The sequence below is a fragment of the Electrophorus electricus genome, chromosome 1 (genome assembly GCF_041902795.1).
Source record: "Electrophorus electricus isolate QZ-2024a chromosome 1, ASM4190279v1, whole genome shotgun sequence".
Lineage (NCBI taxonomy): Eukaryota > Metazoa > Chordata > Actinopteri > Gymnotiformes > Gymnotidae > Electrophorus > Electrophorus electricus.
This window is the reverse complement of record NC_137497.1, coordinates 25,953,072-26,023,005: the sequence shown is the minus strand read 5'-3', so window position 1 is coordinate 26,023,005 and position 69,934 is coordinate 25,953,072. Positions and strand designations below refer to the sequence as shown.

At 43.1% G+C, this 69,934-nt stretch overlaps 6 protein-coding genes across 12 annotated transcripts in view; 4 read left to right on the top strand and 2 right to left on the bottom strand.

Moving 5' to 3' along the window:
• The window catches only part of coro1ca (coronin, actin binding protein, 1Ca), a 35,124-nt gene extending 17,759 nt beyond the window's left edge, over positions 1-17,365 (top strand). For 3 of the 4 annotated variants that reach the window (XM_035526291.2, XM_081713379.1, XM_035526292.2), the window contains exons 3-11: positions 6,465-6,587; positions 7,854-7,983; positions 9,190-9,371; positions 9,758-9,877; positions 10,290-10,394; positions 10,591-10,736; positions 11,073-11,130; positions 11,587-11,841; positions 14,133-17,365. In XM_035526291.2, coding sequence (XP_035382184.1) covers positions 6,465-6,587; positions 7,854-7,983; positions 9,190-9,371; positions 9,758-9,877; positions 10,290-10,394; positions 10,591-10,736; positions 11,073-11,130; positions 11,587-11,841; positions 14,133-14,252 — 1,239 coding nt within the window. In that variant the 3' untranslated portion in view covers positions 14,253-17,365. Of the gene's footprint in view, positions 1-6,464; positions 6,588-7,853; positions 7,984-9,189; positions 9,372-9,757; positions 9,878-10,289; positions 10,395-10,590; positions 10,787-11,072; positions 11,131-11,586; positions 11,842-14,132 lie in introns of those variants that run through there. The other variant, XM_081713370.1, reaches the window with a different exon arrangement.
• Positions 17,366-17,502: 137 nt separating this feature from the next.
• selplg (selectin P ligand) lies at positions 17,503-20,112 on the top strand. 2 transcript variants are annotated; one of them, XM_027009251.3, is made up of 3 exons: positions 17,503-17,661; positions 18,194-18,557; positions 18,639-20,112. In XM_027009251.3, the coding sequence occupies exons 2-3, from the start codon at positions 18,194-18,196 to the stop codon at positions 19,268-19,270; spliced, it is 996 nt and encodes a 331-aa protein (XP_026865052.1). In that variant the 5' UTR covers positions 17,503-17,661; the 3' UTR covers positions 19,271-20,112. The 2 variants fall into 2 exon arrangements, with proteins under 2 accessions (XP_026865052.1, XP_026865051.1); XM_027009250.3 differs by having other exon boundaries at positions 18,194-20,112.
• An 825-nt stretch (positions 20,113-20,937) lies between these two features.
• Positions 20,938-24,982, top strand: tmem119a (transmembrane protein 119a). Of its 2 annotated transcripts, none has more exons than XM_027009309.3 (2): positions 20,938-21,208; positions 23,054-24,982. In XM_027009309.3, exon 2 carries the CDS (start codon positions 23,070-23,072, stop codon positions 23,769-23,771), a length of 702 nt encoding a protein of 233 aa, XP_026865110.1. In that variant the 5' UTR covers positions 20,938-21,208; positions 23,054-23,069; the 3' UTR covers positions 23,772-24,982. The 2 variants fall into 2 exon arrangements, with proteins under 2 accessions (XP_026865110.1, XP_081569482.1); XM_081713356.1 differs by lacking the exon at positions 20,938-21,208 and adding an exon at positions 21,233-21,730.
• An 8,625-nt stretch (positions 24,983-33,607) lies between these two features.
• On the bottom strand, positions 33,608-39,391 carry iscua (iron-sulfur cluster assembly enzyme a). The gene is made up of 5 exons (XM_027009266.3): positions 39,255-39,391; positions 35,410-35,523; positions 35,208-35,318; positions 34,759-34,837; positions 33,608-34,468 (listed from the first exon to the last, which is right to left on the bottom strand). Exons 1-5 carry the CDS (start codon positions 39,354-39,356, stop codon positions 34,380-34,382), a joined length of 495 nt encoding a protein of 164 aa, XP_026865067.1. The 5' UTR covers positions 39,357-39,391; the 3' UTR covers positions 33,608-34,379.
• Positions 39,392-39,464: 73 nt separating this feature from the next.
• Positions 39,465-62,562, top strand: sart3 (spliceosome associated factor 3, U4/U6 recycling protein). Of its 2 annotated transcripts, XM_027009264.3 has the most exons (19): positions 39,465-39,873; positions 46,148-46,274; positions 47,233-47,340; positions 47,814-47,998; positions 48,429-48,534; positions 49,976-50,100; positions 50,255-50,410; positions 52,431-52,569; positions 52,741-52,848; positions 52,995-53,072; positions 53,403-53,461; positions 53,853-53,962; positions 54,238-54,350; positions 54,562-54,638; positions 55,597-55,765; positions 55,914-56,359; positions 58,544-58,696; positions 59,692-59,879; positions 60,536-62,562. In XM_027009264.3, the coding sequence occupies exons 1-19, from the start codon at positions 39,685-39,687 to the stop codon at positions 60,744-60,746; spliced, it is 2,847 nt and encodes a 948-aa protein (XP_026865065.2). In that variant the 5' UTR covers positions 39,465-39,684; the 3' UTR covers positions 60,747-62,562. The 2 variants fall into 2 exon arrangements, with proteins under 2 accessions (XP_026865065.2, XP_081569461.1); XM_081713335.1 differs by lacking the exon at positions 47,233-47,340.
• Positions 62,563-62,741: 179 nt separating this feature from the next.
• ficd (FIC domain protein adenylyltransferase) lies at positions 62,742-67,165 on the bottom strand. The gene is made up of 3 exons (XM_027009252.3): positions 67,048-67,165; positions 65,830-66,162; positions 62,742-65,112 (listed from the first exon to the last, which is right to left on the bottom strand). The coding sequence occupies exons 2-3, from the start codon at positions 66,110-66,112 to the stop codon at positions 64,034-64,036; spliced, it is 1,362 nt and encodes a 453-aa protein (XP_026865053.1). The 5' UTR covers positions 66,113-66,162; positions 67,048-67,165; the 3' UTR covers positions 62,742-64,033.
• Between the last annotated feature and the right edge of the window lie 2,769 nt (positions 67,166-69,934).

The window sequence follows — 69,934 nt, the reverse complement described above, 5'->3', positions numbered from 1 at the left end:
AGCTGGGCTGCCACTCGATACGCGCGGTGTCGCGCCGGCCGCCCCAGGGATCCTCTCACCTCACGGTGTTTTGTTGATGCCGCGGCTTGCGTGGCGTTGGGCCCCAGCCTGCGCCGGGTCGCCTGACCTTGGAAACCCTCACAGGCCACCCGGGCTTGGGTTTGCTTACAGTCACGTCTGGTTTTCTCTTGCCTCTGGCTCTCCCGCAGTATAAACTTTGCGCCCATGTTGGCGCTTACGGTTACACTAGCGGATGGGTTGTTGTTGTTTCTCGCTGATCTAAGGCCGCATCCGATACTCAAATAATCTCGCAGAGCCACTGTAGGACGGAGGACTAAACTGGTTTCGGGTCAGGGAAATAAAGGAGCGGACATCAGAATCGGAACAAAAGAACACCGTTGGGAGGCTGGCCGGGTAAGCCACAGCAATCCTGAGACCGCAGCCTGGATGAAGGCGATTTGGTTCATAAAGCCCCCCGCACATTTCTGAAACTATTATGCCTCTGTCCCTTCCTGAAGGCTGGTTATTCCAAACCACGTCCAAGATTGAGGCATAAAGCACTTCAACTTTCCTGCTGCGAGCTTGTTCAGGATGCTTGCGGAGATTTAGACCTGTTGATTCAGCAGCTAGCTTCAGGGCCAGCTCCCACAAGTGAAATATCAGTCCCGTAAAGGCTTCAGGATTTACGGCTATGACTGAGGACTGGATGGACTTTAGCTCAGCATCCCAAGAGAATCAAAGCTAATACACTTGTTTGACAAGAACCCTGAACCAGAGTGTCTTTCGAGTAATTTACATTTACATTTTTTGGCATTTTGTTGAAGCTTTTATCCAAAGCGAGTACAACTTGAGCAATTGAGGGTTAAGGGCCTTTCTCAGGGGCCGAGCAGTGGCAATTTGGCCTTGACCACTGAGGCACCACTACACACATCACGTGCATCCTATAAAGCGAGTGCGAGCCTTAACGCACAGGTCTTTTCATGTAATCAGATTACCTTTTTTATTAATTTTTTAAAAAACACAATGATCAGTTTAAGTGACTGGCACACATGACAGTCGCTGGCAGGGGACTGGGGCGTGATTTTTACTGGGATGGGTTGAAGCAGCAGCTGTGGTGAAAGGCCGTATGGTGGCTGCCGATTAGAGGGCACTGGGTTACGAGCGTGACATCTGAGACAGTTTCCAGCTGCTAAACATGTCGTCACCATCTTGCGTATTTACTCACACACGTTCACACACAGAGTGGTACAATATATGCAGTAACAAATCCTTTTATTTTATATATGCTTACTTTTACAGGGGAAAAAGGAAGACTTAGATTGGCCCATCTGGCCTTTGCAGTGATGTGGGCTGATGTGATAACACAGCTGCTCAGCCTAATCGAAGAAGCATCAAACCATGTCATCCTTTGATTAGCTGCTCTGACTTGAACGTTTTGATCTGATCTTTAAAAGCGGTGCGTTTGTGGGGCAGGTGGCTGTGCTGGTTGTGCTTCGCCATCGTCTTCTGCAAGATGTGTATCTGTATATTGGCGTGTTTTGGCTTTTCATGCCTGTTTAGGAATGAGGGAATTTTCCAACATTTTGTAGGTGTGGGATATGCTTGTACCCGCCTGTCCTGCTGAGCGCGCGCGTGTATATACACACACGCTCATGCTCTCTTCACCAATCTGGCTTGTCAAACCCACTCCCTGCTGCTTCCCACTGTGGGACATCTTTTGTCTCTGTGCATGCGCACGCCAATCCGCGGCCCTGCCGCACCTTTTTGTCTTCCGCCGCCGTTCTGCTCGGGAGCCAGCCACGGCTTCTCGGTTGTAAAGTGCAGGCGCAGGATAACAGTCATTGAAGACTTCGGGCTTTGTTTCCCCTAGTAGTGCCCTGCCCCAGTCCTCCCCGCCACTCTCGGACCGCAGATCGTGCTGCACTTCCTTGTCCTAAACGGCACTTTTGGCCCACTGCTAGACGTGGCTTTCCGGAGCCGAACGAGTGCGACTGTAGGAGCTTTTGCGGCCTTGTCTCCCGGTATCGTCTAGACTGGGGTGGTGCTAAGCTCTTGCTCCCCACGCAGCACTGCTGCGGCCTGTCCGAGCGTGCTGCCCTGAGAGGTTGCTATTCCTGGTATGTCCCCAGCCAGCAGGGTCTTTCCAGAGGGATCCTGGGATGGGCCGTGAGCGCGCGCTTCTTCTCTGTGTGGGAGGCTGAGTGGCATGACTCAGCCGCTCATTTGTTTTTCCTGCTTTTCAACTTTTCTAGACTTGCGTATTTTAACCAATCACACATACTCATGCCCGCATACATTTTAAACGTTTCTCCTTGTCTGAATGCATGCATGTTCCCTTATTACCATATGAAGGAAACTGCAGGGGAGAGGTTGCCGTGGCGACTGTCCCTCCCCCCTCCCCCACCCCCTCACGCATTCCTGTCGTCCATTCAGCTCTCTCCATGCTGAATGGAATGAGGATAGAGAAACCGCCTTATATCCATCACCCCCCCCACCTCACCACTGCTCATTTCAACGTTGCCCACCGAGCCTACAGCACATGGTGAACTCGAGCTGAGCACTTCCTCCTAACAGCGGTAACTGACTGCATCTCTCAATTTCTGCCACTGCGCTCGGCGGTATTTCTGTAACTGGCTCCGTTCGAACCGGGCGTGCTGGGCGCGCCCCTGGCTGGGCACAGGTGAGCCGCAGGTAGAGAGAGGACGTGTAGGGGGACATGCAGAAAGAAGGTGGAAGAGTGTGGTGGAAAGAGTCAAGGGACAGGAAAAGGATGAAAAGTGGGGAAGTGTGCGCGCGGGGGCATGGGTGCGTGCGCGTCTCTTTCTGTCTGACTGCACGTGTCCCGATCTGTATTCCAGGAGCCCCTTCCTGCTCACGCTGCACCGGCTCTGCTCCGGAGGCTGCTGAATGCAGATTTTACCATATATGGTCATCCTCGGCTCCCCGCCTGTCAGCCTTCCAGCCTCGTTTCCTCCTGTCTCCCTACTGGCTAGTCTGCAAGGACAGCACCCAATAGTTTCTTTAATAGCCAGTTGAAGGCGGTGTGGAGTGAGCTGGGAGGGCTTGGTCTTTACTTCAAGTCAAGTGTCTGTCTACATTTGCCAGTAGCTCTTCTCTTAATGCAGGTCAGCGGGAGAAGAAAATTGCACATTCTCGCTCACTCAATCAGGCCTGTGGCTTTTTGGGTCTGGATTTTGATCTCGCAGGTCGAGGCAGTTGCACGTCAGCTGAATGTGTAAACGAAATGTGGGCAAATAATAGAAAAGGCAACATCGAGCATGGGTGTTTGACACTCACTCACTCGTACTCTGTCGCTTTGTCATACGTGACTAGCTATACTTGATTTCTAATTAGATCCCCTCCCGAGCTCCTTGGCCCAGTACCAGCTGATTGGCTGTTCCAGCGGAGATCGTATCAGTGTTATTGGCCTGCCATTTTTTTTGTTATGGTCAGAGCCAGGGCACAGCTGTAGTCTAACCAGTCTCTGGGCCATCAAGGATAGAGACAGGAAATGGAAATTTCCACACTGGTTAAGCTTGGTATGCTAGTGCATTAGCCTCCATATGGAGGGTGTGTCCCCTCTCCACTTGCTGATTGCCCTTTGGCTTAGGTGTTGGTGTTCCAACTCTCCTCTGATGTTGTCTAATATTCGGTTCAGTATACCGCTATGAATCTTGCGTTGCGAGTTTGAGCTCGTGTCGCAATTAAGGTGTAATTATTTAACCCATGACCTGTTGCCTATTGGATGGAATTGAGTGCCGTCACCTGCAGTCCTGTTGGTTTTGGTAAAGTCGCCCCCGGATCCTCCGGCCCTCCTCCGCCTCCTGAAGCGTTTGCGTTTTCTCTCCTAGGATTTTTTCTTAAGTCTTTTTTTTTTTTTTTTTTTTTTAACATGGCCACTCTTTCACCTGGTCGAGCACCAGGGGGAGAATCCAGTCCCGCTCCCGGCCGAAACCTAGTGACTGGATGTTGCTAGGCGACGGGTCTAATGGCTCGCACGTGTCTGAGTGTGTTTCAAATCTCGCCACGGTAGAGAATGACCACTTGCCGCGCTGCCGCTTGCCAAATATGCAGGCGCCCTCGTGCTTACTGCGTCTCTGGTCCTCGTACAGGCTGCAGAGTGAAGCCCAGCGTGGCGGCCAGGCCCGGGAGGAGTTTTTCAATAAGGAGCTTGTCAAGACATTGAGACCTACCAAATATAAATCATTGACACAGAATATTGATTTGAAGGGGTTGGCGACAGAATTTATTTTCAATTGAACATTTCCACTAATGAAGCTGATTAGGTAGCTGTATGTACTCGTAGACTCTAGCAATAGTGGGTACTTCAGTACAAGCCATTTCATCAGCACTAGCAGGGCCCAGGGGTCACTTACTAAACAGATTCAGCCATCTGTTATTTAGAAATAATGGCCCTCTGAATCCCTCAGATGTCCAGTCAGAATGGAGCATGTAATCACGTGGCATAAATTCTCACCTCAGGCAGCAGTCAGACACAGGCGGGACCCAGAAGCACTGCAGAGACACGCCTCCATGGGGGCAGCAATCACGCAATACACTCCGTCCTGAGTGTTCTCCACAGCCAATCAGGTTCGCCTACGTGCCATTCTGGGTGTTCTTCACGGCCAATCAGGTTTGCTTATATGCCATTCCAGAGCACTTGCAGGTCGTGCTACAGTTACAGGTTCCACCACAGGCACCCTCGTCTCAGCTGGCAGATCCCCAGAGAACCACGCTTCATGGTTAGGTTGTCGACAAACATGCCAGTTCCGTAATGTTATATAGCATGTTTCTGGATTGCAGGTCCTTACTGGAACAAGGTAGAAATCTTGGATGGAAACCTTTGTCTAATCTTGTTGAATTGAGCTTTTACATTTTTATTCTTCAGTTATTTTCGAATAATGCCCCACGGTTGGGGTTTGGCTGTGAGAGCGCCAGTTCCTCGCGCCTCCCTGCAACTCTCGTTACTGTGCAGTTACATTTCAGTGGCGCATTTGGAACAGTTGCCGTTCTTGGCCGGTTGCCCTGACCTCCTGTTGCATACATTTGCGTATGATCCCCCTCACTCATTTTCTCTGCCAGGTGAACTTTATTTTACGAGAGAAACGTGTTTTGCCTCAGCCCCCTCCTCTTCCAAGCTCGCCAGTCTTGTTTTTCTTGTTCGTCAGGAGGCATTGTGCAGACTGTGGCCACATCACTGCAAACACACCAGCTGAAGGCACCTGTGGTGTTCATATTGTCATCAGCTGAAAAATCCCTTTACGTGTACTTTGTTGCCCAGACATGTTGGTGTGCGCCTACTTGCGTGCAAGCTCAAATTGGCCTTCGCTTTTTGTGGGCGTGGGTGTCTGGAGGCTGTATTCGTTAGCTGATTGAGTTGCTTCTCTTGCGGCATTGCACGTTCTGCTTTAAATTGAACTTTGGTGATTTATCACTAATGTCATCACAGTGCAGTCGTGTAACCCACCCCCGAGGCGTGCGCACACGTTCCTGCAGACTTTCCCGCACACGGGAACCCTTTCTTCTGCAGTGGCTGAGCACTCCATCACCTGCTCACACATCCCTAAGCACTCCTTGTCCCGCAGGGGGCCAGAGGTCATGACCTGACACACCCCGTAGGGTGCTGATGTCTTCGGAAAATCTGCCTGAAAGCAAAAAATGCAGGCTTCCTTTTTACATTACTGCATGCCTGCGTCTGCGGAGTAAGAACGGACTTGGGGCATTAAATAAGGGAGTCAGTAAGGATTGCCTGTAATGTATGTAATGAAACACAGATACACACAACCGAAGTCTTCGCTCCACGTGCAGTCCCATACCGAGTCCTTCCTGTCGTTCCCCGCTGCAGAGGAATGGGAGCGTTTGGCTCATGGTGCAGGAATGCCCGGCACCAGGCCAGACGGTGAGCTCCCAACGAAGGCACTGAGATGACGACGCTAGCGGCGTTGTTTCGCCCACGTGTCTCACCGCCGTGACGGCTGTTTTACCTTCAGAGGGGCGCGGCACCTCCAGCTGCCATCTTTTGTGCACGTCTCATTTTGAAGCGTCCTCTAGTTTGGCGAGTCCTGCGTCTTTTGAGAACAACACTGATCTGAGTTCAGTGTTCTTCCTGGCCACATGTTAGTGCGGTAGAGTTTCATTACGAAGGGAAGATGACTGATGACTGTTAATAACATACTAAATCTGGGCAGACTTGGGGTACAGCCATGCGCCGTTGGCATAATTGTAGAGCGCGCGTGTGCTGCGCTGATTCTCTCTCTGCCTAAGGAATGCGTAGGGCAATGCTTTTGTTTTCTCATTGTCGTGTTTTTGTTTTGCGTGTCTCTCTGTGCTGGGCAAAAGTGTGTCCTGCTATGACCTCATGCTTTTTGGCTGGAAAAATCTCATTTCTTGCTGAAAAACATCCTTAACTAAACCTCATTTTTATCTCTACGTCTCTTGCCCCCCCCCCCCCTTCCTGTCTGTAGGCTGGCCGGATAGATAAGTCCTACCCTACGGTGTGCGGACACACGGGGCCCGTGTTGGACATCGATTGGTGCCCCCACAACGACCAGGTCATTGCCAGTGGCTCTGAAGACTGCACCATCATGGTATGATTACTGCCTTCTGTGCATGCTGTTCCATTTACTGGGGTGGGGGTGGGGGGTCGGGGTCGTATCTCATTCATCACCTCACTGAATAAATTATGTTTATTACAGAAAGGATGTCCCCTATGCATTATGTTGGTTAAGTTTTGGCCTTGTTTTATCTCATCAAAAGTGTGTATGTGAGAGATGTCTGCAGCAATGATGGGCTTCCCATGCATGCTGCTTTAGATTACTTTAAATCTGCCAATAGCATACACGGTGCTGCTCTACTGAAAATTTAAGCCTAATATATTTGAGGTTTTTACACTGTACTGAATATGTAATAATTCACCTCTGCATGGTAAAAACAACCATAATTCAGAATTCTGTTCATGATTGGTAGACATAACTCATGGAAATGGGGTTAGATCAGTCATGACCTTTTGGGGGTGGGCCCCCTTTTTATGCAGAAAATCTGATCATTATTTAAAGAAAAGTCAGTTCCAAGCACTGTTCATTGTGTTAGCTGGTTTTGTGCATGTGGATTTTGTTTTTGCCACTGTTCTGAACTCGCACCCATTTCTTGCCTTGTTTGTGATGGACAAGCCAAGTGTAGTGCGATTCATAGGTTCAGTTCTAGTGTGTAAGAGTTCAGCGAGCCATCCAGACCTCCAGGATTCGGAGCAGGGCAGTACAAGGATGGGTTGGGATAAAATGCACTGTCGGAGTAAATAACAGTGGTCCCTGTGACATCGCTAGACCCACTGAAAACAGCTGGAATGGTCCAAGTCCCACAGACAGTTATTAGGGTCAGCAGCTGTGAAGTCTCAGTAAGCTCCTCCTGCTCAGTGAGCGTGACATGGGAACGTCACGTGCCATGAATGACATCATAACCAGAGCTTGTGTGCCTCTGAATATCACTACTGAGCCTGCACACTGAAATGGACCCGGGAAGTGATATCCAAGCGGGACATGACCTATACCAGAGCAGTGTTCGAAAAGCGTGTTGAATGTTTCACTATAGCAGCATCCTGAGATACGTTGTCAATTAACGTTACAAATGTTATGTGGTTATACTGGTGCTCTGCTGCCCCCATCAGGCTGGCTATGGTAGATGCAGGTTCTGGAAGTAAACTAATACATCATAAACCTGTTCAAGGGTTACATCATAACCCTGTTCAAAGGCTTTTTGACCCATGCAAAGAAAAATGCCACCCTTTTTCTGTAGGAAACGCGAGAGTGGCATCATGATCTGAAAGCGGTGGCCTCTCCTCTTGTTCTCCGTTTCAGGTGTGGCAGATCCCTGAGAATGGCTTGGTGACCTCCATGTCCGAGCCCGTGGTGGTGCTAGAGGGCCACTCCAAACGGGTGGGCATCATCACCTGGCACCCCACTGCCCGCAACGTCCTGCTGAGCGCAGGTGAGTGTACCCGTCTAGTTGCTTCACACCACATGACCCAGTTTACCGAGCACATCGCCGTCACCTAACCCGAGCAGCCTTTGGCAAACCCTGTGGCGGAATAAAGGCACTGGTGCTGTGGTTGAGAGAAAGTCAGCAAAACCTGAGGAGAACTTTGGTACCCGGTCCATGTGAAAACCAGAACGATGCGTTCCACCGGGGTGTGCGTCGCCTCAGTGCAACGTGGCAGAAGGGTAATGTGTTTACAGGAGCGCACGGGACACCTGAACATGATGCCAAATGAGAACACCGCACGCAACGCCTCCATTTGTTGTGCAAACACAAGATCATGTCTTACAGTGCTGTAGGTCCCAATTTGCTGGGACCCACAGCTCAGTACAATGAGTGTGCTGCAGTAAGTGCACCAGATGGACAATCTAAATGTAAGCATTCACATGCTGTACAACAGCATGTAAATTACACATGACTTAAAAGTTTACTTGTTGGTTTTTATTTTGGTTTGCTTTGTTGTTTTTTTTCTACCGAGTGTAGGCATTATGTAGCTTTGACGAGCGTGGACTTGCAGAGGTCTTGCGTATTCATGGTAAAATGAAGGCGACAGTAAAATCCCAGCTAATTTGCCATTATGTCCTAGATTAATTTTTTTTCTTTGTGGTGCAGTTGTCCTCATTCAGATGTATTCTGTATTTCTGGCTCCATTTTCAGAGATGTAGCACCGTTCCTCCTATTAAAGCCTTGCTCTAAATCTCTGTCTGTTTTACCCTCGCACTGTTCCCCTGTGAACTTGTCAATGGGGCATTCTCTTTCGTCTGTCTGTGTCTGTCTCTCACCCAGAAACACGTTCTCCATCGTTTTCTTCAGACTCCTCCTAGCCAATTCTCCTGTCGTGATCCAAGTATCTCTAAACCCATTGATCGGTTTGGTTAAAGAAATTCTTCATTCAAGGCTTTGCTGCTTAGGAACGATGTCTACTTTGAGCCTTTCACCAAAGCCTTGGGGAGCTCAATTGAACAGCCTTCCGAGCTTCAGTGATTTGGGTATTGGGTATCACACTGTATAGAGTACTGATTTCTTTAGTTATCGAGTGTTTTATACGTCTTTATTGTCCTGATTAAATCTGCCATACAAAGTTTGAAGTGTCTGTCTGTGTCTGTGTGTCTGTCTGTCTGTGTTCGGTGAATTCCCACTCCCCCTTCTGACATGCAGGCTGCGACAACATGATCATGATCTGGAACGTGGGCACAGGCGAGGCCCTCATCACCCTGGAGGACATGCACCCAGACGTCATCTTCAGCGCCTGCTGGAACCGCAACGGCAGCCTCATCTGCACCGCCTGCAAGGACAAGAAGATCCGCGTCATCGATCCGCGTAAGGAGGAGCTCATCGCGGTACGGCCACGCACACGCACGACAACAAAGTCTGCGGTGATCCCTCTGTTCTCTGACATACAGCCGCATAAAACGCGCCTGCAAAAAATTGGGCATGCATTGGCAATATAGATGAGGCCACTGTTACACACACATGCACGCTCACACAGAGGCGCACACACGTGTGCAGGTCTGCAAGAATCAGGGGCTGTGTGATTAGCCCCCAGGTGCCGTCTGTTAAAATGTGTCAAATAGTTGTGCTTCAGGAGCCCAGTGTTGCAGCCTTACAGATGGAACCTCTTAATATTACGAGCAGATTTAAAACTGTTGTCTGCAGTCCCCCATGTGACAGGATTTTTATGACGCGCGCGTGTGTGCGTGCTTTTTTTTTTTTTTGTCGGAGGCAGGAGAAGGATAAGGCCCACGAGGGGGCGAGGCCCATGAGAGCCATCTTCCTTGCTGACGGGAACATCTTCACCACTGGATTTAGCCGCATGAGTGAGAGGCAGCTTGCACTCTGGAACCCGGTACGCACCCCCCCCCCGATGCACAGACATATGCATGTGCACACACACGCGCACATGCACGTGTGTGTGTATGGGATTGTTAAAAGTGATTGAGTGTGTTCCAGTAGTTTAATGGAGCAAGTAGGAAACCCATCTAAGACTGAACAGATTTGGGTGTGTTCAAGTCTAGACTTAGTGTAGGCATAATAGTGTAGTCAGTGGAGAATCCCCATCGACACTGCAGTTTGGTCCAAGAAATTGCTAAGTATGGGTGTATTGGGAAACAAGTTAATCCCTGGTGAGCTGCTGTTGACAAGTGAGTAAAATATACATAGATATTACATGTTGACTGTTGCGTGTCCAGCAATAAATTCAGAGTAGTAGGGGAGCACTTGTGGGTTTTTTCCTGACGTCCCTCTGGTTTCTCCTCCAGCAAAACATGGAGGAGCCAATCACTGTCCATGAGATGGACACCAGCAATGGTGTCCTGCTGCCTTTCTACGACCCTGACACCAATGTGGTCTACCTGTGCGGAAAGGTAAGTACCCTGCAGCTATCCTGGGGTGGGGCTGAACGAAGCCTCTTCCCTCACGTTCAATGCGTTTACTATTCCTGCTTTTCAAATACCCTTATTTTCATATAGCCATGGCTTATGATGTCCAATAAAAACGAGGTTTTCTAGAAGTCGATGTGGACGCTGCTGCTCACTCGGCCGCCGCCCATGTTGTTGGCAGGGCGACAGCAGCATCCGCTACTTTGAGATCACGGAGGAGGCGCCATTCGTGCACTACCTCAACACGTTCACCACCAAGGAGCCGCAGAGAGGCATGGGCTACATGCCCAAGAGGGGCCTGGACGTCAACAAGTGTGAGATCGCCAGGTGGGTGGAGTCTCCCAACCTCGCACCGTCAACACCGAGCACTTTAAAAGGTGGATCACTGTCATGATGCACACGTTGCTTTACAAGTTTCTAATGGTCAGTGTTAATAAAAAGATGGAGATCTGTTTTGTGGGTGGGAATATTCAGCTGGAGGGAGCAAACTGCCAAGAGCTAGCCATGAGTTGGTGGGGGAATGTGGAATTCTTTAGTGGAATTGCAATTTAGTTGCCATTTACCCCCCCCCCCCCCCCCCCCCCCAAAAAAAAAAAAATTACTTTTCAATAGTTCTAGACCAACATTGTTTTTGACATAAATGTCTTTGTCCTGCTCTTTCAGGTTTTACAAGCTGCAGGAGAGGAAGTGTGAGCCTATCATCATGACGGTGCCAAGAAAAGTGAGCCCTATTTACCAATTGCACCATGTAGTGCTTTTAGTCACTCAGCACCAGAGGGCGCCAGAAGGAGCAGCATTTATGACCCTCATGAAGAACCTTAGGACAGGGGGACTGATTAGATCAACAGCATGGGAGAAATATTTATTCATTGTAGATTTTTCACTTTTCGGTGACGGTGTAATGACGAGGACCACTTGCACAATCTGTGGACTAAAGACTAGTTGATGTGGGAGTATAAATGTACAATTACAGCTGTGTTGCAGCTTAAAATGTCGCTATTTTAAAAAATGTATTATCTAAATATTACGCAAGCTCTCAACCTACGACAGTGGTTCAAATGGAATACCAAAGAGCTTAGACGAATATAATTTGCTGACTAGGGTTTGGACTGGCTACTTTGCAGCATTTCTTGTGCTAATCAGTAACGTACATGGCTCCTTCGCTGGCTCTCCGCAGTCGGACCTGTTCCAGGATGACCTGTATCCAGACACGGCAGGTCCAGACTGCGCCCTCGAGGCCGAAGAGTGGTTCGAGGGCAAAAACGGCGAGCCCATCCTGATCTCCCTCAAGCACGGCTACATTCCTGGCAAGAACCGCGACCTCAAGGTGGTGAAGAAGAACGTCCTGGACAACAAGCCCAAGGCTGGCAAGAACGTGGAGAACGCCCACCCCACCAAGACAGCCACCCATGTCGCCACGGCTCCGTCTATTGTGAGTTCTCCAGGGTTGTAAGCTTCCTTTTAAAGGATTATAGAGAAATCTTTAAATCTGCCTACATACAGAGAGCAACCTATTGTGTTAGTGAAGGTTTGTCAGTAAGAATTGACAGTCTTGAATGTGGCTCCACCATCTTGACTGCAGCTTCAAATGTGCCTGCACCCACCTTCATACAGAGCAAGCCTGTAATCACAGAAGCCACTTTAATGCAAACCCTCCACATACACTTTCTAGACCCTCTTGTGCTTGTATACACAACAAAATATTATTCTTGGTATGCACACACAACACAACTAAAGCCAGGTCACAGACCTTTGACATGCGTCATTCTGTCGATTGTGATACACTTCTTCAGAGCTAGTCACTGAGAGCTAAAATTTTCCCTCTGCTACTCAGCCATTATTCTCCTTGGAAATCTCTTCTGTAATCTGTATAGGGATTGCTTCAGACAGAAAATTGTCTCTTTAGGAAAAGTCTTTCACTGCCCTCATCACTGTGAGATCCAAGGATCAGTTCTTGGCCCCCTCCTTTTGAATTGTTTACATGTTGTCAATCGAACAAACTATCCGTAACCGTGGTCTTGGTCACTGTTGTGCAGATGACACTCAGTTATATTGAAATGTAATTTCCACCATCGTTCCCAATAGTACTTCTACGACCGGATCCCTGATGCATGTTTTGACCTCATGTATCTCTGATCTCAATCTCTGGAAGAATGAGAATTTTCTTAAATTAAAATAATTTTAAGCACAGTCAAAACTGAAATCATTAGGTCCTAAGTAGGGTTGGGTTAATAGACATCGTAATTGTCTGTTGTTGATGGCTGATAATTAGTTATTGTAATTAATAGTTAATAATGTAATGTAATTGTTTTGAATAGGCACTGGAAAACATTTACATGAATTCTGTATCTCAAGCCCTGACTCAATCTGCTTTGTTTCATCTGCCATATTGCCCCTCTTTGTATATTAATGATGCAAAAACTCCATTCCATACCTTCGCCACTTCCTGTATTGACTATTACCTCTTAAAAAACCCAAAACCTATGAATCCTCTTTGTCACAGTCAAAGCTCTGCATTGCTCCTGTTTTATCTTTCTGAACTCCTTCATCTTTATAGTCCTTGTCGCAATTTCAGCTCTTCTGGCCGTAATCTCCTCACTGTACCTTGCACTAGGCTGTCCTCTATGGGTGGCAGGGCACTTCAATCCACACCACCGCAGCTATGAAATGCGCTCCCCCCGTTTCTCTGGGACTGTACTTGTGTTGCGGTTTTCAAATCTCAGTTAAATATTTGGTCTTTCCTCCAACGCTATGCTACTTTTCTCTGCTTTTCCTCCCTCTCCCTGAGTTCTGTGCTATGTGACCTTAGGTATGGAAAAGGTGCTATGTAAATCAGTTCTTACCCCCCCGCCCCGCCCCCAAATTCAGCTTTTCTTCGTCTGTGGGATAAAGGAATTGCAATGTTCATAGCCTGCAGTAAATCAAAAAGTTCCAAAGCCAATACATTTCATTCTGTGTGCATTTTGGCCTTGTGTTTTCTGAATTGAGACCATTAGGTTGTTGACCATTTAGTGCACATACATTCAAGTTAACTCCTGCATTTGTTTTTTGACTGCTTAATGAACTAATTAATGGAAAGACCCAGTGTTGTGGCAGTCACGGTTCCTATAGACAAAAGCAGCTTGTTTAATGGCAAACTGCAAAATTCTGCCTGTCCTGAGACATCTGCCACGTAGCAGACGCTCTTGTCTAGAGCAATGTACAAAAGTGGTTTGTTGTGGAAGAAATCCATAACTTACCTTAGGCTGTAACTTTAGTACCTTAGACTAAGGACCCCATTAAGCTATAACTGTGTCAGATAGATACAAGCAAAGGAAATGTATAATGCATCTTTAAAAAAATTGACACAGAGGGAGAGAGATTATGTAAATAAGTGCAGTTGGTGAATAATCAAGTTCCGCGTATTGTCTCAAAGCAGACCGCTCGGTGCACATGTATGTGTACACACACATGCCCCTTTAGATTCACCCCCATATATAATGTAGCCTTGTCTTGGTGTTCTGTGGCTCCTGTGTTTACACTTCTTGTACTACTTGTATCATGCTGTCACTCTGCCTTTTTCCTGTTTTGGACTGTTTGGACATGTGAATGTTGCTAGTGGACATTAAGCAATATTTTTTCTGAGCAATTGCGTAAGTGATTGGAGTGTGGGGAAACAGTAGAGAAATATTTGTTTGTTTAGCTTCTGGTTTCATGTCTTTTTAAAAACAATTTCTTTTACAGAAAAGTGAAGAGAAGATGGATGAGGTGTTGAAAGAAATAAAATCTCTCAGAGAGCTGGTCAGCAGCCAGGAGAAGCGAATTGCCAAACTTGAGGAGCAGTTGTCCAAGATGGACATCTAAAAGGACCCAATCCTTTACCCACAGCTACTGTTCAGGATGTTCTATTGGCCAGGTGGGCAGGACCCGTCACTGCCAATCAACCATGACAGAGTTCCATCTGAAGCCTGCCCAGCAACAGCCCTAACCAACATTCCAAGATGAATTTTTTTTTCTTTTTTAAATCTCTTTTCCAACCCCCGAACACACATCTTCAAAAGGAGAGATGGAGAGAAACAAACAATAGGTCTTTCACAAGATTGAAGAATATATCTCTTACTAACCTTTACTCCCAATCTTTCAGCAGTGCTTGTTTTATTTGGTGTATTTGAAGAGTCTTAACATTTTCTGTTTATATTGTTGAATATATCGTGACCAAAATTCCAATGTGAATCCTTCACATAACTCATGATGTACTCAGGCGTTGACACAGCCACCAGTATTGCATTCCTGCTCATCCCATCCACCCAGTTCTTTGTTGCCAGATTTTTAGAGGAGACCTCTGTTCTTCCTCTTTGACAGTATTTGACCCTAGCTCTTTCGTTTTCTTACTCCAACCTTTTGTTCTAATAAGGGACAATGCAATAGAAGGGGGAATTGTTTGAATCCTATATTACCATTTTGTAAGGTATTGACAAAAGGAAAGAAAAATTGAAGTTGATTTTATTCAAACATGTGTACAGTTGGAGCATATGTACATATCAATGGAGTAAAACATCTACCTACTGAAAAAGTCTTAAGTCTTGTTTAGTTTGGTCATTATATAGGTGCCAGTCTAAAGCTTTATTGTTTGGAACATTCCTGTACTGACATGCTTGTTCCAGTTGCCGCAGACGCAGCCATTGAGGTCTGACTTCTCATGGCCTGCGCTTGCCTCTCTCCTGGAAACAGTATCCTCTCATTATGCTAATTACGATCGATAAAGGGTGGCCCTGATTAAAAGCATTTTCCCTGTTTGATTCTTATATTCTTGAATTGTACCATTTTGCGTTTTCTCGGTTAAAACATCCTTTTAATTACCCAGAACCATGCAGTGAACCCCCTGTTTAGGGGACCCTCCATCTGTGGTCTCAACTTATGGACCTGCTAAGCAATTTATGAAAGACTTCTAATCTAAGACCAGTTTGTTTGTTGTTTGAATGCGTCAAAGAGGATCTGTTTGTAGCTCAGGCTACAGTAGGCTACAATATGAATTGAGTGTCAGGCCTTTAGAGAGTCTCTGTGTGGTTGGATGCATGAATTGGGGCCCCTGTCCAGGGGTGGGTAAACTGCCACTTCAGCCAAGCAATGCAAACATGACTAGCACTGTATGACGGCTCACGTTGCCAATTATGTAATAAAATGATAAGCCGTTAGCCATATCAGGGTTGTTCATTGAACTGTCCCTTTAAGATATTCAAAACTTTCCAAAAGGTGTCGCAAACAACCCCAAAGTGTGTGTGTGTGCGCGCATGCGCGCACCTCAACCCTTTCCTTATTTTGGTTCTTGCCTTGAAGCTGAGTGCTACAGCTCCAGGACTCTGTGCCCTTTCTTCTTCGCATGCCTGTCCATGCGTTACCTGCGGAGATGGAGATTTGCCGCTACTGCGCTGTGCTTGGCTTCCTGTTTCCGTTGTGTACAAGCTACTTGCCATGCTCTCCTGACCATGCAGAACCAAGTCTGCCTGGCAGTCTAGCCGCACTTTGGCAAGACTGTATGCCTGCAGCAAGGCAACAAGACTCAGCACCTGTTTGCAGGACACAAATGTAAAGGATCTTGCCAGAACTTTGTTGCAATTTGGAGTAAATTAAGATTTAAAAAAAATTGAACTAAACATTGAAGTTTAAGATGTATTTAGACTACTGCTCATGTTTGTCCCTGCATCCTGTCCTCTGCCCCAAAAATCTGCATTTCTTTGTATGTGGCTAACACCTTTTTTTTTTTTTTTTTAATCTTTTTTCCAAATTTAGTTAAGTAGGAAACGAAAGTTGTCAGCCGGTGTAGTACAGACAGTGCCCCCCCACCCCCTGTGCGTGTGTGTGCGTGCGCTTGTGCATGTTTACCCAGTTTTAGAAAGGATTGGTATTTCCTGCTGAGGAATTCCTCATTTAAAACCACTGAAGGGGTTGGCAATTAAAGTAAACTAGTGGAGCACAGCTACAGAGGAAGTGACCATAAACCTGCCTACATGTTCTATGTATTAGTAGTACCATTAGTTGCTGCTTTGGTTTTCTTTCTTTCTTGGGGGGGGGGTTCGTTTAAATGTTGATGTGCACAGATGGAATCAGGAAGTGTCAGAGAGGAGTGGGGTATTTACTGTGAAGCTCACCATGTCTGAGTGGGTAGATTATTGTAAGGTGGTAAAGGATGTGTGTGAGAAGGGCAGGTGGACCTGCAGGGCTCTCCATACCTACGGATCCGCACTGCCTCCTCCACAATTAAATTAAATCCTGTGCTCCTGATGCCGCCGATACCAAACGGTTTGTGTCTGTTGTAGTGTTGATTTAGCAGTTTTACCTGAACTGCTACTTTTAAGAACGAATCCATCTCACTCCCCCACAGGCCCTTGGCATGATCAGCTTCGATGATTGGCTCTTTAATGCGCTGCTGATTATGCTAGTGAGGCCTTTGTAAATGATCTCCCTCTGCGTCATTTACTGCGGTTTGCGGAAGCTGCGTTTTTACACTGGTTCTAGGCCGCTTTCTCAGTTTGTCTTAAAAACGGTTGAAGTAAGGGATTGGTGAAAGTGGATCGGTTCCTTTATAAAGGCGAGGGGTGGAAGTGCTCATTTTGCTTTTGAGGAGATGGTGGCGTGGCACTGCAGTAGAAGTTGGCTGATGTTACTGAACGACAGGGTCCTGTGTAGGTTGAAAAGAAATGCAAACTCGAAAGCTTATTGTATGTGATTCCATTTTTTTTTTTTTTTTTTTTTTTTTTTTTTTTTTTTTAACTTGGTGCCCCTGTGAAACTGCGTAAGACGAGAAACAGTTCCTGAATTATCCCTGTTCATTTTAAATAACATACACGGAACAAGAGTTTAAAAAATAAATCCAAAGAAACAACAAAAACTGCTTGGTGTATATTTGTACTGTTCTTCCCCTGTTCATTCTGCTTCACCCATCAAAGAATCTGAAAAATAAATATTAAGCTCTTCAACATCTTTGTACTCGTCGTTCTTATCACCATGGGACCTGCCTGTGTTCAGGGGGAGGGGACTATATGCTTGGGTGAAAGCAGTTGCCACCATTGTCACATGCTGATCATCTGTACGATTGGATAACGCAGTCCTGCGTTGGCTTGTTCAACGCTTCCGTCGCTGTTTGAAACCTCAGCTTGGTCTGACGCTGAGGCAACTTCCTGTGCTTAAATTAAACAGCAAGAACTTTCGTCAGGAGCACGAGCAGAGAGTGAGAAGACCCTACAATCCGTTATCAGTGACGCCAAGGTCTTTGGTCAGTACATGTATATACATTTACATTTTCTTTATACTTGACCTGGAATTGATGCGGTAGCTAATTATTGAGAACTTTTCAAAATGTATTAAAATCAACAAAGCTTTGAAGCTTATTATTTCAACACGCACCATTAAATCTACAAAGTGAATAGCAGCAAAAATGGTAACCAATAGTAACCTGTTAAAAATCTGACACTAGTTTATTTGTTTAAATTGTTAGTTGACTGAAGATGCTGTACTTAGATGGTGCATGTTGTTCAGGATGTGAAACCTAAAATATTATATTAACTCCAGGATGAGGTTTTTTGTAAAAATTGGTGCTAGTTTTTCACTTTATGGACTACTGTTCTAACAAGTCCTCTTTACTTGAGCAAGGAAATTATAATAAAACACCACACTTGGTCAGAGGCGTGTATTGAAACAGTTTTAATATGTCCGTGTTTTGAAGGGCCTGGTGAAAAATGTGACCAGCAGTGTGTGCTCTGTGGCTCCCTTTATTCTCCGAGTTCTGCTTTCTTTCTGTGCTGTAGATGACGATGACGACCAACCGACCTGAGCTCAGGCAACTTCTTCTTTTGCTGCTAAGCACAAGCAGCCTGGTTTCCTCCAGACGCTTACTCACTGTGGGCGAAGGGTCCCAAAACAGAATCACCACACAGCAGCAAGGTATAGGGGCCACGCCCCATACGGGTCCTGAAATTCTGTTCAGCGAGGCTCTTTCACAGACTTTACCCACTGCAAGGTTGAACGAACAGGCTCTTGATGGTGGTCGTACAACAGTTCAGCATGCTTCAGAAGTAGTCACCAGCCAACATCCCAAGAGAAGTGAAACTTCTGGAATTCCTCATCTCGGTACAGGAAATGAAAGACACATCTCTGAACACTTGCCAGCAGGTACCGAACATCCAGCATATAGCAAAAGTTATCTACATTCTCAGCTTCCTGTGAGTAACCCAGCGTCTGCATTACCACCAGGAAGTTCTACTCCCACCCTTCCTGTGAGAAACAGCAGTTCTGTCTCACCACAAGGAACTTCTGTTCTCACCGCATCTGTCCCAGCCACTCCTAAAAAGATGACCCCAAACCACGCCACACATTCTGCAGTCAATGTCCCAACGATGCACAAAACAAATGGATCCTTCCTGCCGAGAACAACAGGCCAGCAAGTCCATGATTGGAACAAGACTACGAGCATGCGCAGCACCCAAACGCAAGCCACGCCCACCACGAGTAGGGACAAGGATCACGTTTGCTCCACCGCCACCCAGAAGAGGGATAGCCTCGCGGGCCGCTGCCTTATTGCCATCGCCGTGCTGGCTGGCCTGGCGACCACCTTCATTGTGATCACCATCGTCTTGGCAACGAAGCTGGCAGGCCGCAAGTACAGGCACCAGCCTCACGTGCTTGAGGACTTGGACACAGAGATGCTATGCATCTCTCGTGTGGTCAGCGGTGGTTTCGGTGGTGGCGGCAGCGACATGGACCGGCCCGTGCCCAAGCCCAGACGGCCCAGGAACAATGGCGTGTTGATCCCCACCACGGATGACGAGGATGGGGATGACCTCACCCTCAATAGCTTCCTCCCTGACACAGAATGTGCAGCGTAGAGATGCTATTGAGCTTTCTGTTTTAATCAGGTCTTCCTCTGTGGCTCTAACTGAAGGAAATCTGAAAAGTTTTATATACCCACACCCAGAAAAGAGGGGGAGAGATCTTCACTAGAATGCTTTACTCTTCTGTCAGAAGTTCTAGCTCACTGACTGAGAGAATCTGCAACTGGTTTGTAAAGAAATAAATGCAAACATAACTTCTGACGTATCCCGCTGAAAACCTGGATACAGCGCCGCAGTGCTTTTTCCTCATATACTACATCAGTCCCTTTCCTGAACATGAGGAGGGCCTCAGCTAACGTGAAAGGGGTAATGTGTCTGTGCGAGTGTTCAGTATAGCTTAGCGTGCAGGAAGTATGCCTGAACAGGCTAGAGTGATGAGGAGGAGCAAGTTGCCCATTTTAAGTAAAGCTCCAGGAGCTCTAATTGTCTGCCAAGTAACAGAAGCATGAATGTTGGTGCTCTTTCTGAATGTTGGATCACACATTTTTTAAAATACTGTGGAGTAATAAACATCATATGCACATGTTAACCAATATTTACGTATTTGGATATATAATGGAGTGAGTGAAAATGCATTTAGGGGAGCGACCTACTCTATAACTCTACCAGACTGCCATGTTTTTCACAGAGAACTGTAATATGTGATCTTTTGGCACCACTGTAGGTTCTATATTTTAAATTAAAACTGAATGTGAAAGGCATTGTAGTCTATTGGGTACAGCAATAGAACAGAATTAGAATAGGTAGAATTTATTTAATAAAGTGGCAGTGTGTATACTGAAGTCTTTTTTTTTTTTTTTTTTTTTTTTTTTTTGATGCTTATTGGATGTTGAACACTCTACACTCCTTATCTATCTGGGCCATTTCCCAAAATCACCATAGTCTTAAGATCATCTTTAAGCAGTTTAAGATTTAGGATGGTCTTTGTTTTTCGATGCTTTAAAAGCATCCCAACCCTAATTCTTGCTGATGGATTGCCTTTGCACATGTATTATATTTTCAGATTCAGTTGTATTCCCCCCCCGCGCTACAATTATGTAACTTTGATGTCTTTCTGAATAGATTTCTACTTTCTGCATTCATTTTATTTTAAAACCTTTTTTTCCCCTCTCGTTTGTATCTACTGTAAGCTGCAGTATGCCTGTGGACTCTCACTGTATGTATTTGAGTTCATAAGGTTTGGATGTATGGTTTAAGGTTTTACATGTGGTGTGCATGTACACAGCCTGAATTTGTGGATGAGAGGCTGTAATAGCAGATGGCAGATGAGAGACAGCAGAAACTGGGCTCAGAAATAAGAGCCACACCCAGTAGTTGCCTGCGGAACTTCACCCACGCACGGTACGGCCTGGCCTGTTTCATGGACAACACTTTCCAGAGAGACTTCTGACAAGATCTTCAGTAACCGGCATAAAAGAAAACGATAATACATCTATTCTTGTGTTACAAAACAGTGTAAGTATGAATCTGGAGAGACCTTTTTTTGTTATAATACATTATATGTTAAACATCGTGCACATATGAGTTAATAAACAATAAATAAGAGTTAAGACTTTTGGTTATGCTGTTATTAGTAAATAAACTGACCTACCTTTGGAAAGATGCATGCACAGTTCTGCAAAGTTTTTTTTTTTTTTTTTTTTTTTTTTTTTTTTTTTTTTTTTTTTGACGGGTTGACGTTCTCTTTTAGCATAGATGTGGATCGAACTCATGCTACTCCACCCCCCTTATGGTTTAAGAAGAGAGGAGGAGAGTAGGTTGCACAGCCTTTTCTTAGAAAGCTTTTTATTTCGCATACACATGGGCACAGGCCAGCATACAGAGTACAGAGGCAGCTTGCATTTCGGTGCATTCTCTCTCTCCTTTCCTGGTTCATCGATTTTCTTAGTACTGAAGTGAGTGAGTGGCATCACAGAAAAGAACAACATAGCAGTAAGTATTTTTTTTCCCCATTCAAATCTGTGGTTTTTATTCCACAGAATGAAATGTTTTGGCAAAAAGTAATTGGCGTTGATGAAATGGCACTCTGGCTGTAATTTGTGTACTCTCTGGCATGGGCTTTGAAAAAGTTTTCATGGCACCTCTGGCTATGGCCTCTTATCCAAGACTGAATTTTTAAACATTGCTGTGCCATGCTTCAGAGTTTTCGTGCAACATCGCTACCCTAAACAAAAGGCTTTAGTCCAGATGACACTCGCTCATCCTTCACTGTTAGACTGCGTGTCATGAACGCTACACAGATTTGAATGAATCAGGTCAATTTTCCAGGCTGCAATTCAGCACAATTGTTTGCTACTGATTTGGATTAGAGTGTTCTACATGCAGGAGCTGCCAACACATTAGATGCACTGGAGAGGTTCATAGCACCACTCATCTGGGTTTCCATGGACTTCGGCTAATACCTGGACTACGTCAAACTCTTCATTTGCAAAGATTTTTTAAAAAATCAGCAAAGTAGGTAATTGGATTAAACTTTACTGGATTTGTTAATGGAATCTCCTCAGTGTCGGGTTAAATGGAGAATTATGAGGACTAAGCAGAAGTCACACTCGCAAGTAGATACGCAATAGCTGCTGCTAATGTAATAAGATAATGTACTGCTTAATATTTAGGAAGTTACTTTCTATAAATCAGATACACAGATTAAGGGCATATTGACTGTGAACTGGGACTTCCTCATTCATAATACAATTAGTTCTTTGTATTATTTCTGCTTCATGTGTTTCCTTTTCTCTTGGACTTTTTTCTGCCAGTGCAGAAAAGATTCTCAAGTTTCTGGTCTGCTCTGCTGCACCCATTCAGAAATAGCATGTAAATACAGGGTAAACCCAGGATAGTCCCACTCTGCATTTTGTCTATCTGTCTCTCCCATGCTGTCTCTCTCTCTCACTGCTGAAGCAGATGGTTCATTGTGTGGTATGTGGTTGGTGTAAATGGAGGGAACAAAATTACAAACCAGACCTTGGCTTGCTGTGTCTCCACCCCAAATAAGTAATAACCTGCAGTAACAAGAATAGATTTAACGCAAACTGGCAGCAGAAACTCACCATGTATATTCACTGTAACATAGTTTTGGACATGTATGGACATGCCTCTACCTTATTTCTATATGAGCAATTACATTGTGTAAAACATAGCAGTGAGGCATTATATGCTATTGCTGTCAAAAAGACTAATGCAAAGGCCTTAAATAGAAAAGCTGATTAAACAAGATTACTTGTCATTAAAAGCACTTCTATATCAATATATATACAGTTTTATAATATTTCAGTGGTATGTATTGCATTCTACAGAGATGTCATATGAAATGTTTGTTTTTTTTGGTTTTTTTTGACCTTGGAGGTTTGATGACAAAAGATTTCAGATAATTGACTGACTTCCTTCCGCTGAGAGATTTAAGGTCTCCGAATGTATGTCTCTAGCTCAGTTGTTCAACAAATCAAATAAATCAAATGGCAAATATCACACATACAAAGCTTATTGGGAATGTAATGCTTAGAATTAAATGGATACTTGGTGCCTTTAAGTTCAAAAATATATTGATGTGATCATACCTCTCCTGAAAAAAAAGGTTCTTTACTTTTTCAGCAGTCTATAATGTACAGCATGGTCATGATTCACTAATACATGCAAATGGAGTTAGCCCATTGTCGTTCATTTATATTGAAAAGAGACAATAAGGCCAAAACCTTTCAGGTCTGTAATATATCTGGGGGAAACTCTGCATATTTATTTGATCAAAATGGATCTTCTTTGTCTTTCTTTAACTTCCTTTAGGTGCTTAAACGTTGCCATGCCGTCATCCACATGTTCACGGTTAGCTGTTACGCTCCTCCTGATGGAGTTTGGCTGGTGCTGTTTGAGTCTGGCCTTCCCCATCAGCGAGTCTGTCGAAGGCAGCGCTGATGAGCCAGAGCTGATCTTCCCCACGGCCCAGGCCACTCATGTGGTCCCCCCCTCCCCCTCCCCCGTGCCTAGCATCACCACGACCTTCATCCGCGTCAAGGACTTCCTGTTCAACCAGGTGGTGGACATCCTGCGTGACAACCTGCTCCTCATCATCGTAGTGACTTCGCTGCTCATTGTCATCATCTTCATCATCTGCTGTGCCTCGGCCCTGAGCCACAAGCGCAAGCTGGAGGCCTACTACCCACCCAGGAAGTCTGTGCCCCGGAAGTACATGTGTGAGGCGACAAAAGGGGTGGCGAGGCAGCAGCAGCGTGCCCGGCCGGGCCCCGAACCCAAGGGTGTCGCATCAGGCTCCGCAAGCTGCCTGCGCACCCCGTCCAAGGCCCTGGTGGGCGAGAAGGAGGGAAAGGAGCCACCGGCCAGAGCACAGCAGGTGCAGAGGGCTGAGGAAGTGCGGGAGGTGGAGGAACAGAGGGAGGAAAAGAAGAAAGGGGAGGAGCCAAAGCCTAGCACCTTGGTGGGTGGAGCTAGCCAGGCTCTTGTATGCACCTGCCACCTGCGGAAGGCCAGCCCATCAGCTCAGTGATGGAGTGGGCAGGTGAACGACTGGCTCTCAGAGACGTGTGGATGTGGACTTTTGTTCTCCAGGAATTCACTTGATTCTGCATAGCAAGAGTTCGGCCACTCAGCTTTGTGCCAAACTATATGTTGGAGGTGCTCAGGTGAATTTATCGAAGGTTCGCTACACAAACTTTGTGTAGCTGTTTCAAACCAAATTACCTGAATCATGTATGTTATTCTTCAGTTTGAGCAAAATACCTGATCTGCTCTTTCACTTGTTAAATTCCCCTTCACTGTGTACAAGGTAGGATGTGTTCTGCATACTGACTGGAGATATTGCTGACTCTCACCATACTGGTAGTATATCAAACTTCTCAGAGCAAGAGAGCTGTTCCTTTTTTTCTGCTTTACCTTTTTAAATGTCTGTAATTATGTCTGTAATTATCGATATCTAGGCGCTAATCTTGAATCAGTATTGTTGACCTGAGAAGCTTGATATATATACGTTTACATGATCAAACTGTGCATTATCAAACAGTAAAAGTGGTATTTTTTTATTTGCAGTTTGGACCTGTGTATTAATTACTTTTAGGTCTATGGGGATTCTTTTTTGGAATAACATTTTTTTTTTTGTTGTTCAGCATTGGGCTTAATGTGAGTTAGAAAGAGTTTATGCCTGTCTTTACCAATATGTGATCACTTTAGGACTGATAAGCATGCGAAACATTCTAAAGTGTGTGTTGCCTTTCGATTTCTGTGACTTGGAAAAGAAAAGGTCTTCTCATTCCATTACAGTGACTTCTCTTTAATTATTTAATCTGTTCCTCTCTGTTTAGTTTTGGCCAATATATAAGTTATTGTCATTATTTCAGTTAAAGTTCAACGCTTAGTTCTATATAAAGTATCTTTGAATTTACTGTTACATTAAATCCTTTTGGTAGACATCAACTTGCTTGCCTTGTTCTGTTACAAATACTGCAAAATGCCATTAACTGCTTTAATAGCTGAAGAGTCAGTCTGAGTTGGGAAAATAATCACAGAAATACTGATCTGTCACTTCTTCAGAGGTGGTCAAAAGTTGGATGGGAAACATTCCTTAAGTTTTATGTTGCACTTCAACTATAATGTGTAAGTGTACTGAGTGGACACTAATCTTTTAAAAGTACAATCATATGAAAAACAAAGCGCATCCTCTTTGAGTTCTGTAGTTTTACATATCGGGATATTATAATAAAATCTTCTGGAGCAGATTCCACCATGTCATTATTTCTTTAACAAAAATTTGTCTATAACGCAGAACACTGCAAACAAATTAAGTACGCTCTTTCTGCTTATATAAATTATAAGGGTGCGCAGAAGCTGGGTGCTGCTAACTGATTAACTGATCATTAGTGTGAGCGCACCTATGAAGGAAGGTGGTTTGGCAGTTTGCTGGTCTGGAGCATTCAGGTGTGTTAATGTGATTCCAAGGAGGAAAAGCGTCAGCAATGATCTTAAGGAACCAATTCCTGTAGCCCATCAGTCTGGTAAGGGTTATAAGGCCCTTTCCAAATGATTTGAAGTCTACAGTCAGAAAGATTGTTCACAAGTGGAAAACATTCATCTTCCCAGGAATGGACATCCCAGCAAATTCACCCCAAAGTCAGACTGCAATGCTCAGAGAAGTTGCAAATAAAACCATGAGCTACATCTCAGACTCTACAGGCCTCAGATGGCATGTTAAATGTTAATGACAGTACAATTAGAAAAAGACTGAACAAGCATGGCTTCTTTGGCTTCCATGGCTTCTTTGTTTTGTAACACAAGAATAGAAGGGTTGCCAGGAGAAAACCTCTTCTTTCTAAAAGAACATGGCAGCACAGCTTATGTTTGCCAAGTTGCTTCTGAACAAACCACAAAACGTCTGCAACAGTGTCCTTTGGAAAGATTGGACTAAAGTGGAACTGTTCGGCTATAATTCACAGAGCCACATTTGGTGAAAACCAAAACACAGCATATCAGCACAAACACCTCATACCAACTGTCAAGCACGGTGGTGATTTATGTTTGATTTGCAGCCACAAGACCTGGGCACCCTGCAGTCACTGAGTTGACCATGAACTTTTCAGTAAACGAAAGTATTCTGGAATCGAATGCAAGGCCATCGTATACCAGTAGCTAAAGCTTGTTCAAAGTTGGGTCATGCAACAGGCCAATAGTTTCAAGTACACCAACAAATCTACAGTACTACACAATACCTGAAAAAGAAAAGAATTAAAATGTTGCAATGGCCCAGTCAAAGTCTAAACCTCAGCCCATCTGGAAATGCTGTGCATAAATAAATAGCCACCAACCTCAATGAACTGAAACAAAGTTGTAAAGAAGAGTGGGTCAATTTCCTCCAGAATGACGTTAGAGTCTGAAAGTCATAAAGAAGAGATTAGTTCAAGTTGAAGCTAAAGGTGGTTTTACAAACTGTACTTAGTTTTTCACACAGCTTCTCAATTTTGGCTTCACTTTTGTTAAGTAATGACACAGTGGAATCTGTTGTGTGTGGTTCTGAGGTTGCATTTATCTAATTTTAAGACCTGCTAAGGACTAGATTATCCATGTCCTGATATGTAAATCCACAGAGGGTGTACTTTGTTTTTCACAAGACTGCATTCATAATTTGATCTAAATTCAGTGATGTAAATTTTCATTCATAAAACTATCAGAGAGTTAGTAATTTAAAGAAAATCAGTGTTTTTCCTTGTCTAACTGAGCATTAAAGAGGTTCAAGTTATATTTGTTAAGGAGTGTCAATGCTGTTCAGGCAATTGTAACTGTCCATCAAGTTTCCCTTCCAAAAAAAACAACAAAAAAAACCCCCAACATTTTATTTGTTAAATGGTAAATACTGAAACATCAAATTCATATTCATTTAGTAATAAAAAGTTAACCAAAGCCAGAACAATTGGGCTTCTTTCAGAACCATTTCCTCAGTGTTTATACATACCCCATTGCATAGTCCTGCTTCTATATTCACATGGTTTATGCAACCAGAAGCAATATAATGAGGAAATTAGGTCCAAGCAAAAAAACCATAAATGTAGGATCTTTTTATTTAGCAACAAATAAAAAGTTAACAAACAAAAATTTAAGCAATACGCAGTTTTTTTTTCTACTCAGTGATCGACATAATACTTAGCAAACCATCTAGCCAGCCAATATAACAATGCTCCCTCCTTCACATTCTACAGATATGGAGATGCAGTCCTCCTTAAATCTTATTCCTGCTCTTTGAAGACATATTACTGGAGAATCACAGTATATCACAAATCTTGACTCATCTCTGCATTAAATATTCATATTCTACAACAAACTGATGTCTATTCTTGATGAGATTTTTTTTATTTTTTATTTTTGCCAAAGAAGGTTTCTTGGCACATATACTGGACACAAACGCCACAACAGTCAATCGTTCTTCTAGAAACAATCCTGTTGCCAGATGTCTTGAAGTCTTTTGAATATCAAACACTTTCTGTGTTTTAAAACCATAATTTTCAGCTGTCATTCTTTCCTACTTGAGACATGTTGACTGGCGTCCAGTATATCCCTTTTTCATAGCTGATAATGGGGAGGGTGAATGAATTTCAAAACAGCTACTTCTGACAGCTACTTCTGACATACACATTTGTTTCTTTTGTGTGTGTGTGGGGGGGGGCATTCCTAAAGCTGAATTAGGTATGTTAATCAAGAATAAACTTAAAATAAGTGAGAACCTTGATGTAAGTGTAATATAACCAAGAACTGATCATATGTTAAATGTATTAAACTTATGTGAGCTCTAACTTCTAAGTTTTGAAACTCCATTTTGAAAAAAGAACCTTCTCCCATTTTGTGTTCCAGAGTATACCCTTGGCCATCTTTGCCACTTTCATATGCTCAGCCAGTGGAATGCTCTGCTACCTAGATAATATGCTTTTTTAAAATTTGAATATCGCTATTGAAACAAATGGCAATACTGAGCAAACATAGTTTGCTTTGGTATTATTTGGTAGTGTCATTCACAGAGCAGATTATTTGAAACATGCACCTTGTAATTTGTAAGAGTGACATGTTAGTAGCAACACTTTCTTGACTTTGAAGAACTTTTATTTAAAAAATTGTGAATCTTGACTATACTCACCAGAGATGTCAAGATGGAGGAAAAAGTGTTCCTTTTTAGTTACAGAGGCATGGCCACGTGTTGACCTGGACCAGAGATTATTTGTCCTGACATTTGTATAAAATATATAAATTCCTTATTTAAAATAGTTTAGTTGTGCTGCAAAATATTATTCTTATTTTTAATAAATGTTTTGATTTTATACATTTAAAAATATACATGTTTTTGGTGAGAAACATTGTTTTGAAAAACTTCTGTAGAATTACCCTACACCTTCACACACCCCCGTACCTGGACATGCCTAATAATCTACCCCTAATCTACACCTACCCCTGATGTCATGATGTTACTGAACCTCAACCTGTCTCAGCTGCCATGGCTCCTCCCACCGCCCCCTGATGCCCCCTGCTGTTGCCCACCACACCTCCACCCCAGCCAACTACTTCTCTGGTGCCTTTGATGAACTTATAGAAATAGAATTGATTGTTTAGTCTATTATTTCTCTCTTTCTCACTCTTACTACTTATTCTGCTCCTTATTGCTTATATTGTTGCTATTGTAGTGTCCGTTGTCAGCCAGAGGAGTATGGCCGCCCTCTTTGAGTCTTGGTTCCTCTCAATGTTTCTTCCTCAAAATAAATTTGACCTTGACCTTTAAATGAAAAACAATACTGAGAAAATTAGTTCTAAAAAATTACACCCTGAGCCACAGCCAAAAAAGTATTCTGGCATTAGTGAACGTGTACTGAAAGTACTGAATGTACTGAACTAGCCTGCTGATGACCTCAGGGCAAAGCTGCAGAAAAAGCTCTTTTGTATTGACTACAATACAAAATTCAATCAATATTTCAGAAGGTTGTTACAAGAGCTACATCTTCTTGTTCTGAAAAGGGACCAGGCTCGTGTGAGACTTAGATTTGGCCTTGACTGAACTGAATGCTTTCTCTCTCCCTCCCTCCCTCCACTGACTGTCTGGGTCTCTCACAGTCCAAGCCCTGGCTGATCATGGCCCCACTGTAGCAAGGAGACAGTAAAAAAAAAACAAAAATGATGACACCTAGTGGACAATGTAATAAAAATGGTGTTTTTAAATGGCCACCATCTTTCAGGTTTACTAAACAGTCTAACCATGATCACTGTGCCTTCTAAGTTTTAATTTAATGGATTCAAAATCCATTAAGTTACGCTGATGATATGCAAGGACAATCAATTAGTCATCATTTAAGAATTTACCAATTTTACATTTGACACTACTCACTCTACTTACATATCAGATAAAAATGCAAATAGGGTTTGTAAATGAAAACAAATGCTCCATCGCTGTGGCACAAAGCCATATGTTGACAACTCATATCTGCCAATGAGCGAGCATCAAAAGAGCATCTGTGTTCCCGCTGAAGCCTGCAACTGGAGCCCTGAAAGTGGCCAAGGCTCCAGCTCGAGTTGCTCTACTTTGTGCTGAGGGTGCTGAATTATTCCAGGGAATCCAGCAGCCTTTCGCCCTCGGTGCCACAGAGCAGAGCGGACTGCTGCGGAGGCTCGGCCTTGGTTTGGCCATGTGACTCGTGATTGCTGTATAGCTTACTTATGTCACCAACTTCATCAGCAAACCAAACTGCACTGCCGTCATTGATTGAAACACAAACAAGGTAACATAGCTGTGATTAGGATCCTACGATCCCGCAGGTGGCTTCAGACACTGCCATGGGGGCAGCTAGGCCACGTAATGAATTTAAGTGGAGAAGAAGACACAAAGCAGGTAAGGCAACACCTCGAGGCCTCCATTAAAGTTTGATGGCCCGCCTTGTGGACTCCTTCAGGAGGAAGCTGAGTAGCGCAGCTTCTGCAGAGAGCCTGGCGGATTTAGGAGAACCATGCCGGAGAGGCTAAAGACGCCGGCAGAAGGACGTCATGTCCTGCTCCGTTTGAGAGACAGGAGCACGAGCGGCAGAAAGATGGTGAGTGGTCAGCTGGCTAGCCCGGGATCCATGCAAGAAGTACGAGATGCCTGCATTGGGTGACGAGAGGGTGGGAGGTTGCTCAGAGTGAGAGGGTTGAGTGTATTATAACTCAGGCATCTGAGATACTGGTTTAAGCCAGAGCTTATAGAAATCAAAAATTTGGTCTGTCGTTGTCTTTGTGCCTTCTCTCTCTCTCTCTCGCTTGCTCTTCTGCTCCCCCATCAGTGAGCCATGCGTCCTCGCCTCTTCTGTCTCCTGCTCTTGCTCTGCACTCTCGCCCCGTGCCGCCTGCTCTCCCCTTGCCCGCAGGGCTGCTGCTGTCCCCGGCCGGGCGTGCTGGTCCTGTGCGAGTCCCTGGGCCTCCACGAGCTCCCTCGCTCCGTCCCCGTCACCGCCTCGGCCCTGTCCGTGGCGCGCAACCGCCTGTGCAACATGGACCACGTCCTGCGCCGCTTCTCCAGCCTCCAGGAGCTGAGCCTCAGCCACAACTGGCTGGAGCGCTTCCCCCGCGGCCTGCCCCCGAGCCTGGAGAGCCTGCAGCTCCAGGAGAACCGCATCACTTACATCACAGCCGGGGTGCTGCGGCACCTGGGCAACCTGACACGCCTGGACCTGGAGGACAACCGCATACGCGCCATCCAGCCAGGGGCGTTGCTGGGCCTGGATCGGCTGCGGGTGCTGTCTCTGAAGGGGAACAGGCTGTCGAGCCTGCCTCAGCACCTGCCGTCCTCACTGACCCACCTGGATGTGTCAGATAACTGCATCGTGGCGCTGGATCCACCCTCGCTGGCCACACTGGTAAACCTCCAGGTACTGAAGATCAACAGTAACTGCTTGCGCTCTGTGCCAGAGCATGCCTTTGACGGTCTGCCCCGCCTACGCTCCGTCGAGCTGGCCAATAACCTGTGGGTTTGCGAGTGTGACATCATGTACCTATACAGGTGGTTGCTGACGGACAGGATGAAGATGGCGACAGATCTGGTGTGTGCTGCACCGCTGCACCTGGCACACAAGCTCTTGCTGACCTTGTCTGTTCTGGCTATCTGTCCAAAAGTCCTGAAACCGAACGAGAGATTAGCGCCACCCAACACGACAGCGGCTTCCCAGACAATGTTAGAGAACCCTGCAGTTCGGATATTAGAGAGTCCATCTTCAGAGGAATCTGCAGATCCTCCCTCCAACGGATCCCGATCATCTCTGAACTTCTCTGTGACCTCGGACAGGACTCTGCTGTCTGCTCCAGGCCCTCATTCTGCATCCTACCAGTCCACTTTGGATGGGCTGAGATATGAACACTGTTTGCTGCTGAACTCCACTTATCTCGCCCCGCAGTCAACCCAGGCACCCCTCAGCCCGGCCCCGGATGAGGAGCCCGTGTGTGGGGATGACGCAAGTGCCGTGCAGCCTGGCCTTCCCAGCACCGTGGCCCCTTCTGCAGCCCCGTCTCCTGCCGGCGAGGCAGGGACGGTGCCCTGGGTCCCTCCTCGGCTGCCGGCCCGGTCCAGTGACCCAGCTCTCATTGCCTTGCTCTCGGTGTTGTGTGTGCTTACAGGGCTGCTGCTGCTCACTGCCTTCCTGGTGCTGAAGAGTCTGCTGTGGAGGAACCGGAGGATCGCTCCACTTCCGTCCTGACTGAGTAGCCAACAGGAGACAGGTTTAACAATGGACAATTACTTGTCACGACTGCGGGTGTCTGATGGCGTTATCAGTGAAGTGGCACGTTACAGATCTGGGCCTCATTCACAAAAAGCATTGGAGTGTTAAGATCATGAGGCTGTTGCATCATATCTGGATGAGCCAACCAAACTTTGACTGGGTCGAATGGGGGTGGTTTTGCTTGGAGTCTTGAGAAAACTTGTTTTGGAAAATTTATTACGTGGGTTGAAATTTTATATGCAAGTCCTGAAGGAGCTGTAATACCTAATGAGATGACTTCTGTTCACGTCAGCCTTGGAGCCATTTCCAACTATCTTCAGAGAGAACCCAGGAATTAAAGGTGTCTGTGCAGGTGCAAGGGAGCATAAAATCTTGTTTTACGTGGATGAAATATTGTTGGTAGTTAGACACCCTGCTGATTCATTGCAGACCCCTTTTCATACAATATATTGATATTCTAAATTATCTGGATATAAAAATAATTGGCACAGATCAGAAGCCATAGCCATATCTAAATCATACTCTCAGCTCAGTAAGTTCTCAGTAATTGTCAGATTTAAGTATCTAGGAATATAACTAAGTTCAAATTTTGGAAGCATTATGACAATGAACTTTGGATCTTCATTTCAAAAATTAAACTGTTCATCTAGAGAAAGTTAAACTTATCCTTTTGGGGCAAAGTGAAAATAATAATAAAAACAATATAATAAAATGGTGGAGACAACAGAATTTAACCATAGCTCTGGAATGATACCTGGAATGATATGCCACAATGTATATTTAAAAATAGGTAAGACTTATTATTAAGGTGTACTGGCTCTACCTGATAGAGCACTTTATAAGTTATCCTTTGAAATGGCTAATGGACACTGGGGTGACACTAATTCCTTATTGGATGGATCACAATTGAGCAATTCAGCCAATAGACATGCTCTCCCAGTCCTTTGAAACAGGGGGACATGATTAACCCTGCCATACTATACTCTAAAGAGATCTGGGATAGCAAAATGTCACATGTCAGCCTGAAGTCTCTTTACATGGAATAATCCATATTTTAATGTGGGGAAGAAATCAGATTGTTGGGGACAATGGTTCACACAGAGTATACATACCCTTAATGACTTAACTATCTTACAATGATCTGGTGAAAAGATTAAATTTTTACAGCAGAATTTTCAAAAATATTTTCAAATCAGAAATTGTCTAAGCAATTACTTGTTCCAAACAAGAAAAAATGATAGAATACTGAGAGTTACCAAGGCCCCTCCAGAGTCTGCATTCTGTGGAAGGTGTTTCAGAGTCTTCAAACCAAGCTATTATTAAGGCAAATGGATCTTCAATGTGTTATTAATGATGACACATGGGGGCAAGTTTAATAACGAGACATATAAGAGAAGCAAGGAGCAAATTAATTCAATATAAAGTGCTACAGTGATATTATTTCACTCTGACATGACTATGCAATGGGAGTACTAAATGACTGTGTTGGATGTGTAAGACAAGAAACTGGTACATATTTTTATGCAATATAGGAATACAAACAGATTTTGCCTTGCTGTAATTTCACTGGAAATTGGCTTAGCCATAATATTCGAGTTTCACCAAGACTTTCTTCTAGGACACAAAACCAAAACCACCTACAATAAGAGATTATTCTCCTGTAATATTGGGAATCAATACAGCAACATGAAAGATTCTTAGGTGTTGGAAGGACCCACTAACCCTTACAATATCATTATGGAGAATGTACATTTTAAAAAACTATTTACTTTTATATTTTTTCTGTCTTATGGACCCAGGCTGTGTGAAAACCAATAGAAACTTAATGTACAAAATCATCTTAAATGAGTGTTCAGTGTGATGCTTTACCATTAAAGATCTTTGCGGTACAATGTTTTTGGGAAACCCAACATCAGGTCAGGAATCAGAGATGTCTAATTTCAGAACAAAGCAGTCCTTGAGATATACAGTACAAATAAATTAATCACTCTATTAAGTTACACTTGGTGAAATACCTTCACTGGACAAGTCACTTCACTAATTTCTCCAACAAACAAACAAACAAACAAACAAACAAACAAACAAACACCCTCACAAAATGACAAATCCATAATAATCATCTTTATGATTTTATTATGCTTATTCAATGACTACAGCACCTGCAATTTATTTACCAATATTAATTGTATTGTATGTACAGGTTAATTGTGCGTGTATGACTATTAAAAAACAGCCATTTTTGCATTTTTCAGAACAACCAGTCAAAGCAAAAAACAAATTTATAACACACATGTAAACACACATTTGACACTGCCTCTTATTTCAATTTATTGTGTTAAATAAGCTGACATTAATTTTATTAATCCTCTTGTATGACCAGAACAGATCAGAAATATCAAACATTATATTAAAGGGATCATCCGAAGGCAGTGGACGACTATTCTGGACAACTTGCATCTTCGGCTCAATTACACCACTGGAATTTCTGAGTTGAAGCATAGTTGCAATCTGAGTCTGGGAAAATTTCCCTTTGCGTGCGCACTCAGTTTCGGGTGCAATCCCGCCGAAAATTCCTTTTGAATCTAGGACTCAGCATGATGGGGGGGGGGGGGGGGGGGTCCGGATACCTTCCAGAATGTGCTCAGCACTGTGCGTGATTCAGAAAAACAGAAAGAGAAGGCCCCCACAGAGCTCTCTAAAAATGAACACCTAATCTCCACACCTTGAATCAAATCTTCAATCCAGTAGTGTATCTACATGTTCAGTACTAGTGGAGGGGTGTGAAGCTGTTGTGAGGATTTGGTTTGGGCTACCCGGCACAGTGTGTGCACGATAATGTGAATGGATGCCATGGCATTTGTCTCCGATGGAGACAGATTCAGAGTTGGTTAATTTCGTGCCTCTGCTACCTTCTCATCGTCCTTCTGTTTGAGTCTGTAGTCGGCAAGTGCGGCCTTGATCGCGTCCTCTGCAAGCACTAGGACAAAACGAACAGAGCACAGTTAGAGTCGAGGGCAGAAATAGCATATTATTCAGACAGCTTTCATAAAAGATTAGGTTTGCCTTGGATTTGTATGCCAAGGGAGTTAAATAACTCCCTTGCCATACAAATCCAAGGCAAACCTCAAGTGCTCATAACACAGAAAAGTTCAGAAAAGTAAACCTAATTTGTGCAAGCAAGAGATCAGGTCATAAAAGGGTTTGGCTTTTACAAAGATTGCGATCCTAACGCTGCTATGACCGATGAAAGACATCTTTAAAACTTACTAGAGCAGTGAAGCTTGACTGGTGGAAGGCACAATTCCTTTGCAATCTCAGTGTTCTTGATTTTTAGGGCTTCATCAATCTAAAGGAAAGAAGAGAGAGACTATCAGATCTCAGAAACCATCAGCTCTCTGGCAAACAAATAAGCAAAAATACGTATGCTACACAAACGTACACTAAGCGACAAAAGTTAAAGGGGAGTAAACAAATCAGATTATAGTTTTTAAAATGACACACTGCTAGTAATGCAAATCAGCCATGAGCTTGTCACAACATTAAATGAGCAATAAATGATATCCAGGGATGCTCAGCTCATGATCCACTAAGAGACATTACATCTGCTCACAATACAATTTCACACCTATCACTCTTAAGATACATTTTCCTTTCTATTCACCGAAGGGTTATGTTGGTACCTTCAGTTCCACACACGCAGTCAAGAAGTTACATACCGATTTGCCTTTGACCCATTCTGTTGCCAGGGAACTTGAAGCAATGGCTGAACCACAACCAAATGTCTTGAACCTTGCATCCACTATCTTTCCATTCTCATCAACTTCGATCTGCAGAAAATACAAATTATTAACAGTCACAAAGCGAATCCAACATGTAAAGTTTTTTTTTTTATATAAAAAGGGAAGTGACTTGGCATACCTGCAGTTTCATGACATCACCACAGGCAGGTGCACCCACTAAACCAGTCCCCACGTTCTTGGAATTCTTATCCAAGGAACCAACATTTCTTGGGTTCTCATAATGGTCCACCACCTTCAAAATACCATGAATAAAATTGTTTCACTATAAAAGTATTATACTGTAAAATATTATTACATTTCTTTATACATAAACACACCTTTTATTATGCTCATCCAGCAAATACATCAACAATTTATTGACCAGTGCTGATTTTAAAATTCATGTGCAAATTCCATTAAGTAAAAAAAAAAATGAAACAACCAACCCCCCCACTCTAAAATAAATATAAGAAATAAGTCTCATTTCATTTCTCTGAGAACTGCCTCATGTCAGACACACTCCACTGGGGGGGGAGAGGACAATCCTTGGTCTAAAACACATAATGGGGTGCAAGCAGGGACACCAGATGCTCAACTTACCGAACGGAAATTAAAGAAATGGCAGCAGATTCTGAATAAAATCCCGTTGTGTCATCAGTCAGATAATAAATGCTTGATGCTCATATTTAAACGTGTTTGTAACATTATAGATTTAACAAGCCATTCTGTATAGTGCCATGATGAATGTACTCTGAAAAACCAAAGATTTTGTAAGATGAGTAGTGCATGGGGTATGTGGCGACAGTTAGGTATCTTTTTTATCTTGTATGACACAGCATCAGAATACAGGGTTTTCTTACATTGTATTGTATATTAGCTAGCTAGCTAACATTGTGGACATGGAAGCACACATTCTAGATAGCTTGTTGCTCAGAGAGAAAGAGTGCATGGCTTACTTTATACAAGTTATCCTAGTTAGATACGTAGCTAGCTAACTGTTCTTTGATTTGGTTCAGCAAGTCATGCGAGGGTCTCCGTGCATGCTATACATGAGATTTTCTAAAATAAGTCTCCAAGATGAGTCTACGCTTGTGATGCCTTTTCACATTATGTGAAATAACGGTCATAAAACTTTGAAACAGTTTAGGTGACTTCACGGTTTGATATGACAGGCCTAAAATTTACATGATCAGATTTGATCAGAGGTTACGCTTACTAAAGAGCAAGGGATTTCCAACTCCGCTTATATTAGGAGATCTTTGTTCATGTAGGGGGTCCATGGAATCTTCTGGCTCCACCTTGTACTTTTCCATCTGCATTCTCCGCATCAAAACAACCAATTAGAGTCAATAAGAGTGTTTGAAGAGTGTCAATGACTGGTCGTACATGAGGTCATCTAAAGTACCAAACCTGATCTAAGGATCAAATGTTGCCTCCATCTTTAGAATGCACATTAACAAATTAAATATCAACACATTTAATACATACTGTGCATAATCGTAATCTACTGAAACGAAAAAGCCTTCTGTAATGGTCATATATGGTTAGACAAAAATAAATATAAAATCAAAGTTCAAATTAGTGAGTGGCTTCGGGAGCTTATTTAGTGCTAGTACAGTTTACCCAACAGATATTGCTGTAGATTACTTTCCATGTCTAAATGATTCAGTTCTGCTTGCTTGTTGGCCAGCAGTGTTGACATTTCATACTATTAATGTCTAGTTCAGCAGTTGCAGCCACTTTCACAATCTGCAAGGAGGTGCTTTGGAGGCGGGGCTGAGAGAGAGGGCATCAGAGAGGGAAGCGAGGCTGGAGCGCAGCCGAGAAGGAGGGGCCTGAAAGTTCTCCTTTTCAAGATTTTTCAATTTTCAAGTCCACTCTCTTCTCAGTCTTACCGACCGCAGACCACCATCACTAACTGTTTTAACTGTATCTACCCTCTGAATATTATGGTGTTTTTCCAAGATGAAATTCTGATTAACGTTCTGAAACCCTTTCCCCCCAGATGTACACAATGACTATTCTGGAAAGACAAGTCTTGATAGTGCTTGTATCCAAAAACTGAAATGTCGCTTTATCCAAACATCCAAATGCTTCAAACCGACTATAAGATTAACCTCAATGTTAACATTTTCAATTCAATTTAATTATTGTATAATGGTAATTCCAAAAATATTTTTATTTCATTTTGAACATTATATAATTATCCTTCAGGACAATTATGAATTGCTGTCAGCTCACCTTTATTTTAAATGCCATACAATTTAAATGCAACTCAGCATTTTGCTTTACTGAGGTGTCTATTCTAAAAGTTAAAGGAATCTGAACTGCAATTTTCAGAAGCTGATTTATAGCTCATCTTCCAAATCATCCAAATTTATTTATATAGCACTTTTTACAACAGATTTCACAAAGCAGCTTTAATATGTCCAAGTCCAAGCCCAGTGAACAAGCCAAAGGAAAGAATGGCAAAGAAAAACTCCCTAGAGCATGAAGAAACCTTGAGAGCAACCAAGACCAAGACAAGGGGGTGGAGGATCCTCCACTGGCCGACAACAGCCATGACAACAACAATTTTAAGAGAAAAATACCACAAGAGAACATTCATTGATAATTGAAGTCTGTATTAATTTATGGAATGCATCTCCTACCTGTTTTATAAAACTGCTTTATTTTCAAAGTATGATGGAAAATCAAGATGACTACAGAAGAATATGGGGTCTGAAATTTCCACTTTACTTTTCTAACTGGTAGAAATTAGATGCATTTCTTTTCACCGTCTCCCATCCATTTAGCTTTGGACTTTACATGAGTCTTGTGAGCTTTTGTTAAATACCTCTGGTCCGATTTATATTGAAGGAGTTGTAAATTATCTCTGACTTCCTGGATTATTGCTCCTTTGTTACAGCAATCATTTCCTGATTCATCCTCACCACTTGCTGATTTTGCATTTTAAGGTAAGGTTCAGATTCCCATACAGTATTTTTCTGTTATCTTTTAAAAGTTATGAATTACATTTCTAATAGTCTTTACCCCCCCCCCCCCAATGTAGGCTGAGTTTTAGATAGTAAACATAAGACAACAATCAATTAGTGAAGCTCCTAAGATGTTTACATCAAATACAAAAACATTCTAGAAACAAAATCAATTTTAGATCAATATGAGTCATTAGGTTTTAACCACGATGTCTCTCTTTGGAATGTTTAAAACTCTTATAAAGTGACTACCTGGGCAATTATTTACACATATAATAAACACCCCCCCCCCCCGCGCTAATCTGTTTGAGCCATGACTGAATAGTATCTCTCCAGAGATTTTAAGAAAGCAGTCCTCTTCACTTGAATTTCTCTGCAAAACAAAAACATCCCTTTACATTTCACACAGTCATTTAGTCTGGAGAACAGGAGAACATTCTCCCTTCTATTCTCGCTTGCTGGACATGTGGACACGGTGCTTCTCTTGCCAATCTGTCCTTTTTTTGTCAAATCCTCTGCGAAGAGGATTCCATCTTATTTGCAAACAGTACAATCTTTGGCTAGTGCCTAAATATTGCAATAGTTGGTGATAACAACACCAACACCACCTGCCCTCTCACAGATACATCGTATAGCTTCAAACGATAACTGCGCCAGACTAGCCCGCTAGCTATCGGCCTAAGTTGCAAGTTGTTACAAGAAGCGCCGAAAACTAATCATGTTAGCAAAAGGTTGTGGAGCACAAAACTTAAACCTGTTGTGTTTGCAATGATCTAAAGTACACAAATAACGAATTAATGAGGAGGTAAATAAACACAGTGGGGTTCTCTTGTCTAGCTGATAATGCTAACGGTATATTACCATTAAAAACATAAAAAGTTAGCGTTAGCTACTTACTTATTAGGAACCTTAGCTTCGCGTTAAGGCCTAAGCGTTGTCAACGACAAAGCTCAGATTTGTTATCGTTTATAAACGCTTACGTTTGTCATTGATTAAAGGGCACATGTACCTTTTTGTGGTAGCAGCAAACAGCTTTGATCTCTGACAACGTCAATGTTCTGCCAAGAAGTCCAAAGGACGCAAAGCACTTTCCTACCGACGCTAGCGCCATCTTTGCAATGACGCCACTGGCACTGAGGCGTGTAGATGTAAGAGACAACAACGGCAGTTCCCCTCACAGCCGGCAGGGGGAGCTACGTTTGTATTGATGCACATCTTTGAGTAGCTTATTTTCTTCCCAATTCAGAAAATTCAGCGCCATGATGCTGATTAATGATCATTCTCCAAAGGGGATCGGTCTGTTGCTGATTCTAACGTAGTCGTTTCATGACAGTATCTGCACAAAGTAGGACATATCTGATCTTGATACATCGCTAATCTGCGAAACTTGGCTCTACTCTGGGCGAACCCACTCTGTTGCCAGGCAGATCAGTTGCAACATGGCGGCGACTGGAAACGAAGGGGAGACGTTGTTGCCAGATATTGAAGAGGAGGCTGAAGAAATGGAAAGAGAAATGGAGTCAGAAGAGGAAGAGGGAATGGGTGTCGAAAATTCTGAGGACGAAGAGGACGACACGTCAGAGGACGAGCGAGAAAACGAGGCGGAAATTCAGCGTTTGGAAGAACAGGTATGCTAGCTCGGTGTAGTGGAGAATGAATGGAGGCGTGATGGACGCGCAGCTAACCTGCTAGATGGCTCTGGGTTACTGAGGTGCGCAATTGTCAAAATGATTACAAACTCCACACGTTTTAAGATCCCACCGACAAAAATGTCCTAATGGTGGCTTATGTACAAACTTCCCCTGGATATTATGTGGCTAGCTGTGTCTTTCCAATTTCGGAAAACAGGAGCGAGGTATATTTGTTCGCCAACTAGCTAAGCTAGTTAGCTTCTCTGTCGAAGCTCGCTATCGTGTTACTAGCTAGCGTTAACTATCTAGTTTTCGTTAACTATCTAGTTAGCGTGTTGCTAGCCTGGCGTTAACTATCTAGTTATCTAGCTGTGTACTAGCAGTGAGGAGTTAGCCAGCCAACTGGCTAGCATTGTGTGTATCACCCGGGTTGTATATTTGATCACCTTTGGGAAATGTTATGAGGCAAATTTCCCGTATAATGGGAAGACAAATTTATTTAAACAAGCTTCGTCTGCATTGTAAACTTCATTAGCATTTATCAGCTGAGCGTCGGATGCCTCAAATGAAGCGGCTTGCTGGCTAGTTAGCTGGCTAGCTACACATATGGTCAAACAGCGCGCCACTCGAGGGGCATCGCAGGCTCGGGGGCGTGCATAAACGGGTATATTTGGATTGGCGATTTTCATCAAAAGAGTGGTTAAGCATTAAAGCAGCTACTTTTGAAAACGGTTATGTTTTGTTCTTAACTAGCTAGCTTTTGGAAATGGCAAGAGGAGCGAGACTGCCAAATGGTTAAGCGAGCGGTCGTCTGTGTGTTGCGCAACGCTGTTTATTTTAATGATTTGATTCGTGATGTTCTTTTTGTCGCGGCTCTACTTAGTGCGTTGCTGTCTGAAATATTTTCTGTACTAGAGCCTTAGTTTAGTCGGTGGTTCTTGCAGCTCAGTCAGCTCATGTAGTTGAATGAGAGAAAAACATCTGCGTGTCACGACTCCGGGACTGTCAGTTACATGGGGGTTGCCGAGCCTGACGCAGCGAGGTAACTCGCTAGCTACTACGTCGCGGAAATGGACTTCATGTAATTGCACACGATTGTAGCTTCTTGTAGCTAACAAGACAAATAATTATACTGCCCCTTTTTATTGTTTACAGAAACATCTAATCCAGCAGTTTAACATTCACAATACACCGTATGATCTCTTGCCCCGTTCAGCGTGTGGAAGAATGGTAGTAAGGGGTAATACTTTTTTAAAAATTGACTTTGCTTTTGAGCCGATTTCAGCACAATCTTCAGTGCACCAAACTTACTGTTATTGCAAAGATGCAGGCCGACAATTTTAATCGAACGGTGGTGATGGGGTCATCTGGCTAAATTTTACGGTTGTCGGTGCGCGCATGCTCCGGTACTTTGGCTGGCAAGAACAGCTGCGCCTCTCCACAACTGCGCACAGTTCATGAGGAAACACCGCGGAGCACAGCAGACGGTTCCCCTAGTTGGAAAACACGCACGTTGACAGGAGTAGGGGTAGAAACAATGTTTCTCACGATCCTGACATTATTTATTCATTCAGTCGCTTGCTCGTATTCTTTGTTAAAACATGTCAACTGAGAGCACATGTAGGCTTCAGGTTTCTCTATGCATAGCCTGGATAAACCTACCTTTCCTTGAACTCTACACTAGGGGCTGTGATGCTGTGGTTTGGAAATGAGAAAATAATTTGTCACGCAGTATCATGAGATGTCCTTTCAGATGAAGTAGTATCTTGGAACTCAAGCCTCTTCTGCAGATACTGCAGAATGCGTTATCTTAATTCACAAGTGTATTTAAAATGTGATTTGTACACACTAAATGGCTACATGATAATGATGTGAAAGAGCCCTACAACTAATTTATTCTGTATTTTAAATTGTTCTCTGATGTCTGTATAGAAGGTATGTGACTTTGGTCAGGGGTGAAAAATGCCCAGTTGGTTTAGCCTTAGAATAAAACAAGCATGTATTTATTTATACATTCATACATGCAACCTGTTTTGGTGGGCTCATGAATAATTGATAAGCTCTGCTCTATTTGTTGGTTTACAGTGAGGCACTGCAATGGCTCACACAGAATTTACAGGTCAAAATCAGCTGATATCTAATGGAGAGGGGTAAACCATGGAGCATTTAGGCATGCAAGCAAATATGTTTGAGTGTGCATTGGAGGATATTTCAATACTCAAACAAGTTAACTAGTTTGACTTTGACATAACTTCATGTTTGGTGGCCACTAACATTACCTATACTAGCTACTTGCATTTGAACTTGACAACACCGCAAAGTAAATTAAAACCATGGAGCATTTAAGCCTCTAGCTGTATATGGTCGAACCTGCCATGGAGGTTTTTTCAGTTCTCTGACAACTGATTTTAACAGGTTGACTATTGGTCAAATTTATTTATATAGCGCCTTTTACAACAGCCGTTGTCACAAAAGAGCTTTACACATGTAAAGCCTCCAGTCAGCAACCCAAGGCTAACCGTGGCAAGGAAAAACTCCCTAAGATCATAATGAACCAGCAAAAGCAAAGATGGACTCCAGCAGATCTAGCTATGGCAGCACAGATAAAAGGAAAGAGCCAGAAGGAAGCACAGGCATGAGAGCACCCTGGAACATCAGCACTTCGGTGCTCTCAGGCAACAAACTTGAGTGACAAAAGAGAGATGAAGTGACAGCATCATAACATCCCAGTGTACCAAAACTCGTGATGCCCATGGACCTGCAGATCTACTCCTTTACCTAAGATGGGAAATAGTTAATAAAATGCCTGACTGTACAGAGGTTTGCAGCCTAGTCTTAAATATTGAGACTGTGTCTGAGTCTCGGAACATTTACAGGAATTTATTCCATAGTGTGGGAGCTTTTGTAGGAAAAGGCTCTGCCCCTTTTCCTATAGGTGAGGCGGGTCATAATGCATTAGGAGTTTGCTAAGGTGAGACAGTGGTAAGACTGTTCAGTGCTTTGTAGGTCACGAAGTATTTTATATTCAATACAAAATTTTACTGTGAGCCAATGTAATGTAGCTAAGATAAGGGTAATGTGATCAGACTGTCTAGTTGTAACAAGAACTCTGCTGCGTTTTCAACTATCTGGAGCTTGTTTAGGCATGTGGTGGTACAGCCAGATAGTAAGGCATTACAGTAGTCCAAACATTAAGTAATACATTTATGGACTAGCTTTTCTGCATCATGTGAAGAGTATGTTCCTAATCTCTGCAATGTTCCTGAGGTGGAGAAAAGCGGTCCTGGAAATGTTATTTAAACAAGCATCAAATGAGATACTGGGATCTAGAATCACTCCCAGATCTTTAACTGTTAAAGAACATGTGATTGGGAGACCATTGAGGTTCGTTAAGTAATTAGAGAGTGAGGTTCTAGCTGTCTGTGGGCCTAATAAAAGCACTACTGTTTTGTCAGGATTAAGTGAGTGAAAGTTTCTCAACATCCAGTGTCTGACCTCCTTTACGCATACCTCAATTCCTAAGATGATGCATGTCCTCTGGTTTGGCTGAGACATATAACAAAGTTTCCACTGCTATGCTGATCATACTTAATTTGTCCTGATACCTATCTCAGTTATTTAATATAGAGATTATTCTGATATTGAGTCTCAATCAGATTCTTATATATTCCTAGATAATACTATTGCACAGTGCACACTTCAAGTACATCACAGTTATTAAAATCAATCCAATGTATATGCTTGACAGTCATCCATTGTCATATCCTTTTTTTTTTTTTTTTTTTTCATATTTCTTGAATTGTGCCACAAATTGACATGGACCCATTGCTTGTCTATTTCCCAAGTGTTCAACATCTCCATTGCTTGTTTTATATGCTCTGCTGTATGAGACACACAGAACTGCCACGCGTGCAATACCGCACACTTTAAATCAAAACTGGAGTGAATCCAGTGTCCTGAAAGACTAAGTAATGACATCAGGGGAAACATCAGAACTCCAAATATCAGTGGTAAAGCCAATAGCAATCACATTTGATAAAAGACCTTGTATGTAGTCTTGAACCTTGTAAAGCTTCGGTAGAGCTGTGTCTGAAATGTCATGTTGAGAGGGTATGACATACAGATGCTCCAAAAGACAACAAAGACCTGTACTTTCTACCACAGCGACAGGCTGGTCAATGTGATGAATTCGATTACCGTCTTTGTAAGCTTTTTGGCCGTGTCTCGTTCTGGAGAAAATTTCTCTCTTCTTTTAAAAGTTTCCTCTAGTGCATGTTACTTCGGTGCAGCCTTTGCCTGGCTAACCTGAGTAAACTCACTGTATTCCACCAAATGTTTATTTTTTTGGTGGCATTGAACATAGCTCTGTTTCTTCTGCCTCGTGAAATGCTTGCTTTGCAGACATTACATGTGGCTGTTGGACTTGTTTCATTCTCCAGTTTAAAATATTTCCACACTGCAGACAGTTTAGGTATGTTCTGTTTTCTGTTTGTGAAACCCGTGTGATCAGAAAGGATTGCAAACAAAGGATCATGCTTAGGTTTGTGCTTAATAAAGCCGATAACGATCAGTTAAAATGTGCCTTGAAAATATGCCCAAAACCGATCTTTGATATCAGATCGGGATGTCCCTTGTCCTAGAACAGGTCCCTGTGGGACACCGTAGCTAACCTTGATCTATGATGTATTTATTTTTGACAAACTGGTTAGTGATCAGCTAAATAAAATTTAAACTATGATGATGCCTAAAGCCTGAATGATGGACTTTCATGTATCTGGTTCTGGTTCAAGTATAAGCTTAGCTGCTGTAGCTAGAAAAGCTGTAGATCATAACTGTTTTTTCACTTTGGTGGACATGCAAACATTAGTGAGTTAACTAGCTTTAGATAACCAAACATGCTAGCTAGCTTCTAAATTGTCTTGGATTGATGAGGATAAATCTGATATTGTAGATTTATATGATGGGCATCACAAATAAATAGAATGTACTGTAAAGTTGGAACTGCCCCTCTGTTCAGTGTAAATGAGGAGCAGAGCCTTCCAGATGTGTAAAGTTTGAGAAACTATTCAGTGTTTGCAGAGCAAACTAACAACCTGTCTGGGATCCTTTTAAATATGAGAGTTCGCTTCTTTGGGAAGGGTGTAAAAAAATCCCTGTTTCCCCTTTACAGCCTGGAAGGGTACATTTTATTGTATATAGCCTGCCATTTTCATTGTTGTTGCTCTGTTTTCATTTTGTTTTTCTCAACACGTGCAAAACTGTTGAAGCTCCAGCTGTGCAGGTCCGTTTTAGTATTGCCTGGGTTGGAACATGGGCTTGCATAATAAATATGTAAAATTTGGTGATGTTAATGACTGTTAATGACTGTTATGTAATGGCGTAGTATTTTGGAAATGGCCCATTTTACTGCCCTGTTTTGCCTATGTGGTATTTACATTTGAAGACAGTGACAACAGTGTCTGAGGTTTACGGTATGTCAGTACCATGTACTGAACTCTCCTTATTTGACTAAATAATTTTCCATTCTGTGGTCACAGTCAGTTATGCTTTGTCTCTCTTAAAACCTGTGACTTTCTCACAGAGTGCTCAGCCAAAACATTGGTGAGCATTTAGTTCAATCAGCATGCAGTCTTTTGATGTGTAGTGCCATTTCTAACAAGAAAGACCTGATTGTAGTACAGTGCACCTGATTCACTACTCGTTGGAGGCCTTTCTGTTGAGCCTCATGGGTAGGAGATTTAGAAACCTTCTACTGATTAGATTCATGGCCTGGATCTGACTCCTCTCTAAAATATGCTAACATTGCTCAAATGAATAGAAACTAAAAGGAACAAGTTAGGGTAATGTGATGCATTTGAGTAATGATAACTACCATGTTAGTTTTTTGTTTTTTTTTAATCTTTAGGTTGGAAAAGCAGTTTTATTTAACTAATTTATTTAACATTTTGCAACATTAACACAGAGTAATTTTAATTCAACTTTGCAGCTGTTGATTGATGTATTTTGATCTTATTTGCCATACCTTTTATGCTTTTTGCTTCAGACTTTGCATATGCTAATCAGTGTTTGGTTCTAATTGTCGTGTTATCTGCTGTTTTGGGTTTTCATATTGCAGCTGCTGTGGTGTGTATGTGAATTAAAAAACACACACCTAATCTACCCTACATCCTGTCCATGCTGCTTTGTGTGACTACCGTGGGTTTTTCTTGGGTGATAGGTTTAACTGGGTGGATTGCATGAGGTTGATTTTTAATGGCTGTTCCCTTTGCAGCTGTCGATCAATGCCTTTGATTACAACTGCCACGTGGACCTGATCAAACTTCTGAGGCAGGAGGGGAAGTTGCACCGGCTCCGCAAGGCCAGGCAGAAGATGAGCGAGCTCTTCCCTCTGACCGAAGGTCAGCACCACAAACTGGCAAAGACTCTACTTTATCTGACGTTTAGAAAACATTCCATTATTATGCCTGCTGCTCTCTTGGCAGCTTTAGGACAAATTGTAGCAGCTCTTCTGAAGCAGACATTTTGTTTTGGCTGCCGTGGAGACGAAAAGACTGAAGTTACGTAAGGTTTATGAATTGGAAGTGGAAGGGCAAAAATGTTTTGTGAGAGAAATCATGAATGTCTCCTGTACTTTCTGAGCGACCAGTGTATGAAGGTATTCTATCATATGCACCTGCTTTGTTGATCAAATGGCTTGGTGAAAAAGAACAAGTAATTAATTATATTTGACATGACTTAAAAATTGTCAAACAACCAGGATTTTGGTGTCCAAATTTTGCTTCTTTTGCAGTGGTCCTTATAGGCCAGACCCAAGATTGGCCTAACAAGTAATTAAACGTTATGAGCACCTATTAGCATAATGGTGGCCATACACTATAAGATTCTCAAATTATTCCTTTAATATTTGGGTAGTCTTAACTTGGTGCAATTTTAAGGGCACCTTATTCCCTGACTTGCTTAAACTCATTAATTTACCCTGCCTTTTATTATCAAGTCTGATAGCAACAGGTCTGAAATACTGTGTGTAGGGCAAATGTTTCTCAGCCCTGGGTCTAAGAATCACTGGCGCATATAACATCTAACTCAAAACTAAGCTGAGAGTAGGCGTGCATAATATGGGCACTATCACGCTGTGGCTCTATTAATGCTCATTTGGGTTGTGCCCAGAGCACACAATAAAAAAAATTGTCAGCTTTCAGTTATATAATTATTGCAAAATAAATTTTTGCAGGAACAACTTGGGAACAAACAGATTATGCAGCTCTTGCCTGCGGCGTAACATCAGTATGCATTTGGAATACTTGTGTTATTAGCATAGTGCTCTGCTTTCACGCTGTGTTCTGATTGCCCATGCAGAGATTTGGCTGGACTGGCTTAAGGATGAGATTGGTCTGACAGAGGGCGAGGAGGCGGAGCGTGAGAAGATCTACGACCTCTTTGAGAAGGCCGTGAAGGACTACATCTGTAAGATGGGCCCCGTTTGCACAGAAGCAACTGAATGAGCAGTAACTTGACTGCTGCTGCCCGGGACTTTCGCTTGACCTTCCCTGCTAGCCTTTTGGAAACCACTCTTAGCTTTTCCATTTTTCTGAATATGGCCTTTCTTCTTTGGCCCAAGAGTCCACATATATAATAGTTGACTTGCTAAATTCATTGTCTCTGACAACAGTATGTTTATAACATTACCTCCAAAGTGCTCTTCATCTTGAATTCCTGATCTGTGGAAAAATTATTTTTAAAAACCTGGCAGGGTTTTTAAAGCAAAGTTGCTGCTTTCCCCTTCAGCAGATTAGTGAGAGATTAATAAAATACTAAAAAAAAGACTGACGGCCCAGTCAGTTCCTACAGCAACAGTGTTAAAGCCATTGACGAATGTCCTTTAGGGAATGTGTTTTGGTGGGAGAATTCTTTAACGCACGCACCCCTCCCGCCCTCAGGCCCGGATATCTGGTTGGAGTATGCCCAGTACTCCATAGGGGGAATGGGAGCATCAGGGGGCATGGACCGAGCACGCGCCATCTTCGAGAGGGCCCTGACAGCTGTGGGTCTGCACATGACCAAGGGTGCCGCCCTGTGGGAGGCATACCGGGAATTCGAGATCGCCATCCTCTCCACCCTGCAGGTATTAAACACCCACACCCACGTCTGCCACACCTTTAGGGGCAGATCTGGGATCAGTGTTTCCTTTGGGCATCCTGTTGATGACTGTGACATAGACAAGAATCCTCAGTTAAAGCTAGGGGAACTTTTTTCTTTTTGTTTTCTTGTAAGAGCTTTGGTGATGACAGACCTGTCACAGATGGAGGCTTAAAATGTGTGTTGGTAGGATTTAGCCATCCTACCCTGCTCTCAGAGGTCCGCTGATCTGCACAGTAATGCACCCGTCGCCAGACAGCTAATGTAGGTTACGGGGGGTGTGTGTGTGTGTTGGGGAGCATTACGTGTTGGGGCAAACTCTGGACAGGTGGACGAAGCTCCTGCCGCACAGTTGGACAGCTGCGATCCGTTGTGGCAGGATGGAATGGTAACCCACTCTTCTGTCGCCATGGCAGCCCCCTCCCGGCAGCGTTCCGAGCCCAGAGCAGCAGGAGCAGCTGAATGTGCAGCTCGAGAGGATCCATACACTCTTCAAGCGCCAGCTGGCCATACCTCTAATGGGTGAGGAATCCATTATCTTCTATCTTTCTCTCCCCCACAGTCTGATGGGGGAAAGATCGTTCCGTCTCTTTCCTTTTGCATCTTTGGCACACTTTACCTTCGCGTCTTGTTTTCTTGTCTTTTTCTCATAGTCAGTCTCATTCAGTCTTGCTCTCCCTTTCACTGACTACCTTTATAAATAATGAAACAGAACACAAAAGTCTCATATGGCAAATTTAAGTGAAAAAAAAAAAATTCTCTGCCCAGAGTGCAGTTTTATTCCAGCAGCACTGACTGGTCCACATTAAAAAACGTGCTGGTTTGGCATGCCGCTTGTTCCACGCTCTCTAACGTGCCGTCCACGCCCACTAATGCTCCGCTGTACGCATAGCCACTTCCACTGCCGGATAGCATGTGCCTGCTTGCGTGCGGCCAGTGGCATCTCGCAATGTTCAAGCAGACTTGCTATAATGCCGGAATACAGGAGGAGATGCAGACACCCAATCAGAGATATGGTTAAGATAGCTCATACAAATGATTTAGTTTTTCCAGCTGCGGTTTAGTTCTGTACTTAATCAGCAGAAAGCTGTTGAGCAGAACCCAGGACAAATGATACTCGCACAGAAATGGAACTTGAAAAAAAACTAAAAAAGGCCATCTAGGGATTGCGTTTTCTCCCTTGTTCTATTTTTAGTGTGAAAGCTCGCTTGGTAACCACGGCGTCGTAATGGGTCTTGGATTCTCCAGCCTTGTACCGTGCATAAACTTGTCAGGTGCTCGCAGGCATCGCTGAGCTGTGTATCGCCAACTCCATAACATCTCTGCTGTCCCAGCTCACAGTGTGGTGGCCCAAGCCAAGAGCTGCCTAATCCACCTGCATATAGCCAGATGGTCTGGCTCTGTGGCTGCCATGTTTTTTTTTTTTTTCCTCTCTCTCTCTCTCTCTCTCTCTAATGGATGCAAAAGCAGCAGAGATGTAGTGGAGCAAGCTGCAGGACTCCCCCCCCCCCCCCCCCCCTTCTCGCTCTCTTTCCTCTGATGGGGCCAAAGTGTGGATTATGCTCTCAAGCATCTTGGCTCGCTGTTCCCCTGCTTTTGTGCTGTTTTGTAAGAAGGCTGTATCTCTGCATAGCTACTATAGCCACCACGATTGGGGCTGGCTAACCAAAGACAGAAACGGGCTGTTTTGTTCCAAAGGACCTTGACACGAAATTTTTTTTATAAAGCAGCCGAACAGTGAAGTACTGGAAATGTGCATGAATGGTGTGATGTCATCTCATCGTTCTTCATCATCATCTTCATCATATCATCATCATCATCAGCGTTCGCTTTCACTTGCAGATTCTGCATCTGGGTCCTGATTTTGGACTTTCCTGGTTGACGTGAAAGGGTTCTGGGATGGTGATTTTGAGTGTTACTGGTATGTAGGCCAGGGTTGTGATAAGCGTGTGTTGCTGTGCAGATATGGAGGGCACCTACACGGAGTACTCTGACTGGGCAGACGAGGGTGCCCCAGAGACAGTTACCCAGCACTATAAGCGTGCTCTGCAGCAGTTGGAGAAGAGACGACCTTACGAGGAGGCCCTGGTAACACACACACACACCCTGCACCATGTGCCAAGGTGCCACTTCACATACATGTTTGTACTGTTTTGTGTTGTGCCTCTGTTCCGCACCCGTTTGGAACGGTTGCCATGGCATTGTTTGAGTTTCCCTTCGGGTGCTTCTCTCTGCGCTGCAGCTGGTGTCCGAGCCACCCAAGCTGGGGGAGTATCAGAGCTACATCGACTACGAGATGAAGGAGGGAGACCCGGCTCGCGTTCAGATTGTGTTCGAAAGAGCACTGACTGAGAACTGCCTAGTGCCAGACCTCTGGGCCAAATACACTGCCTATCTGGTGAGAGGTCCTCTCAGATAAACAGATCCTCATACAAACCCACTTAAGGTGCTTTTTCTGCAGTGATGCAAATATGTTTAGTCACTCATAGATTTCCACAGACATACAACTTGGCTGTGTATTCTTTTCTCTGTCACTCACTCTCTTGCTCTCTTCCTCTCACTCACCCATACACAACCACCTCCATACACTCTTATTTTGACATCCTGTATATGTGCTGCCTCCCTCAATTTATGTGAAAGCATTTTTATGAGATGGTAATGGCATGGTAATGAGATGCACAAGCCACAAATGCATCGCAACCTCGGTGCATTCGAGATAGTGTTGGGGGCTTTACCACGGATGGGTGGGAAGTGGAGGGAGAGACTGATTGCGGAATGGGGGATGGGAAGGGTGCATTTACCTACACGGAGCGGGAAAAAAAACCACCTGAACAGAAACGGAGAGGAGATGCCTTGCCACAGAAGCAACCAAACGCCTAATTCACTGGGGCTTTTTTTATTGCGCGTAACCTGACAACTGCCTCGCCTGACATAACTGCCTGTGACCACCAGGTTTCGCGCCTCATTCGGCTATTTACCTTGATTCAGAAAGTGCCCATGATGGCTGCCTGGTGCGTTAAGAGCAAATGTAATGTGATTAAATCCATCAGACACCCGCTCGATCTCTGAGAGGTGAATAAAATGATCACAGCCTTGCATAACTGAACAATGTGGTGTTTGTACTGTTTACGTAGTGTTTTCAGCTATTGTTATCAGGCAGCTTGTCATGAAATGTGGCATGTCTACATTACAAGACCCCCTGGTGCTTTTGGCCTGGTGTGTTATAGTGTACTTGGGGATATTTTGGCTTTGTAAATATGGATTATAAATGCAGTGTAAAAATGCCATTTGTCTTTGTTCTCACCATAAAATATATAGGAAAATTTTTTTCAAAGAGAAAAATCTTCATGAACTATGTTTATGAATCGTCATGATATGCTTAAATAGGGCAAGATCAGGGAACATAAAGTGAGAGGACTGGTTGCTGACCTTCATAAACTGCATGGCAGCTATTAAGAACTGAAAAGGGGCAATAATTAAGCAGTTTGAAATGATGTTTATAAAAAAATGGACCTTCCATGATACAAAAAGATCTGTATGGGTCTTGGTTCAAGAAATGCATCTTTAGGAATTTGATTTTATGGGGAACCAGAAGAACATGCCCTGTTGATAAATTCCACTGGAGCTTTGCTTTGTCTTCTTTTATCAAATGAGACAGAAATGCCATTTTTGGTCACAAAAAATGGATTGAGGACACATTCAAGCAAAAAAGAATATTCTGGCTACCTCTGCAGGGGAGACTAAATCTGATGTGCTGTTGGAGCACAAAAATGGCTCTGTTAGGACAGGATGAGGCTTGTGTAAATGTTCACTCAAGGTGCCCCACCTCCTCTCCCTGTGCAAATGTGGGAGGTGAACTGGAAAGCAGAGTGCAGACTCTCCAGGCTCCTTGCGTGCCGTGCTGTGGTCAGCCATCGGTGACATCTTCCAGGAGACATTCTCCTACATCAGAAGTGCAGTAACGCTAGCAAAGGGAAGACTCATGGCGCTAGGCTAGGAGATCTCCTGTGTCGCACCACTTCTTCTATACAGTGAGATGAAAGACGCAATGAAATACAAACATGCCACCACTGCGAGGTATAATATCATCTTGAGCCTATCTCAGAAATCTGTGCATGGAAAAACTTGGATGAAATGTTGGATACTAGGACTGCTACGGGATTGCAAATAACTATTTGGCACTTTCTATGAGTGTTGTTAAAAAAAAAAATTAATACATGTGCATTTGTGTGAGGTGGTTCTCCAGCTGAGCACATAAGCAAATTAATCATGTAGGTTTCCTACAATATGCCTGTCACCTCCTGGGTCTAACTGTAGAAAAGAGAGTTATTTCTGCATTAAGCCTTAAGTTGCTCTCACTGTAAAGTTCCATACCTCCATACACTGTGTAATCCGATATCTAAATGGCCCTGCTGCAGGATCGACAGCTGAAGATCAAAGAGCTGGTGTTATCTTGTCATGAGCGTGCCGTCCGGAACTGCCCCTGGACCATGGGCTTATGGAAGAGCTACCTACTGGCTCTGGAGAGGCATAAGGCGGAGCATCACACAGTGTCAGGTGTTCACGCTGTAGAAAGCAATAATTGATTGGTCAATGAAATACCCCCCCCCACCCTACCCCTATTCCCTTCTGTTAGTGTTTATTAGATGCCATCTTTCTAGTCCTGCTGTAAATTAGTGCTATTTCATTACTCTGTGCTCAGGCTTATTTGGATGCATTTCTTCCCAGATGTGTTTGAGAAGGCCCTGAGTGCTGGTTTCATCCAGGCCACCGATTATGTGGAGATCTGGCAGTCATACCTGGACTACCTGAGAAGACGTGTTGATTTCAGCAAAGGTGAAAACACAATGTCCACGTTGCTGTTCTCCTACCACTTGGATTTAAACCTTTTGTACTTTTTGTAGTGTTTCCTGTCCTCATTGCTTGTTGGCACACTGATTGATTGATTGATTATTGAGTGAGTAATTGTTGATCGATTGCAGAGGGGAGCCGAGAGCTTGAGGAGCTGCGGGCAGCTTTCTCACGCTCTCTTGACTACCTGAAACAAGACGTGGAAGAACGTAAGTGACATTTTGGGCGAGTGTGCAGGTTAAACAGGACTACACACTTAAATTCTCACAAATCGGTTGGTCCTCTGCAATTAGTCAGTCACAGAAAGCTACAATTACTGCATTGCATTTTTTTCCCCATGTCTGCCACATCAAAAGTATCTATTTTTTGGGTATTTGAAATGTGTTCACTCATAATAAATCACTGTCATCTGTCAGTCCTGAACAAAATAGATGCACTCGATTGATTGATTTATTTATTTTTCTTTCTTTTTCTCTTTTCTCGCCTCCATTATTCTGTTGTCACTATGGTAACTGAATAACTCGACTGTGTTGTTGCAGGTTTCAGTGAAAGTGGGGATCTGTCCTGCACGATAATGCAGATCTGGGCCAGGATAGAGGTAAGCAGAGACCGCCGGCACCTCCAGGTTCAAGTTCCTGCCCTCACACCTTTGTGGAGTAGTTTGACCGGAAGAGCTAGCTAAGGATGAACCGAAGCCAGATGTGACTAATCAATAATCACCATGTTTTGTTTTTGCGAAACGGGTTTCTGAGCCGCCTCCTTTATTCACAGTGTTTTGAATATTTGTGGCTGAACTAGGCTGGTCGTAGTATTTGGTTCTTCCTGGAGGGATAAACTGCAGCACTGCACTGTACTTTACAATGGTTTATCTGCTGCAGTCCACCTTGCAATTTGATCACTTGTGGTGACCATGTTTCTTCTAGCTCCTAACCTACTGTGGTGTGTTTGTGGGTGTGTGTGTGCATATATTTTTGTCCTTCTCTTGACAGGCATTGCACTGTAAGAATATGCAAAAAGCGAGGGAATTGTGGGATAGCATCATGACAAAGGGGAATGCTAAATATGCCAATATGTGGCTGGAGTACTACAACCTGGAGAGGTCAGTGTTATTTCGATCAAAGCAAAATGAACAAGCAAGGCCTGTAAAACATAAAGGGATAAAATACCTACTGTTTCTTATTAGTAGCAGACTGTTGTGCATAAAATAAGTCCTATTTCCCTTTAATGCTGTTCAGTCATGCAATTTCTAAAAATATTTATACAGCATTTTTTTTCAAAATGGCAAACGAACACTGTTGGCTAGTGGATTTATGGCTTTGGTGAGCTGTAATATTAGGACATGCATACAAACTGTGTGTATGTGTGTTTTTTCAGGTCATATGGAGATGCTGTACACTGTAGGAAAGCTCTGCACCGGGCAGTGCAGTGTACATCAGACTACCCAGAGCATGTGTGCGAGGTCCTCCTCACGTTTGAGAGGGTGGAGGGTGAGTGCTTCTTTTATGGACACACATTAAACCTAGAGTTTAAACCTAGGTATGTATTACAGTTAAATATTATATTCTAAAAATGACCCAGCGAGGTAAATTAGGACATCAAGCCTTCAGTTCTTTTTGTTGTTGTTTTCTTTCTGTCTTTGTTTGCTTGCTGTTTCTTGCTCTTTCACTATCTGACCTAACTGCTTGTGTCCTGTGGCAGGTTCTCTGGAGGACTGGGATGCAGCCGTGCAGAAGACGGAGTCCAGGCTGAATCGAGTGCAAGAGCAGAGAGCAAAGGCTAGATCCCATGATGCCTTAATAACCAGTGCTGCTTTTGGCTTGCCCATTAGATACATGCGATTACTATATGATTGCTTTCTAAAAGTACTGAATAATTACAAACACCACAAGAGACCTCTAGGTTTCTCAGACCTGTCTTTCAGAATACAATTTCTTTCTCTGCTATGAAATTTCTAAGCTTCAAAAATTCTTTTAATTATTGGTTAATTAAATGAAACCGAAACGTGTTTTTATTTTTAGTTTTTTACCTCTTTATTCATGCAGGTTTTTTGTAGTGCCATTGTTGCATCCTATATGCACTAAATGTATTAAGCAGCTCGATTGAGCTACTTGAAATGAGGAAGTGACCAGGGAGCGCCATACATGGCGTTGTTCTGTCCTGTCCTGAGTAGAGATGAGGCTCGAGCTCTCTCTCTCCCTCTGCTATCTGTACCAGGGCAGATGCATACACACATGCCTGTTACTGATGTTGGTTTCCCAAAAGCATCATAACAAGAAGATAATTGTCAAATGGTAGAGTGAGTATCACAGTGAATCACACTCCCTCACTCATTTAAGATATCTTAAGCTCAATGATCTTGAATTCTTTTCAGAAATGCGTCACAGCACTGTTCAGAGAAAGAAGAGAGAGAGCACTTATATTTCAGTGACAAGTTAGTGAAAACACGATGCTTCCAGTGAGAGGCACTTGCAGGGATGGATGACAGTTCTGTGAGAGGAAAATTAAGTTTTCTGTTTTTCTCAGCCTTTGGTATTCAGGTCTATCATGTCTGACCTGAAGCTTTCGCAGTGGCCTGGTCTGACCTAAAGTCGTATTCAAGCGTGTTGTACCGCTAACTCTTTGTAGTCTGTGCTCCGAAGTTGTTCGTCCGATCTAAAACATTGTACTTGCTAGTTTCGTCCAGTCAAAGTGTGCGTGAGGGTGTGTCTGATCTGATGCCATGCTTCTGTGCAGGTGGCTGAGCGAGAGGCTCTAATAGCCCAGCAGGAGGAAGACCGAGCTGAACAGCGGCGAAAGGTCAAGGCTGAAAAGAAAGCACAGAAAAAGAACCAGAAATCTAACAGGATGGGAGACAAGCGGAAGGCGGAAGACAAGTGTGAAGATGAATGGGGAGAGGAAACGGGTGAGCGTGGGGAATGAACGAGGCCTGACCTCAAGTAGAATGAACCTCGTTTTCCAAGTTGGCTAAACAGGACCTGTCAATATAAGTGATCCATATAACTGCCTAATTATATTACATATGAAGTTTCAAAAACTGTGTGTGTTCTCAGAGTTGGCTTGTAAGAGACCTCGAGGCGATGGAGATTTTGACTCTGTGGCCACAGAGGAGCAGATGGAGACTGAGCGCGTTCCTCCACCTTTCAGACCGGAGCCTCCAGGTGCTCAGAGGAACCAGCAGGCCACATCGGCCTTCAAAATGCCAGATGCTGCCTCATTTGAGCAGCGCAAAGACTCGAACAGCGTATTTGTGAGCAATTTATCCTTCAACCTGGAGGACCCTGAGGACAAGATGAGGGATGCTTTCAAAGGCTGCGGGACTGTCGTGCAGGTGCGGCCAGTGTTTACAGCCAAGGGCGCGTTCAGAGGCTACTGCTATGTGCAGTTTGAGGACGAACTAGCTGTCCAAGAAGCATTGAAGCTGGACAGACAGGAAGTTGGCGGAAGACCGATGTTTGTCTCCCCCTGCGTGGATAAGAGCAAAAACCCTGAATTTAAGGTACCTGCTACCCAGAGTATGTGCCAGAGATGTGCTTTAGGTTTTCAGATTTTAGATTGCATTCAATCACCACCCAGTTTAGAAGAAACAAACATTAATTAGACATACCATGTGTACACGGTGTTCCCATGCTCAGACAACTCTCAGCCCTGCAGTGGAATTAACATTTATGTTTATGGAATTTAGCTGATGCTTTTATCCAAAGCGACTTACAATTATAAATGAATACAACTAACATTTGAGGGTTAAGGGGCTTGCTCATAGGCCCAACGTTGATAACTTGGTGGCGGTGGGATTTAAACTATTAACCTAGTACTAGTCGAGTATCTTAATCACTGAGCTAGAGAGTTCAAAAGGATGCATTCACACTTAATCCAACAATTTAATCCAATGGTTTGTTTTAGTCTAACCAAAACTGCCCCCTTAAAAATATAAAAATTCCAGCCACATTATACATTCATATCAGCATAAAGATATGCCGTGCTTCTTCTTAGTGATCTTCTGCAGCTGTGCAGTGTCCACTTTTTTGCATGCTGCTTTCCACTTGACATGGTCCAAGGATATGTTCTCTTAAATTCCAGCTAGTTAAGGCACCCACTGCCATTTGGCATACTGCAGTTTTGCCCTCCATGGGACTGCTTGTAGCCTTGGCTTGCTGAACCCACATGTCTGATGAGGTGTCCACAGATTAGAAAATGCTCTTCCAGGATGCTCATCCAACGATGTAGATCAGGGATGTCCCAACATTTATCCTTATGGTCATCTGGATGTAGCATGAAATAATGTGCAGGCTGGTTGAACCAGGATCGGTCCTGACTAAGATGAGATGGCCATAGATGCAGTCGCTGTTGCAAAGTTGTTGCTAAGGACCGCTAATGTGCTTGCATCCCTCTCCAGTGTTTCTCGACTTGGCTCATTTTCCCTTTGTCTTTTCTCCCCGTGATTGTTACTTGAGCAGGTAACCCTTGCATACAGTTTATGTTGCTCAGGCTGTGGCGTGGCACTTTGCCTGTGGGGAATGTCGTAACATGTCCGGTTGAGGTCAACCGGATTGTAGGTTAGGATTAGAATTGTAGGTTAGGAATGATGACTAAATACTAACCAGCATATCACGCCACCTGACGTTGGAGACTCCCATTGATGAACAGGGTCCTTACTGGTCTTGTTGTCAGCCAATACCTTGAAGAGGTGGTGGTGGTGGGATTTGTGGAAAAAATGTCTTAAATAGGGTACTTAAGATGCATATGAAGTTGGTTAAATTTTAAGGCATTATATCTATCCTTAATTGGTAAATTTATCCCACAATCCAGTGCTATGATGAGCTTAAAAAAAATTTCATTCCCTGTGGCATGTGCTCCAGTCGCTCGCTGCATATGTTTGACAAGATGGATCACATGGAGCTGTATGGACTGTTGTTTTTTTTGTTTTTTTTATATGTGCAAAACATCACAAGACATGCAATGCTGAATGTTGGTGACAGAGAGAAGGGACCAAGATGAGACTTGCCTCAGTTTGTGTAGCACCAATAAATAAATCCCTATGCTATCCCATTCAAACAGTTCTGTAACTCTGAGCTCAGAAAACTGATGAACAGAGTTTCTAAGCAATCTGTTCATGTGGAAGTGTGTCTGTAACGAATACTATCCGTACTCAGAACCGTTCGGCTCTACGGTGGAAAAGAGGCTGGGGTTATCTAGAATGCTAAAGATTTATTGGTGTTTATCTTTAGCTTGCTAGCTAGCTTCCTATCTGGCAGTCTTCACATACATGCGTTACCAAATTTGCAGCCTCAGTCTTAATGAGTAGTCGAAAACTGTCTAGTCTGTCTAAAACAGGAGCAAATTGGTCTGCTTAGATTGTCTCATTAAAATGGCTTATAAGTATAACCTGCAAGGTAGGTTTTATCTAATAAAGTGAGTGACCTGCAGAGACACATGCTGTACAGATATGTATGAATATTCATTAAAAGCTGGGTACAGGTGCATTCAGCAGTATAGACAGCACTTACATTTACTGTGAGGTTTTGTTCAGAATGTGGGTAGTTCATCTGCTTGCTGGTTTAACAATAGCAGCGTGGTACAGTTTAAAAGGTTCACAATGTTCATAGTGTTTTTGAAATGGAGAATGCGGTCCTAGAAACTTCAGAGCAGTGTTCATTAATTTTCTTCTCATTTCTTGTGACAGGTCTTCAGGTACAACACGTCGATGGAAAAGCATAAGATCTTCATCTCGGGACTGCCCTTCACCTGCACTAAGGAGAAGCTCGAAGAACTGTGCAGGGAGCACGGCACAGTCAAAGCTGTGCGCCTGGTCACCAACCGCTCTGGCAAACCCAAGGTTACGGCACACTCCCCCCTCGGCAACGCAGTAATGCGAGTTGTGTAAAAATGGTTCTTTGAATGTTACCGTAACCACCTTGTGCAGACAGTCCATAACTCCCAATTATGAACTTTAATGCATACATTGTGGTCTAATAATGTGGTTGCCAAGATACCTAACAATTGATATAAGCTTTACACAGCTGGCATTAACCACAAGGACACTAGCAGGTTGCTAATGGTAGTTCACCAACTACTGAACCGTTTGTGTCTATAGTTTTGTCATTATGATGGAAAAGATAAAAACATACTACTCCATCAGTACCTGTGAATGAGGTACAAAATGTGAATTGTTTGCACATTAGTCACTGATAAGTTACATAATACACATATGGCTGTGTAATTCTGATTCTCTCTGCTTGCGGCTTTATATTCTGTTCTGCTTCAGTCATGTAACAGGCTGGGAATCGTGACAGTGGACTGTCAATCAAGTGTGCTCATTGTTCCGACACACACACACACACACACACACACACACACACGTACACACACTGACATGGAGACAACACAGTTTAAAACTACAATATGGATTGATTTAATGATCGGTTTCAGCATGTGTTTTCAGATGAAAATTAACTGGTAGATGAGAATAAACTAAAATCAAGGAGTCTAGTCATATTCGTTTATGGAGGAATAATTCAAGTGTATTGACTAATGGAGGTTAAGAAAAGAAGTGAAATAATTAAGTGTAAACAAGAATTAAATGCTCAACTATTTCCATTCCTAGTTGCATTTTTAAAAGTTTAAGGAATTAAATCAGCTGACTTGAGAGGATGAATGGGTAAAAACAAATGTGCCAAGAAGCGAAGAAAAACATGAAGGACATTGGAGATTTCTTCATTACCCATGTTAGGCTGTATTATTTGTTCACTCTGCGATGCAGGTCATTTTTAATTGTAATGCTTCTTACAGCCCTCCCTGTAGAATAACTGTGTGCCTGCACATGTTCTCCAGGGCCTTGCGTATGTGGAGTTTGAAAATGAGGCACAGGCTTCTCAGGCCGTGCTGAAAATGGACAGGACCAAGCTGGACAGCCACACCCTGTCGGTCGCTATCAGTAATCCTCCAGCCCGGAACTTGGATGCCAAGGTGACACCCGGGCGTGTGCTGGGAGCCATGATGCCTCGGCAGCTGCAGGGAGCGTGAGTACAGAGTACCATCTGAAACGGGGTTCACCAGTGCTGGCAATTTCTGTACAGTGTCAGAGATGACTAGGACCTTGCAGCAGACGACACGAGGGCATGTGATCAGTTAAACCAGTTTTAAGTGATTGGAGCAGATGACTGTACTTCGGTTGCAGTGTAATAACGATTTGGTAATTGAATTGATTAAGTGTTATCGTACCTTTTGCAGTGGAAAAAAATAATAATTTGGGTTATTTTTCTACCACCTTGTCCTGTACAATGCTCCATTCAAGTCAGAAAATTTTCTCTGTGGATTTTTGAACCAATGAGTCCTTTTGGCCTTGGTATATGTTTACTCTGTGAAATATCAAGGGTTTTGTTTTCAACTTCTTTAGTTTGTGTGTTTTAGATTCTGTGTAAACCTCCACAAACACTTCAAAGCATCTTTCAGGAATGGCAGTAGGTGGCAATCCAGCCTTTAGTACTGAAATAACAGGCCTTTAAAATCACAAAAGACCATTTAACAACTCACTTGCCAGTATATTCAGCGCCAGTCCTACAACTTGCCAGTTGTTTATACCTAAAGAGCACTTAAAAAAAATAAAAAATAAAAAAATATAAACATATATATAAAAAATATTTGTTTTTCTACTTGCTTCCCGGTGTGGTTTCAGCCGTGGGAAAGGACGCACGCAGGTCTCGCTACTCCCACGCTCCCTGCACCGGCAGAACACCCCGGAGGCGAAAGCAGAGAACGGCACCACCACCAAGGAGCAGGATAGCATGAGCGACGGGATGCAGGCAGGCCTCGCTGCCTCGGGGGTGAGTGCGCCAGCCAAGCCCATGTCCAACGAGGACTTCGCCAGGCTGCTCCTGAAAAAGTAAAACTGTACGCAGCAGCAGTCTAGTACGATGGAAGCACCTGCCTTGTGTCGGAAGCCATTCTGTGTCCTTATTACAACCAGGAGGAAGAAACTGAGATGTTTTGATTTTCTTTTTCTTGTATATATGTGAAACACCTCCTGAATTCTGGGGGGGGGGGGTGATTTTAACACAGTGTCAATAGAGATGAGTGGGTCATTTGTTTTTCTTTCTTTATCTGATTGGGGAAGTTATAGAGATTGAAGACTTCAAAGTGAGTATTTTTTTAACCAGATGTCAAAACAACCATGTGAACCATGTTGTTTTAAATAAGGTATATGCAAAACCTGCTATTTGCTACGAAAGTATATTAGAAATGTATTATAAATGAGAAAATCGTGCTTTTCAAATGTATTTGCCATCAATATACTGGTTATTTTCTCTATAGACTGCTTTGGTCAGCCAATACACACTATTTGCCTTTTGTTCAAGGCAGAAAAAAAATATTTGCTTTACAGAACATTAAAACTGCATTTGTAAAAAAAAATATTTATTTGCAGTAATAAAACCCTGGTATGCTCACTCTGTGTGCGTTCTAAATTTCAAAGTGTCTGGTCTTTTAATGTCCTCACATAACAAAAAACCAGAAGTGTTGTCAGCTGTTCAAATCCTATGTGTAAAAAAACAGCAGCCCACTTTTTTGATAATTCTTTCTAAGTAGACTTTCATTTTGTTAAGATCCTAGTGCTTTCATTCAGAACTTGGTTGAGATTAAAAACATTTGCACAGATTTCTGCATTGTCATGTATGTCATAAGGCTGGAGCTCTAGCCCTGTGTTTAGGGCATACTCCCTACTGGCTAATACGTAGCTTTCAAACCTGCCTTACCCTGCTGGCACCATATTGGCTGTAGAATGGTAGAATATACGTGCGCCTAGAGTGTCTGCTCCATTGCCAGACTGCAAGAATCTAGAACTTGGTTCAAATTCTAGAGCTCATCTTGAAGTTTCCATCCAGAGAAACTAAGAATTTCTTCCAGGATTACAAAATTTCTTGGGCTCTGGTTGAATTGGGTGTAGAATTCTTCTGTCTGGCTGTGATATGGCCTTGGACCATTCCCTTTCTCCATGGACCGACCATTATGTATAAGAATCTATGCAGCTGTTTATCGCTAGAACCTTCCACATTAGTTTGCCTGAACATACCCATTCCCTATACTGTAATTATATATACATGTCAGCATCTGAGTCAGTAATTTTGTGGGGCTTTTTTTTTTTGGATCAATGTGGAAGGGTTGAGCCTTTTACCAACTATTAAGTGATCTGTCAATAGTGTATTAGTTTTAGAACCCCTTATTAAGAAGTTTCCTTACCAGTCAGTTCCTTTAATGGAGTATTTGTTGACTATTCACCTCCCTTGGTGGTTGGCCATAGTTTTGTAAAACGTTTGTATATTTTGATCTGAACAAATAGTAGCTCTATGTATTTGCTTATGATCACCACAGTGGCCTAAAATAGTATTGAGAAATGTGCTGTTGGAATGTCTTGTTAAGTATCTTCAAAAGAGAAAAAAAACAAAAAAAACAGTGGTATTCAGTATCGACTTGGGATTTATTTCTTGGTCTTCGTTATTATTTTAATTTGCAATAGGTTAGTGTGTGCTTCAGATTTTATTTACCAAATCTGTGTCCTGTCTTTGAAAATTGTTCTTGTTTCATTTTAAGAATTTGAAGTTTAACTGATGGTTTCTGCCACCCCACTTGTATTTTTTCCTGTTCTTTTACATTGTCAGGCCTAAATTGTTTATTAAAGCAATTAAAATATGTGGTTGTTGAACATAATGTGAGGTTTTGTGTTGTATCCAGTTCATACATTTTAAGGCCAGCATGTGCTACATTTTGTTTACTGCTGCATTAAATCAGTTTGGTATATAAACATTTGTTCTAAATGTACATGAACAGTAGATGGCTATGATGCCTCATAATACCAGTGGATGACTAAGCAACCAAGACAATGCAAGCATCGTTACCAATAATTTAATGAACCTTTTCCACTCAGTAATAAAATAGCTCCATATCTTTGTAAAATAAATTAGTCTTAATTTAAATACATGAAAGTGCTTCTGGGTGCAAAACAAAAGAACATGAGGCACAACTTGATTTTGTGGTATTGGTAGAATAAAATTCTAAAAATCGATCAAAATGTGGAATTTAGAAGAAAAATGCAATGGGGAAAAAAGCTCCCAAAACAATAATTCCACTGGTAGGACTTAAAACAATACTTAATTTGACTAATAACGTGGTAACTGACTTCACACAACCCAGAGGGGTAACTACTCTTTTAACCAAAACTGAAGGGGGTATTCCTTAAACTACTAAAAAGTAATTACATACATTGATGGTGCTGACTGTCTTAATGACATTTAAAATGAAACCAATGTCAAAACAAAACCTTGAGCCAAAACCTTTTTGGCTAAAGAATCACAAAACCCATATTTGTTGTCTCTGTATAACACTACAGGTAGTTAATAAAATAAATCAATTTAAAAAACCTAACTCCACGTTACTTCACACTGGTAGATGAGGGATAATGGTTGTATTGTCCCAGAAGTAGGTCAAGCATAGACCAAAACTAAAAAGCATTTTGAATGAAAAATTCCTAAAGACAAGGTAGATTAATAGAAGGCAAAGCATAATGGCCAAACATTGCCAGTGTGGCTAACAAAAAAGTAAAAGTATTTGTAAAAATTTATAAATCACCCTGACTAAAAGCAATAATTTGGCTACATTCCTGCCCAAGATGGATTTCAAACTGATTTCATTTGTCTTCTGAGAAACTCTTTAAAAAGGGCTTTTTATGAACCAGACAGGTATATTTTGTAACAAAAATCATGTCTAATTCATTTAAGTGAGAGACTTTTAAGCACTCTCTGAACATGTACTGATTAAAAGGCTGCATGACTCAGGCTTACAATGCTGCTTCAAAAGCAGTTGCAAACACAGCTATGTTCATCATTGTTTAGATGTACATACATGTACGTTTTTTGTTGTGCGTTTTTGTTCCTGTATGCAATCACAAAATGGTCATCAAGCTTATCCATAAACAGTAAATGTCTTACTTTACTGATTAAAGCAAGGCTCAAGGATGAGATTTACTGATTAGTTGGAACAAATCATTTGGACCCTTATAAATACCAGAACAAATGGGGATTCCCAGAATCCCTGCAATAATCCTATTATTTCTAGAGTGCAAAACATGTGTCCAAAGTGACCATCTTCCCATGATCTTAACGTAAGGCCAATTCTCAGCCTGTCAGTTATGTACTGGTATGGTCTGCTTACAGTTGAGGCAAGCCTGACTGCTTGCTCCAGGCAACCCGACTGCATGCTCCGTGGTTGCTATAAGCAACGTGTCCAGCGTGATCTCTGTGCATTTGGCAATGAAGCGTATGAATGGCCGGACGTCGCCTTCGTTAGCCGTGTCCAGGGCGGCGTAGTACTCAGCCCTCTGTTCTTTGCGGATGGTGATTGGCGGGTAGCTGGCCTGCATCAGCACAAGGTTCATAAGCAGCCGGGAAGTGCGCCCATTCCCATCCACGAACGGGTGCACGTACACCAACTTGTAGTGTGCCAGGGCAGCGAGCTCCACCGGGTGGAGGTGCAGCGCCTCCTCGGAGTTCAGCCACTGCACAAGCTCCTGCATGTGCTGCTCCAGGTCACTGGGGTGCGGCGGGATGTGGTGGCCCACAAAGACTTGGTTGGTACGGAAGCGGCCTGCCTCCACAGGGTCGGCGTAGCCCAGCACGCGCCGGTGGATCTCCAGGATGTCGTCCACGGAGATGGTGCCCGTTCGCGGCAGCAGCGTGGTGTTGATGTACTTCATGGCCGCGTCCACGCCGATGGCCTCATTCTGCTCCTGCAGGCTTTTGCCGGGCACAGCGTAGCGAGTCTCAATAATGTGCCGTATCTCAGATAGCGTGAGCGTGTTGCCCTCGATGGCCACTGTGTGATAGATGTGGTGGTAGTATGTCTCTTCCATGACTCGCCGCAGCGCCGAGTTGCCCTTCGGGATGGACATGAGGCGCCTTACCTTCCCATCGATGATGCCAAAGTGGCGCTGGTCAATCTCCTCCACCAGTGGCAGAGTGCGATCCCGGCTCACTAGTGCCCTCTGGTGGCACGGGGAAATGGCAAGCGCTTTACTATACAGATGGTCAGCTTGAACCACATCCTTCTCTTCTTCTAATATAGTCCCCAACTCTGTCAAGGCATCCACAAAGTCTGGGTTCATATTGAGTGCGTGCATGAGCAGTTTGTGTGCCTTCTCTCTCTTCCCCTGTTTCTTCATCTCCATGGCCTGCTGCAGAGCTGCCTTAGCCTCCAACTGTATCTCTGTAGAAATAGAAAACCATGAAAGCTCTTTAAAAGACAACATGAAATGGAAATCATAACGACATTTCTTTTGCCAAAATAATTTTTCACCTGAATGAAACTATATTCACCTGGTGGCAGAGTTTCACTTCATCAATCAAGATTTGATTGGACTGTGAAAACATGGAATGATATTTTTTTTCCCACATCCTCTCAGCTTTGAGTGATGTAGCAAAAATACGACATGTGGCTAGATGGGCTAAAGTCATTCTAATAGAATATTATGCAAAAAGTAATGTTTCTTAAATGATGACATTGATGAATTCTGCACAAAAGAATTCTCATGAATTCTCAAGTAGAGTATGATTCTAGGAACACCAAGGCCATGGGTTCGATTCCCAGGGAGCACACGTACTGTCATACTCATAAATATGCAAAGTCTCTCTGAATCAGAGCATCTGCCAAATGCTACAAATGTAAAGGACCGAGGATAATACCTTTTCTACAGCTGTTGTGTATGTTTTTCTCCCTATGGATAGAATACATTTGGCACTGGTGTCAATTTTATTTTGCATTTATTTTCTCTCCTCTAATCACACCTGGGTCAACTGATGAAGGTCTTTATTACCCAACAAGCTGAACTAGATGTATTGGGACAGGGAAAATGAAAACAGCTTTGTCCCTTCAGGGCTGAGACAGCCACAACATAAAAGGTTTACAGTCCTTCCTCCATCCCACCTTTACTGGGCTTGGGCTTCTGAGGCAGGAGCGCAAGGGCAGTGTAGGGCACAGTGAGGCTGGTAGAATGCGCCGCAGATCGATGGGTGTTGCCCCGCAGCTGACAGCGCAGGAGGGCAACACCTTTCAGCGTAGCACAGCATTGCTCCTCAACACCCACTAGGGGGAGTAGCAGGACCAACACTGAGCCCAACAGGACGAAGAGAATAGGCCCCCATCCCCATAGCAGAGGACTACTGCCAGCATGACGCAATACTGCTAACGCTGCCATCAAATTAGCCATCCAGGTTCTCTTAGTAACATGTGCAGCATTCTGGCTGGGAAGGGATCACCCTGTGAAAAAGTAAAGGGTCAGGTTTAGGAGCCCGATAAATGGCTTCAAGATGCCATTTAACAGAACAGGTATGGTCACAGACTTTCAAGTAAGCCACACACACACACACACACCACTGTCCTAGTGAATAATAATAGTCATGAAGCTGTGATGTAATGTTTTAAAAGGAGCCAGCATGCCAGCTAATCTTGGATGTATAAAACAGGCTGAAACAAGTGAGCAAGTCCGTAGGGCTTTTTAAAAAAGTGTCACTGCAGGAACCTTAAAAATGCCATTTTTACAAACTGCACCAACACTGATCAGTAACCATTCATATATTTAACGTGTTATCATAATCACAATGCAGGCAGAAAGTAAAGCAATACAAACATGAAATAGTTTAACTCTGGTGTTGTGGTTTCCAACTATATGCAATGTGTAAAGTGCCCATTTTTGCGTTCTCTCTTTAAAAAAAAACAAAAAACAAAACAACAAAAAACTTCCCTGAATCAGCTTTGACAAGATAGGCAATGAACTGATGATATTAAAAACAAAAATGTGCAGCGATTTCTGGACATATGAGACTACCACTGCTTCATTACCCAAAGTTGGCATTTTCTCTGATTCAATAATTATCAGGGCAACAAGACGTGTTGCAGATGGTTAACCATTATTTGCTACATCATCTAGATAGAAGAAACTGGGGAATTTCAAAGCATGGGATAGTTGGCAACGATCTATTGCACTTCTACTTTGATCAGCTAATGCGTTAATTTAACACACAATAACACAGCTAATAGCCCATGTTACAACTAATAGCTCATACGTTCATTCAAAAAAACAAGTAAGACGCTTAGCTATTGCAGCAAACATTCACAGAACATCACATAAATATTACAACTTACCCACAGATCAGGGAATAGCTTTGATTTTCCCTAAAATGCTACAAATTTGTGAATATTCATGTTACATCTAAAACGATACTGCCAACTTCCTTGAATCTTACGTGGATTTAAGATGAATTCTGATTCGTTGTGTTTGATATTCAACGTAGCCCATGATTGGCTCGATACGTACTTACACACACCAAGCAACAATATAGTTTCGTGATCGTAGGTCCTTGTGATTGGGTAAAACAATCGTACGTTCTTGTGATTGGGTAAAACAATCGCAGGTTCTTGTGATTGGGTAAAAAAATCGCAGATTCTTGTGATTGGGTAAAACAATTCTGACCCGCTATTGGCTTTGGAGGCCAATTACTGACCGCGCTGGAATCGCCGCCTTTGTACCATAAATGTAAAAGTTTAGAATAATCGTATCGTACACTTCTGGTTACAAACGATGCACTTTATTAACAAAGCGGTTTATTAAAGTCGGAAAAGTGAAGAGGAGTAAAGGGACACGATTCCAGTATTTTTTATTTCTTTAAATAAATTTACCAAGATTGGCTTTAGATCAGTTTTGTGATAATATCATATTTTTGGCCTAATATTCTTTCAATATTTGGATATATTATGATCATCCGTGCATTTTCTTTAACACTTTTACAGTCAGTATGATGCTTTTTTATAGGCTCTCTGCTTCAACTAGTACAGGCGGAAAGTGAAGGTAGAAAATGTTGACTACAAAAACGAGCCCAAGTGGACACGTAATCAAGGGGGCGTTTCACTGTGTGGAATACGTCAAAACACACTTGGCAAGATAGATTGCGTTAAAATATAGCTCGGGGCTAGATCAAATCGTAACCAATTCTCATATGACCTTTAGGTGGTGCTATTGTTCATAGGTGCACAGACGTCGAAAACAAACTGCTTCAACTTCAAGGCATTGCTTAACAACCAATCAGACAACGTGGATGGCAAAAATACGATTACTCTGGTGTCCCTAGTACTTGAAAGATGGAGTGCTTAGCCCCACAAACCCATTTATAACAGATGCCCCCGGTGTGTAGTGTGGAACAGCACCACCAAATTGATACTCTGCACAATAAACAGTGTTATTGAATATGCATGCAATATGAAATATTCAAGCATGTCAGAACCATGTAGTTATTTCAGTTTTGTTACATTTTTTAAATATCTTTTTATTACAATATTACTACAAACAAATGAATAATAAAAATGAGGTGCAAGCATTCTTTTTGCAGCTCGTCAGTAAATTTAGCCAAGTGATGGAAGTGATGGGCAACATTTTATTTTTTGCTCTACCATGAATGACAGTGTGAACACTGTTCTTTAGTCCTCTTCCTTTAGTCGTCTATGAGAACAAAATCCATCTTTGTATATGAGATCCAGCATAAATATGCATATGAGATTGTAGTAGGAAGCTGACATACTTGTGCTCTTCCACCACATCTGTTTCCATACAGAATTGTCACACAAATCTTTGCTCATGTTGCAGGGTGGCTTATTACAAACCTTTCATTCAACTGTTGCACTGAGTCTTCATGCTAAATGGAAACCGGCTATTTCTTTTTGCTGGTGCACCAGCCATGAGTATTGCTGTTAACCATTATTTTGACTTGTTTAACTGCACATGAGGGGTTCTACATAAAATTCTACACTAATAAGTAAGAAATAAATTACATTCCAAACATGTAAAATCAAAGAGCCAGCCTATACAACAGCATTCACAGTCCTTCCCTCCTCAAGACTGAACATTCACACCTCACCTGCTCTGAACAAGCTAACCCCTGCCACACACTCAGGACCAGTCCAACACTTACATTCACTGAAGAAGAACACCTTGAAGCTGAGCTGCAGTTAGAAAATGTCCCAGTCAGTCATAAGACTTCTTATAATTTACCAGCGGCAGTAAATTACTACTGGCCTGCTGCTCTGACATCCCACCTGATGAAGACAATGGAAAGGCTGATGCTGGCTCACCTGAGACCACTGGTCTGACCAATACTGGACCCTCCGCAGTTTGCATATCAGGATGGCATTGGAGATGATGATGCGGTCACCTACCTGCTGAACAAAGCACACTCTAATCAGGTATTACTGTGAGGGTGACATTTTTTTATTTCTCCAGTGCAGCCTGTGTTACTTGGGGAGAAGCTTTAGCTGATGCAGGTGAATGAATCCTCAGATGACACAGCCATCGTGGGCTATATCAGAAATGGACAGGAGGGTAAATACAGGAAACTGGTGATGGGCTTTGCAGACTGGTGTAAACTGTACCAGCTGCAAATCAACACTGGGAAGAAAAAGGAGATGATGGTGGACTTTAAGAGGTTCAAACCTCCCGCATCACCAGTCACCATTGATGGAATGGACATGGAAGTGGTTAGCACTTATAAGTACCTCAGTGTGAACTTAGAAAACAGCCTAGTCTGGAGTTCTAACACCTGTGCAGTGTTCAAGTCAAAGCTGCCTGAACCATCCCATACTTGTTTTAGTGGAATACATGCTGATGCTCATATAATATCATGTGCATACCTCATGAATGTATTTAGAATGTATTTAACTCTTGTTCCTGTAACTGTTATTTCTATTCAATCTAGCAATTTTATTTTTAGGATGTCCTTTTAGAACACTTAGATATTTAGAATTACACAGTTATCCCTGTTTCTTGTGCCAAATGTATGCTTCTGTGACACAGCAATTTCCCTCGGCATCAGTAAAGCACCAATAAATTATTTAAGGAAAATATGAACTCTGGAATACAAAGAGTAACATTAACAATTGATGAACATGTATGGTTCACAAGTATTACTGTGTGTGTACGTGTGTGAGTGTACTGTATGCGTGTGTTGTGAATGTGGTGGAAATGTCTCTCGTTGTACTGTGT

Bases quoted from the DNA above. Each gene is read 5' to 3' on its own strand.
- selplg (XM_027009250.3), top strand. From the start codon at position 18,194: ATGACGATGACGACCAACCGACCTGAGCTCAGGCAACTTCTTCTTTTG.
- ficd (XM_027009252.3), bottom strand. From the start codon at position 66,112: ATGGCTAATTTGATGGCAGCGTTAGCAGTATTGCGTCATGCTGGCAGT. The intron at 65,113-65,829 runs GTGGGATGGAGG...CTATTTCTACAG, and splicing joins GAAGCCCAAGCCCAGTAAAG to AGATACAGTTGGAGGCTAAG.
- sart3 (XM_027009264.3), top strand. From the start codon at position 39,685: ATGGCGGCGACTGGAAACGAAGGGGAGACGTTGTTGCCAGATATTGAA. The intron at 48,535-49,975 runs GTGAGGAATCCA...GTTGCTGTGCAG, and splicing joins GCTGGCCATACCTCTAATGG to ATATGGAGGGCACCTACACG. The intron at 53,462-53,852 runs GTAAGCAGAGAC...TTCTCTTGACAG, and splicing joins AGATCTGGGCCAGGATAGAG to GCATTGCACTGTAAGAATAT.
- iscua (XM_027009266.3), bottom strand. From the start codon at position 39,356: ATGGCGCTAGCGTCGGTAGGAAAGTGCTTTGCGTCCTTTGGACTTCTT. The intron at 34,838-35,207 runs GTATGTAACTTC...TCTTTCCTTTAG, and splicing joins AATGGGTCAAAGGCAAATCG to ATTGATGAAGCCCTAAAAAT. The intron at 34,469-34,758 runs GTAAGTTTTAAA...GTTTTGTCCTAG, and splicing joins AGTCAAGCTTCACTGCTCTA to TGCTTGCAGAGGACGCGATC.
- tmem119a (XM_027009309.3), top strand. From the start codon at position 23,070: ATGCCGTCATCCACATGTTCACGGTTAGCTGTTACGCTCCTCCTGATG.